The sequence below is a fragment of the Somniosus microcephalus genome, unplaced genomic scaffold (genome assembly GCF_052327205.1).
Source record: "Somniosus microcephalus isolate GS21.2 unplaced genomic scaffold, FLI_Smic_1.0 unresolved_chr8, whole genome shotgun sequence".
Lineage (NCBI taxonomy): Eukaryota > Metazoa > Chordata > Chondrichthyes > Squaliformes > Somniosidae > Somniosus > Somniosus microcephalus.
In genome coordinates, this window is record NW_028225186.1 from 5,529,960 (window position 1) to 5,601,569 (window position 71,610).

At 47.1% G+C, this 71,610-nt stretch overlaps 1 protein-coding gene and 14 non-coding genes across 15 annotated transcripts; 5 read left to right on the top strand and 10 right to left on the bottom strand.

The window, feature by feature from the left end:
- Window positions 1-1,574: 1,574 nt before the first annotated feature.
- trnas-uga (transfer RNA serine (anticodon UGA)) lies at window positions 1,575-1,656 on the top strand. Its single transcript has one exon. It is a non-coding gene; the product is annotated as a tRNA-Ser (tRNA).
- A 5,315-nt stretch (window positions 1,657-6,971) lies between these two features.
- On the bottom strand, window positions 6,972-7,045 carry trnai-aau (transfer RNA isoleucine (anticodon AAU)). Its single transcript has one exon. It is a non-coding gene; the product is annotated as a tRNA-Ile (tRNA).
- Window positions 7,046-9,596: 2,551 nt separating this feature from the next.
- Window positions 9,597-9,670, top strand: trnai-aau (transfer RNA isoleucine (anticodon AAU)). Its single transcript has one exon. It is a non-coding gene; the product is annotated as a tRNA-Ile (tRNA).
- A 551-nt stretch (window positions 9,671-10,221) lies between these two features.
- Window positions 10,222-10,303, bottom strand: trnas-cga (transfer RNA serine (anticodon CGA)). Its single transcript has one exon. It is a non-coding gene; the product is annotated as a tRNA-Ser (tRNA).
- Window positions 10,304-13,310: 3,007 nt separating this feature from the next.
- trnar-ucu (transfer RNA arginine (anticodon UCU)) lies at window positions 13,311-13,403 on the top strand. The gene is made up of 2 exons: window positions 13,311-13,347; window positions 13,368-13,403. It is a non-coding gene; the product is annotated as a tRNA-Arg (tRNA).
- A 3,101-nt stretch (window positions 13,404-16,504) lies between these two features.
- Window positions 16,505-16,575, top strand: trnag-gcc (transfer RNA glycine (anticodon GCC)). The gene has a single exon. It is a non-coding gene; the product is annotated as a tRNA-Gly (tRNA).
- Window positions 16,576-26,882: 10,307 nt separating this feature from the next.
- Window positions 26,883-29,794, top strand: LOC147085320 (uncharacterized). Its single transcript, XM_085979095.1, has one exon. It carries the CDS (start codon window positions 26,883-26,885, stop codon window positions 29,733-29,735), a length of 2,853 nt encoding a protein of 950 aa, XP_085835221.1. The 3' UTR covers window positions 29,736-29,794.
- A 12,681-nt stretch (window positions 29,795-42,475) lies between these two features.
- On the bottom strand, window positions 42,476-42,547 carry trnae-uuc (transfer RNA glutamic acid (anticodon UUC)). Its single transcript has one exon. It is a non-coding gene; the product is annotated as a tRNA-Glu (tRNA).
- A 954-nt stretch (window positions 42,548-43,501) lies between these two features.
- trnag-gcc (transfer RNA glycine (anticodon GCC)) lies at window positions 43,502-43,572 on the bottom strand. Its single transcript has one exon. It is a non-coding gene; the product is annotated as a tRNA-Gly (tRNA).
- Window positions 43,573-45,634: 2,062 nt separating this feature from the next.
- Window positions 45,635-45,705, bottom strand: trnag-gcc (transfer RNA glycine (anticodon GCC)). Its single transcript has one exon. It is a non-coding gene; the product is annotated as a tRNA-Gly (tRNA).
- A 1,924-nt stretch (window positions 45,706-47,629) lies between these two features.
- trnar-ccu (transfer RNA arginine (anticodon CCU)) lies at window positions 47,630-47,700 on the bottom strand. The gene has a single exon. It is a non-coding gene; the product is annotated as a tRNA-Arg (tRNA).
- Window positions 47,701-49,837: 2,137 nt separating this feature from the next.
- Window positions 49,838-49,908, bottom strand: trnag-ccc (transfer RNA glycine (anticodon CCC)). The gene has a single exon. It is a non-coding gene; the product is annotated as a tRNA-Gly (tRNA).
- A 2,141-nt stretch (window positions 49,909-52,049) lies between these two features.
- Window positions 52,050-52,120, bottom strand: trnag-ccc (transfer RNA glycine (anticodon CCC)). The gene has a single exon. It is a non-coding gene; the product is annotated as a tRNA-Gly (tRNA).
- A 2,143-nt stretch (window positions 52,121-54,263) lies between these two features.
- On the bottom strand, window positions 54,264-54,334 carry trnag-ccc (transfer RNA glycine (anticodon CCC)). Its single transcript has one exon. It is a non-coding gene; the product is annotated as a tRNA-Gly (tRNA).
- A 3,249-nt stretch (window positions 54,335-57,583) lies between these two features.
- Window positions 57,584-57,654, bottom strand: trnag-ccc (transfer RNA glycine (anticodon CCC)). Its single transcript has one exon. It is a non-coding gene; the product is annotated as a tRNA-Gly (tRNA).
- Between the last annotated feature and the right edge of the window lie 13,956 nt (window positions 57,655-71,610).

Genomic DNA, 71,610 nt, shown 5'->3' on the forward strand with positions numbered 1-71,610 from the left:
TTTTCCTTTATTAGGCGGCAGGTGGTTAAGAAGGCAAATGGTATCTTGGCCTTCATAGCGAGAGGGTTTGAGCACAGGAACAGGGATGTCTTGCTGCAGTTGTACAGGGCCTTGGTGAGACCACATCTTGAGTATTGTGTGCAGTTTTGGTCGCCTTATCTGAGGAAGGACATTCTTGCCATGGAAGGAGTTCTGCAAAGATTCACCAGGCAGATAGCTGGGATGGCTGTAATGATGTATGAGGGGAGATTGTGTCGATCGGGCTTATACTCACTGGGGTTTAGAAGAATGAGAGGGGATCTAATTGAAACGTATAAAATTCTGACAGGACTGGACTGACTAGATGCAGGAACGATGTTCCCGATGGTCGGTGAATCCAGAACCAGGTGTCACAGACTAAGGATAAGGGATAAGCCATTTAGGACAGAGATGAGGAGGAATTTCTTCATCCAGCGAGTGCTGAACCTGTGGAATTCTCTACCACAGAAGGCAGCAGAGGCCAATACATTAAATATATTCAAGAAGGAGTTGGATATATTTCTTAAGGCTAAAGGGATCAACGGTTATGGGGAGAAAGCAGGGACCGGGTACTGTATTTGGATGATCAGCCATGATCTCATTGAATGGTGGAGCAGGCTCGAGGGGCCGAACGGCCTACTCCTGCTCCTATCTTCTATGTTTCTATGTTTGTATTAGCCAAGGCATAGAATTCAAGAACAGTCTGGTTATGTTTGAACAGTATAAAACACTTGTTAGGCCACAGCTAGAGTACTGCAGACAGCTTTGGTCACCACAGTACAGGAAAGATGTTATTGCACTAGAGAGGGTACCGAGGAGATTTACTAGGATGTTGCCAGGACTGGAAAATTTTAGCTGTAAGTAAAGATTGGATAGGGTTGGGTTGTTATCTTTGGAGCAGAGGAGGTGGAGTGGAGACATAATTGAGGTGCATAAATTTCTGAGGGGCCAAGATACAGTGGATAGGAAGGACCTATTTCCCTTAGCAGAAATGTCAATGATCAGGGGCGTAGATTTAAAGTAACTGGTAAAATGATTAAAGAGGAGTTGACAAGAACCATTTTCACACAGAGAGTGGAGCGGATCTGGAAGTCACTACCGATCACATTAATAGAAAGCACTATGGACATGTACTTGAAGTGCTGCAACCTACAGGGCTACGGACCCAGAGCTGGAAAGTGGGATTAGGCAAAATATCTCTTTTTCGTCCGGCAAAGACACGATGGGCCGAATGGCCTCCTTCTCTGGCGTAAATTTCTGTATTTCTATGATCTCTGCCCCTTAATCTTTAATATTCCAGGGAATACAAGCCTAGATTATGTGACCTCTGCTCATAGCCTAACCCTTGGAGCCCTGGTAACACACTCGTGAATCTGCACCACACATCCTCCAAGGTCAATATATCCTTTCTAAGGTGCAGTGCGCAGAACTGTACACAGTGATCTAACCAGGCCTCTGTGCAGCTGTCACACAACTTCCTTCCATTTATATTGTGCAGGGAAGTTGTCTAATAGTTTGCATAGGTCATTTCACTGTTGAAAAGTTGCATTTGCACAGCTGCGATGGCCGAGTGGTTAAGGCGTTGGACTTGAAATCCAATGGGGTTTCCCTGCACAGGTTCGAACCCTGCTCGCAGCGATTCTACTGCAAATTCTTTATTTTATTTCATCGGTTCCCTGTGGAGATCACTGGCCCCGAAACTGATTAGAATTCCCTCCACTGCACGTTATGACACTGATTAACCCAAAGCTGTTGTTCCAATTGGAAACACTAATTTGTCATCAATTAGAAATTGTGGATTTGTTTGAAACTATTTGCAAAGATCAGTGAGAAATTTACACATAAGACAGCACGTAAAAATTCCATTTAATAAAGAACCCTGCAATGTTTGGAAGGAAAAGAGTGGAAACGCGGTTTGGTTTTCTAAAGTTGAACCCGAATTAAAAAGTGTGTAAAACGACCGCGGCAGGACTCGAACCTGCAATCTTCTGATAGCATTCAGAATTTACACCGAAGTCAAACGCCTTATCCATTAGGCCACGCGGCCACATAAAAGTAGACTCAACAAATCCTAATAATGAGTGATTAAACTCCGTTACTGTGTTCATTTCATTAACAACAGAGAATACTGGAAACACTCAGCAGATCAGGCAGCATCGAGTGAGGGAGAAACAGAGTTAACCTTTCAGGTCGAACCCTTCGTCAGAACTGGAAAAGGTTAGGAAAGAGGGATTTTTAAGCAGGGGTGGGTGGAGGCGAGGTAAGAACAAAGGAAATGTCTGTGATAGAATGGACGGCAGGAGAGATTGACTTACAAAAGGGATGATGGTGCAAGGCAAAAGGAGAGGTAATAGGACGAGTTAACGAACAAAAGATGGCTCAAGATGAGGTGTGAATGATTATGGCAGAAACATTAACAACTGTCATGTGAGGAAAAATGAGAACAAATTAAAAAAATTAAAGAAATACAGGGGCCAATTTATAGCCTGAAATTGTTGAACTCGATGTTAAGTCCAGAAGGCTGTAAAGTGCCTAATAGAAAGATGAGGTGCTGTTCCTCGAGCTTACATAGAGCTTCATTGGAACAGTGCAACAGGCCAAGGAAGGAGAGATCAGAGAGGGAGTGGAGCAGATAATTATAGTGACAGGTGACCGGAAGCTCGGGGTCACACTTGCCGACTGTTCTGCAAAGCGGTCACCCAATCTGCATTTGGTGTCACAATGTAGATTCAGCGAATACAGCAACTAATTTGTAAGAAGTACAGGTAATCGCTGATTCACCTGGAAGGAGTGTTTGGTGCCCTGGGCGATGGGAAGGAAGGAGTTAAAAGGGCAGGTGTTGCATCTCCTGCACTTGCATGGGATGGTGCCGGGTGAAGGAGAAGGGGTGTTGGGGTGATAGAGGAGTGGACCAGGCTGTCATGGAGGGAGCGGTCCCTTCGAAATGTTGAAAGGGAGGAGGGGAAGATGTGTTTGGTGGTGGGATCATGCTGGAGGTGGTGGAAATGGCGCAGGATGATTCGTTGAATGTGGAGGCGGGTGTGGTGAAAGGTGAGGACAGGGGGGGAACCCTATTATGTTTCTGGGAGTGAGCGGAAGGGGTGAGAGCTGTCGTGTGGGAAATGGAACAGACTCGGTCGAGTGTCATGTCAACCATGGTAGAGGGGGATCCTCAGTTGAGGAAAATGGAAGACATACCGGAAGCACTGGTATGGAAGGTGGCCTCAGCAGAACAGATGCAACAGAGACAGAGAAACTGGGAGAATGGAATAGAATGGATTGGATAAATCCCCAGGGACTGATAATCTACATCCTAGTGTACTTAAGGAAGTGGCCCTAGAAATAGTAGATACATTGCTGTTCATCTTCCAAAATTCGATAGACTCTGGTACAGTTCCCATGGATTGGAGGGTAGCTAATGTTACCCCACTATTCAAAAAAGGTGGTAGAGGGAAAATGGGGAATTATAGACCGGTAAGCCTGACATCGGTAGTGGGGGAAATGCTATGTGGATGTGGTGTATTTGGACATTCAGAAGGCTTTTGAGAACGTCCCGCACAAGAGATTAGCGTGTAAAGTTAAGGCACATGGGATTGGGGGCAAGGTACTGACTTGGATAGATAACTGGTTGGCAGACAGGAAGCAAAGAGTTGGAATAAACGTGTCTTTTTCCGAGTGGCAGGCAGTGACTAGTGGGGTACCGCAGGGATTGGTGCTAGGACCCCAGTTATTCACAATATATATTAATGATCTAGATGAGGGAACTAGATGTAATATCTCCAAGTTTACAGGTGACACAAAGCTGGGTGGGCGTGTGTGCTGTGAGGAGGATGCCGAGAAACTCCAGTCTGATTTGGACAGGTTGGGTGATTGGGAAGAAGCATGTCCGATGCAGTATAATGTGGATAAATGCGAGGTTGTCCACTTTGGTGGCAAAAACAGGAAGGCAGATTATTATCTGAACGTCAATAGATTGGGAGAAGGGGAAGTGCAACTAGACCTGGGTGTCCTTGTGCACTAGTCGCTGAAGGTAAGCATGCAGGTGCAGCAGGCGGTTAAGAAGGCAAATGGTATGTTGGCCTTCGCAGCGAGAGGGTTCGAGTACAGGAGCAAGGATGTCTTGCTGCAGTTGTACAGGGCCTTGGTGAGACCACATCTTGAGCATTGTGTGCAGTTTTGGTCGCCTTATCTGAGGAAGGATGTTCTTGCCATGGAGTGAGAGCAGTGAAGATTCACCAGACTGATACCTGGGATGGCAGGAATGACATATGAGGAGAGATTGGGTTGATTGGTCTTATACTCGCTGGAGTTTAGAAGAATGAGAGGTGATCTCATTGATACTTATACAATACTAACAGGACTAGACAGACTAGATGCAGTAAGGATGTTCCCAATGGCCGGGGATTCCAGAACCAGGGGTTACAGTCTAAGGATAAGGGGTAAGCCATTTAGGACAGAGATGAGGAGGAATTACTTCATCCAGAGAGTGGTGAACCTGTGGAATTCTCTACCACAGAAGTCAGTGGAGGCAAATTCATTAAATATATTCAAGAAGGAGTTAGATATATTTCTTAAGGCTAAAGGGATCAAGGGATATGGGGAGAAGGCAGGGACAGGGTACTGAATTTGGATGATCAGCCATGATCTCATTGAATGGTGGAGCAGGCTCGAGGGGCCGAATGGCCTACTCCTGCTCCTATCTTCTATGTGCTATGTTTCTATGTTTCAATGAGTCCTTACAGCAAGCGTGGTGGGAGGAAGTGTGGTCCAGGTAGCTGTGGGAGTCAGTGGGCTTATAGTGGATGTTGGTCGATAGCCTATCCCCAGAAATGGAGACAGAGAAGTCGAGGAGGGGAAGGGAAGAGTCGGAGATGGACCATGTGAAGGTGAGGGAAGGGTGGAAATTGGAGGCAAAGTGAAAGAAATTATCTAGTTCAGGGCGAGAGCAGGAAACGGCACCAATACAATCATCGATGTACCGGAAAAAGAGGTGAGGAAGGGGACCTGAGTAGGACTTGAACGAAGAATGTTCCACATATCCCACAAAAAGGCAGGCATAGCTAGGGCCCATGCAGGTACCTATAGCAACACCTTTAATTTGGAGGAAGTGAATGGAATCAAAGGAGAAGTTGTACAATGTGAGAACAAGTGCAGCCAGGCGGACAAAGGCGGTGGTGGATGGGGACTGGTGGGGCCTCTGTTCAAGGAAGAAGTGGAGCCGCTTAAGGCCGTCCTGGTGGTGGATGGAGGTGTAGAGGGAATGGACATCCAGAGTGGAAAGGAGACGTTTGGGGCCAGGAAACTGGAAACTGTTAAAGTACGGAGGGTGTTGGAAGAGTCGCGCATGTAGGTGGGAAGGGACTGGACAAGTCGAGAAAAAATAGAGTGAAGATAGGAAGAAATCAGTTCTGTGGAGCAAGAACAGGCTGCAACAATTGGTCAACCAGGGCAGTCCTGTTTGTGGATCTTGGGAAGGATGTAGAAGTGGGCAGTGCGGTGTTGAAGAACTGAGAGATTGGCGGCCTTGGGGGGAAGATCTCCAGAGGAGATGAGGTCAGTGACAGTCTTGGAAACAATTGCTTGATGTTCAGTAGTGGGGTCATGGTCCAGGGGGAGGTAGGAGGAGCTGGCAGTGAGTTGCCGTTCAGCCTCCGGATGGTAGAGGACGGTTCTCCAAACAACAACAGCACCACCTTTGTCAGTAGGTTTAATAACAATGTTAGGGTTGGATCGGAGAGAACGGAGTGCTGCAAGTTCAGAGGGAGTTAGGTTGGAGTGGGTGAGGGGAGCAGGGAACTGGAGATCGCGATGTTATTTCAGTCTCATTCTTTGCACTCCAAACCAACAGAGAGAGTAGACAATGGTAATGCAGTAGATGTAATTTATCTGGATTTTCAGAAGGCCTTCGATAATGTACCCCATAATAGACTGATGAACAAGGTCATAGAATCCGGAGTCAGGTGAGAAGTAGTGGAATGGATTGCTGGCTGGTTTAAGGAGAGAAGGCAGATAGTCCGACTACCGGGTAGTCTATTCACAGTGGCAGAAGGTGGGTAGTGGTGTTCCACAAGTATCAGAGCTGGAGCCACTGCTGTTCGCAATTTATATTAATGATTTAGACTTAGTAATCAGAAACACAATTTATAAATTTGCAGATGACACCAAATTGGGGGGAATAGTCAATACTGGGGAGGACTGCAACAAGTTACAGGAGGACATTAATAAACTTGCAGAATGGGCATAGCATTGGCAAATGAATTTGAACACAAATAAGTGTGACGTATTTCATTATGCTAGGAAGAATAGGGAGGTCAGTTTAAAAGATCTTTAAAATTATGAAAGGTTTTGATAGAGTGGATACAGAGAGAATGATTCCACTTGTGGGGAAGAGCATAACTAGAGGCCATCAATATAAGATAGTCAGCAAGAAATCCAATCGGGAATTCAGCAGAAACATCTTTACCCAGAGAGTGGTGAGAATGTGGAACTCGCTACCACAGGAAGTGGTTGAAGCGAATAGTTTAGATGCATTTTAGAGGAGGCTAGGTAAGCAAATGTGGGAGAAGTGAATAGAGGGTTATGCTGATAGATTTAGATGAGGAAAGACTGGAGGAGGCTCGAGTGGAACATAAACGGCGGCATGGACTGGTTGGACCGAACGGTCTGTTTCTGGCGGTATGTTAATAATGAGCGATTAAACCCCGGGATTGTATTTATTTCAGTTCAATTCTTTGCACTCCAAACCAATCAGCAGCTGTGAACCGTTCACTGATTGAAATACGAGAAGTCCCGATGGATCTGGAATTGTTCATTTAATGTTGGAAACGCTCCGCAGGTCATAACTCAGGATTTCCAGCTTTCCTTCAAAGTATTGCAGGTCCCGTGTGAGTTTCCATCCAAACTTTTCAACAAATAACAAAATCAAGAAACTACCCTCTCTACCAAAAACCGAATGGCCCGTACAGGGATCGAACCCGCGACCTTGGCGTTATTAGCACCACGCTCTAACCAACTGAGCTAACCGGCCATTGGGTTTAGTGCATGTGTATAAGCTTATATTTTCGAGAATCTAGCTGACGATTTCCTGCATTAATCTTTCAGCATACACCTGCAGTTGTCAATCATACACTATCCTATCGGCAAATACTGTACATATGGCACTGTGTGCCACACATGACAACAGCCAACACAAGTGCCAGGCAATGGCCAACTCCAACAAGCGAAAGTCTAACCACTGCCCCTTCACATTCAACAGCAAGACCATCACCGAATCCGCCACCACCATTACCAACAACAACTTGCATTTATAAAGCACCATTAACGTAGTAAAACGTCCCAAGGCGCTGCACAGGAGTATTTTCAGACAAAACATTTGACACCAATCCACATAAGGAGAAATTCGGGCAGGTGACCAAAAGCTTGGTCAAAGAGATAGGTTATAAGGAGCATCTTAAAGGAGGAAAGAGAGGTGGACAGGTTTAGGCAGGGAATTCGAAAGCTTAGGGCAACAGGAAGGTTGAGCGATTATAATCAGGGATGCTCAAGAGGGCAGAATTAGAGGAGCGCAGATATCTCAGGGGGTTGTGGGGCTAAAGGACATTACAGAGATAGGGAGGGGCGAGGACATGGAGGGAATAGAAAAGCAAAATATTATTAAAATGGAGAGAGACTACAGAATGCTGCAGTTAAGAGGGATCTGGGTGTCCTCGTACATGAAACACAAAAAGTTAGCATGCAGTAATTAAGTAGGCAAATGGAATGTTGGCCTTTATTGCAAGGGGCATGGAGTATAAAAGTAGGGAAGTCTTGCTACAACTGTACAGGTGAGGCCACGCCTAGAGTGCTGCATACATTTTTGTTCTCCTTATTTAAGGAGGGATATACTTGCATTGGAGACAATTCAGAGAAGGTTCTCTAGGTTGATTCCTGGGATGAAGGGATTGTCTTATGAGGAAAGGTTGAGCAGGTTGGGCCTATACTCATTGGAGGTTAGAAGAATGAGAGGTGATCTTACTGGAACATATCAGATTCTGAGGGGGCTTGACAGGGTAGATGCTGAGAGGCTGTTTTCCCTCATGGGGGAATCTAGAATCAGGTGGCATAGTTTCAGAATAAGGATTTGTCCATTTAAGACGCAGATGAGGAGGAATTTCTTCTCTCAGAGGCTTGTGAATCTTTGGAATTATCTACCCCAGAGAGCTGTGGAGCCTGAATCATTGATTATATTCAAGGCTGAGATAGACAGATTGTTGAACTATCGGAGAGTCAAGGGTTAAGGGGGAACAGGCAGAAAAGTGGAGTTAAGGCCAAGATCAGATCAGCCATGACCTTATTGAATGATGGAGCAGGCTCGAGGGGCTGAATGGCCTACTCCTGCTCCTATTTCTTATGTTCTTAAGTTCTTATAAGGGCAGCCGGTGCATGGGAACACCATAACCTCCAAGTTCCCCTCCAAGTTACACACCATCCCGATGTGAAAATATATCACCATAACTTCATTGTCACTAGGTCAAAATCCTGGAAATCCCTCCCTAACAGTACTATTGGAGGACCTTCACCTCATTGACAGCAGCGGGTCAAGAGGGCTTCTCACTACCACCATCTCAAGGGCAATTAGTGATGGGCAATTAATGCTGGCCTTGCCAGCGATGCACAAGTCCTAGGAACAAATTAAATTAAATTAAAATCGTCACGACTGGATGTGGCAGGATTGCAGAGCTTTGATCTGATCCATTGGTTGTTGGCTCGCTTCGCTCTGTCTACACATGCGGTTTCCATAGCTTAGAATGTGTGTAGTCCTGTGTTGTAGCTTCATGAGGTTGGCAGCTCATTTTCAGTACGCCTGGTGCTGCTCCTGAAATGCTCTTCTACACTCCTCATTGAACCAGGGTTGGTCCCCTGTCTTGATGCTAATGGTAGGGTGAGGGATATGCCGGTCCATCAGGTTACAGATTGTGGTGGAATACAATTCCAAAACTGAGGCCCCCTCTGCCCTCTCGGGTGGACATAAAAGATCCCATGGCACTATTGGAAGAAGAGCAGGGGATGATGAGGTTTTCCCCGGTGTCCTGTAGCCAATATTTATCCTCAAATCAACATCACTAAAACAGGTGATCCTCGATTATCACATTGTGGGAGCTTGCTGTGCACAAATTGGCTGCTGCTGTTTTTCCTACATTACAACAGTGACTACAACTACAACTACAACTACATTGCCTGTAAAGCGCTTTGAGACGTCCTCAGGTGAAAGGCGCTGTAGAAATCAGAGTCTTTCGTTTACAGCCTTCGAAGTCACAGAATCACAGAAACCCCACAGTGCAGATAGAGGCCATTTCGGCCCATCGAGCCTGCACCGACACATATCCCACCCGATCCCCGTAACCCCTACACCAACACATATCCCACCCTATCCCCGTAACCCCACGTATTTAATCCCCCTAACACTAAGGGTCAATTTATCACAGCCAATCAACCTAACCCGCACATCTTTGGACTGTGGGAGGAAACCGGAGCAGTGACAACTGACAAAAACCAAAAATCAACATAAATTGAATTTAACAGCAAAAGGAGTTAAGGCAGGCCGGTTAGCTCAGTAGGTTAGAGCGTGGTGCTAATAACGCCAAGGTCGCGGGTTCGATCCCCGTACGGGCCATTTACTTTTTGATGCTGTGGGTAGTTTCTTAATTTTGCTATTTGCTGAAAAGGTTGGAGCTGTCATACTTTGAAGCAAAGCTACAAAACCTTAGTTCTGCCGAGAACTCAAGGAACTGGAAGGTTGACCTTGTGTCTATCTGTCCACAGATGGCGCTGATGGATAAGGCGTCAGACTTCGGTATTAATTTTGAGGTTATCAGAATAATGCAGGTTCGAGTCCTGCCACGGTCTTTTTACACACTTTTTAATTCGTGTTCAGTTTTATAAAACCAAACCGTGTTCCCACTTACTAGCTGAAGGTGATTCCCTACCAAACACTGCAGGGCTCTTTATTAATTAGTATTTTTGATGCTGCTTTGTGTGTGTATTGCTCACTGGTTCCCAACAAATCCACAATATCTAATTGATGCCGATAAATTATTAGTGTTTCAATTGGAGCTTTGGGTTAATCAGTGTAATAAAGTGCAGTGGAGGGAATTCTGATCAATTTCGGGGCCAGTGATCGCCACAGGGAGCCGATGAAATAAAATAAAGAATTTGCATCAAAGTCGCTGCGAGCAGGGTTCGAACCTGCGCGGGGAAACCCCATTGGATTTCGAGTCCAACGCCTTAACCACTCGGCCATCGCAGCTGCACAATAACAATGCGAAAATGCTTCCTACTGTGAGTGAGTCAGGAACTAGCTCAGAGAAGACAGGTCATAAATACTCACCGATAAATCCAGCAGGGAATTCAGGCTTAACTTCTTTGGCCAAAGAGCGCTGAGAATGCAGTAGTTGAGGCGAATACTACAGATGCATTTAAGAGGAAGGGAGAAAGGAATAGAAGGATATGCTGATAGGGTTTTTTAAATTCGTTTATGGGATGTGGGTGCTCTGGCAAGGCCAGCATTAAATGCCCATCCCTAATTGCCCCTTGAGAAGGTGGTGGTGAGCCGCCTTCTTGAACCGCTGCAGTCCGTGTGGTGAAGGTGCTACCACAGTGCTGTTAGGGAGGGAGTTCCAGGATTTTGACCCAGCGACGATGAAGGATCGGCAATATACTTCTAAGTCAGAATGGTGTGTGACTTGGAGGGGAGCTTGGAGGTGGGGGTGTTCCCATGCGCCTGCTGCGCTTGTCCTTCTAGGTGGAAGAGGTTGCGTGTTTGGCAGGTGCTGTTGAAGAAGCCTTGGTGAGTTGCTGCAGTGCATCTTGTAGATGGTACGCACTGCAGCCACGGTGCGCCGGTGGTGGAGGGAGTGAATGGTTAAGGTGGTGGATGGGGTGCCAATCAAGCAGGCTGCATTTTCCTAGATGGTGTCGAACTTCTTGAGTGTTGTTGGAGCTGCACTCATCCAGGCAAGTGGAGAGTATTCCATCACACTCCTTACTTGTGCCTTGTAGATGGTAGAAAGGCTTTGGGGAGTCAGGAGGTGAGACACCCGACGCAGAATACCTAGCCTCTGACCTTCTCTTGTTGTCACAGTATTTATGTTCAATGGTAACCCCCAGGATGTTGGTGGTCAGCTCCTTTGTTCATGTTGGACCAAGGTTTTAATGAAGTCGGGAGCCGAGTGCTCTTGGCAGAACCCAAGCCGGGCATCAATGAGCAGGTTATTGGTCAGTAAGTGCCACTTTACAGCACTGTGGATGAAACCTTCCATCACTTTGCTGATGATTGAGAGTAGAGAGTAGACTGATGGGGTGGTAATTGGCTGGATTGGATGTGTCCTGCTTTTTGTGGACAGGACATACCTGGGCAGTCTTCCACATTGTTGGATAGATGCCAGTGTTGTAGCTGTACTAGAACAGCTTGGCTGGAGCACAAGTCTTCAGAATGATAGCCGGAGTGTTTTCAGGGCCCAGAGCCATTGCTGTATCCAGTGTGCTCAGCCTTTTCTTGATATCACGTGGAGTGAATCGAATTGGCTGAAGACTGGCTTCTGTGATGGTGGGGACCTCAGGAGGAGGCTGATATGGATCAGGCCAGGTGGTCCGTCCAGCTTCATTTTTATTATTTTGTTTCATAGCGGTTTGTTACAACTGAGTGGCTTGCTAGGCCATTTCAGAGGGCAGTTAAGAATCAACCACATTGCTATGGGACTGGAGTCACACAAAGGCCAGACCAGGTAAGGACGGCAGATTTCTTTCCCTGAAAGACATCAGTGCACCAGATGGGTTTTTACGACAATCCGATAGTTTCATGGTTACCATTACTGATTCTAGTTTTATTTGGGGGGTGAGGAGAAATAGAGAAGGAGGAGCCTCGTGTGGAGACCAGTTCGTGCAAATGGACTGTTTCTGTGGGGCAGACTCTATAATATTATGTAACACCCGTTTTAATCAGACACAGAATGATCCGGGACCTACAGCACATCCCTTTTAAACAGACACAGAATGATCCGGGACTGACAGCACATCCCTTTTAAACAGACACAGAATGATCCGGGACTGACAGCACATCCCTTTTAAACAGACCCAGAATGACCAGGGACTGACAGCACATCCCTTTTAAACAGATACAGAATGACCAGGGACTTACAGCACATCCCTTTTAAACAGACACAGAATGATCCGGGACTGACAGCACATCCCTTTTAAACAGACACAGAATGAACCGGGACTGACAGCACATCCCTTTTAAACAGACCCAGAATGACCAGGGACTGACAGCACATCCCTTTTAAACAGATACAGAATGACCAGGGACTTACAGCACATCCCTTTTAAACAGACACAGAATGATCCGGGACTGACAGCACATCCCTTTTAAACAGACACAGAATGATCCGGGACTGACAGCACATCCCTTTTAAACAGACCCAGAATGACCAGGGACTGACAGCACATCCCTTTTAAACAGATACAGAATGACCAGGGACTGACAGCACATCCCTTTTAAACAGACACAGAATGATCCGGGACTGACAGCACATCCCTTTTAAACAGACTCAGAATGACCCGGGACTGACAGCACATCCCTTTTAAACAGACACAGAGTGATCCTGGACTGACAGTACATCCCTTTTAAACAGACACAGAATACTCCGGGACTGACAGCACATCCCTTTTAAACAGACACAGAATGATCCGGGGCTGACAGTACATCCCTTTTAAACAGACTCAGAATGACCCGGGACTGACAGCACATCCCTTTTAAACAGACACAGAGTGATCCTGGACTGACAGTACATCCCTTTTAAACAGACACAGAATAATCCGGGACTGACAGCACATCCCTTTTAAACAGACACAGAATAATCCGGGACTGAAAGCATGTCCCTTTTAAACAGACACATAATGACCCGGGACTGACAGCATGTCCCTTTTAAACAGACACAGAATAAACGGGACTGACAGCATGTCCCTTTTAAACAGACACAGAATGATCCGGGACTGACAGCATGTCCCTTTTAAACAGACACAGAATGATCCGGGAATGACAGCATGTCCCTTTTAAACAGACACAGAATGATCCGGGACTGACAGCATGTCCCTATTAAACAGACACAGAATGATCCGGGACTGAAAGTAGACCCCTTTTAAACAGTCATGGAATGCTGTCTGACCTGCAGAGTGTTTCCAGCATTTCATCTGTTTATATTTCAGATTTCCAGCATCAACACTATTTTGCTTTTGTAATAGAACTTTACGTAATTGGCTCTGTGGCGCAATGGATAGCGCATTGGACTTCTAGTTGTATGACAGTATAAGGCATTCAAAGGTTGTGGGTTCGAGTCCCACCAGAGTCGGATTTTGGGTCAGGGTTCGGTGGTTCCTCCACTGACAGTACATTTTGCAGTAAATCGGTAATTCAGAGAAGGGAAACTACCGCCCCGACACTTTCCCTCTGAGTACTCTCAACCCCTGAGTCAGTTACACAGGAGCAGGAGGAGGCCATTCAGTCCCATGGCCGTTTTACATAGGAACAGGAGGAGACCATTCAGTCCCATGACCCTTTTACACAGGAACAGGAGGAGGCCATTCAGCCCCTTTAGCCTGTTATACAGGAACAGGAGGAGGCCATTCAGCCCCTCGAGCCTGTTACACAGGGACAAGAGGAGGCCTTTAACGCCTCGAGCCTGTTGCATTGGACAGGATGAAGCCGTTCAGCGATACAAGATCTGTACAAGAACAGTAGAACTCCATTCAGCCCCTCGAACCTGTTACATAGGATGAAGAGGAGGCAAATCAGACCCATGATCCAGTTATAAAGGAACAGGAGAAGGCAATTCAGACCAACGAGTCTGTTATAAAGGAACAGGAGGAGGCAATTCAGACCCACGAGTCTGTTTCACAGGAACAGCAGGAGGCCATTCAGCCCCTCAAACCTGCCACACATGAACAGGAGGAGGACATTCAGTCCCTCAAGCCTGCTACACTGGAACAGGAGGAGGCAATTCAGACACACGAGTCTGTTATACGGGAACAGGAGGAGGCCATTCAGCCCCCCAAGCCTGTTATACATGAACAGGAGGAGGCCATTCAGCCCCTCGAGCCTGTTATACATGCACAGGAGGATGCCATTCAGCCCCTCGAGCCTGTTACACAGTAACAGGAGGAGGCCATTCAGCCCCTCAAGCCTGTTACACAGGAACAAGAGGAGACAATTCAGACACACGAGCCTGTTATACAGGAACAGGAGGAGGCTATTCAGCCTGTCGAGCGTGTTATACAGGAAAAGGAGGAAGCCATTCAGCCCCTCAAGCCTGTTAGACAGGAACAGGAGGAGGCCATTCAGCCCCTCGAGCCGGTTACACAGGAATAGGAGGAGGCCATTCAGCCCCTCAAGCCCGTTATACATCAACATGAGGAGGCCATTCAGCCACTCGAGCCTGTTATACATGCACAGGAGGATGCCATTCAGCCCCTTAAGCCTGTTACACAGGAACAGGAGGAGGCCATTCAGCCCCTTGAGTCTGTTATACAGGAACAGGAGGAGGCCATTCAGCCCTTCGAGTCTGTTATAAAGGAACAGGAGGAGGCCAATCAGCTCCTCGGGTATGTTACACATAAACAGGAAGAGGCCATTCAGCCCATCGAGCCTATCATACAGGAACAGGAGGAGGCCATTCAGCCCCTCGAGCCTGTTATGCAGGAACAGGAGGAGGCTATTCAGCCTGTTAAGCCTGTTATGCAGGAAAAGGAGGAAGCCATTCAGCCCCTCAAGCCTGTTACACAGGAACAGGAGGAGGCCATTCAGCCCCTTGAGTCTGTTACACATAAATAGGAAGAGGCCATTCAGCCCATCGAGCCTATCATACAGGAACAGAAGGAGGCCATTCAGCCCCTCGAGCCTGTTATGCAGGAACAGGAGGAGGCTATTCAGCCTGTTAAGCCTGTTATGCAGGAAAAGGAGGAAGCCATTCAGCCCCTCAAGCCTGTATCACTGGAACAGGAGGAGGCCATTCAGCCCCTCGAGCCTGTTATGCAGGAACAGGAGGAGGCTATTCAGCCTGTTATGCAGGAAAAGGAGGAAGCCATTCAGCCCCTCAAGCCTGTTACACAGGAACAGGAGGAGGCCATTCAGCCCCTTGAGTCTGTTACACATAAATAGGAAGAGGCCATTCAGCCCATCGAGCCTATCATACAGGAACAGGAGGAGGCCATTCAGCCCCTCGAGCCTGTTATGCAGGAACAGGAGGAGGCTATTCAGCCTGTTAAGCCTGTTATGCTGGAAAAGGAGGAAGCCATTCAGCCCCTCAAGCCTGTTACACAGGAACAGGAGGAGGCCATTCAGCCCCTCGAGTCTGTTACACATAAATAGGAAGAGGCCATTCAGCCCCACAAGCCTGTTATACAGGAACTGGAGGAGGCCAATCAGCCCCTCGAGTCTGTATCACTGGAACAGGAGGAGGCCATTCAGCCCCTCGAGCCTGTTATGCAGGAACAGGAGGAGGCCATTCAGCCCCTCGAGCCTGTTATGCAGGAACAGGAGGAGGCTATTCAGCCCCTCAAGCCTGTTACACAGGAACATCATGGGCAAGGAAACCTCCTTCTGATTACCACCTACCACCCTCCCTCAGCTGATGAATCAGTGCTCCTCCATGTTGAACACCACTTGGAAGAAGCACTGAAGGCAGCAAAGGCACAGAATGTACTCTGGGTGGGGGGCCTCAATGCCCATCACCAAGAGTGGCTCGGTAGCAGCACTACTGACCGAGTTCTTCGAGTCCTGAAGGATATGGCTGCCAGTCTGGGCCTGCGGCAGGTGGGGAAGGAACCAACACGAGGGGAAAACCTACTTGACCTCCTCCTGACCAATCTACCTGTCACAGATGCAAAACAGTTCAAAAAGTATTCATTGGCTGTAAAGCACTTTAGGATGTCCTGAGGTCGTGAAAGCCCTGTAGAAATGCAAGTCTTTCTTTTACAGCCTTCAAAGACAAAGTGACTTAGCTGGCAAAAACCAGAAACAGGGACGGTTCTATAGGTGACCCTTACAGATGAGCCGGTTAGCTCAGTTGGTTAGAGCGTGGTGCTAATAAAGCCAAGGTCGCGGGTTCGATCCCCGTACGGGCCATTTATTTTTCGAGGGAAGGTTAGTTTCTTAATTTTGTAATTTTTGAGCAGTTTAAAAGTTTAAAAAGTTTGGAAGGAAACTCACACGGGGCCTACAAAGCTGCAAAATCTTAGTTCTACCGAGAGCTCATGGACCTGAAAGGTTAACCCTGTGTTTTTCTGTCCACAGATGTTCCCTGACCTGTGGAGTGTTTCCAACATTTAATGAACAATTTCAGATCCAGCATCTGCTGCATTTCGCTTTTTATTTTACCGCAGTGTCCTCGCTTCTATTAACAAAAGTCAAAAATAAATTGTAGCTACTGGAAAATGGGTTTTATTGTCACTGTGAGCATTGGTGGTTCAGGGGTAGAATTCTCGCCTGCCACGCGGGAGACCCGGGTTCGATTCCCGGCCAATGCAGGTTAAAATTTTTAACAATTTATTTCAGAGCAAACACATCACATGAAACATTAATAATAAATTAGCTGTTCCTGTGTAACTGGATCAAGGGAATGAATGGCCTCCACCTGTTCCTGTGTAACAGGCTTGAGGGGCTGAATGTCCTCCTGTTCCATTGTAACAGGCTCGAGGGGCTGAATGGCCTCCTGTTCCAGTGTAACAGGCTTGAGGGGCTGAATGGCCTCCTCCTGTTCCTGTGCAACATGCTCGAGGGGCTGAATGGCCTCCTCCTGTTCCTGTGTAACATGCTCGAGGGGCTGAATGGCCTCCTCCTGTGTAACAGGCTCGAGGGGCTGAATGGCCTCCTGTTCCAGTGTAACGGGCTCGAGGGACTGAATGGCCTCCTCCTGTTCCTGTTTGACAGGCTCAAGGGGCTGAATGGCCTGTTCCTGTTTGACAGGCTCGATGGGCTGAATGTCCTGTTCCTGTTCGACAGGCTCGAGGGGCTGAATGGCCTCCTCCTGTTCCGGTTTGACAGGCTCGAGGGGCTGAATGGCCTCCTCCTGTTCGACAGGCTCAAGGGGCTGAATGGTCTCCTCCTGTCCCGGTTTGACAGGCTCGAGGGGCTGACTGGCCTCCTCCTGTTCCGGTTTGACAGGCTCGAGGGGCTGAATGGACTCCTCCTGTTCCGGTTTGACAGGCTAGAGGGACTGAATGGCCTCCTCCTGTTCCGGTTTGATAGGCTCGAGGGGCTGAATGGCCTCCTCCTGTTCCTGTTCGACAGGCTCAAGGGGCTGAATGGCCTCCTCCTGTTCCGGTTTGACAGGCTCGAGGGGCTGAATGGCCTCCTCCTGTTCCTGTTCGACAGGCTCAAGGGGCTGAATGGCCTCCTCCTGTTCCTATTGAACCATGTTTCAGGCACTAATGTGGCTGATGTTCCGATTGTGCCCTCTGCTGTCCCGGCACAGAAAGAAACACAGTGCCCGTGTATAAAACCCAAAGTCCTTGTACTTTCTTTCTTTCTTTGAATCTTTCTTTCATTTCTTCCTTTTCTGTGCCATATGCTCCTTATTCTATTGTTGCTTAGTGATATATGTGTTCATATTTGCCGTTTTCAGGATGTTCATTGCTTCTGCTGCTTTGAATTGTGTCGAAAAAGTGAACTGAATTTCTGCACCTGTGTGAAGCATCCTCGTGTTCGAAGCTGTTTTGGTTTCAATCAAACAAATGCACAGATTACTCGAACTCGCTGAGACTTTCCTGGCCAGTATTTGTTTCTTGCTTCCTTGCATTTGGAAAGGCCCAGGCTTCATCCCCGGCCTGTGCTGAGGGAGCTGACCTGAGCCTGGGCAGCGGTTACAATTGGTGTCTGTGGCCCTGTGTTAGGGAGAGGGTGAATGAGCCTGGCTTCTTGTCCACTCGCCCTGCTGGCTGTGGGCAATGGCTGAGCAGAGGACCAGTTGTGATGGGTTTCAGCAGGAGGGGAGAGGTGGAGAAGGGAAGTTGTAAAGATAAAGAAAGGGGCTCCCAGCTGTTACAGCTGCTGCTGCCCACAGTAGGCAGTTTGGACAGTGGGTTACCACAGCCCATGACACACACGAGCCAATCCAGCCTCCTCGTGGACTGCCTTCACTTACACTTCTCCTTTTTAAGATGAAACTGTCATTTCATTCATGTGATGTCTAAACCACATCCCCTCTGATTGTCATTTCAAAACCATTGCACTTACAGTCTCAGCTCAACATCGGCAAACCCCAGCAGCAAGCAGGTGAGATTTACAATCTCTTAATGATCAATGATATTTCACTGGAACGTGTCAAATCAGTGCTATGTTGTTAAAGTCAACACAGGATGTCAAGGTCTTAGAGAGGGTGCAGAGGAGATTTACCAGAATGGTACCAGGGATGAGGGAATTCAATTATGTGGAGAGACTGGAGAAGCTGGGATTGTTCTCCTTAGAGCAGAGAGGGTTAAGAGGAGATTTGATAGAGATGTTCAAAATTATGAATAGTTTTGATAGCATAAATAAGAAGAAAGTGTTTCCACTGGCAGAAGTTTCGGTAACCAGAGGACGCAGATTTATGGTGATTGGCAAAAGAACCAGAGGTGAAATGAGGAAACATTTTTTTTAAGCAGCAAGTTGTTGTGATCTGGAATGCGCTGCCTGAAAGGGCGGTGGAAGCAGATTCAATAGTGACTTTCAAAAGGCAGTTGAATAAATACTTGAAGGAAAAATATTACAGGGCTATGGGGAAAGGGCAGGTGAATGAAATTAATTGCAGAGCTCTTTCAAAGTGCTGGCGCAGGGCTATGGGGAGAGAGTGGGGCACTGGGATTTATTTGGGATTGATACAGGTCTATGGGGTGTGAGTGGGTCAGTGTGATTAGTTTGGGATTGATTCACGGCTATGGGGTGAGAGTGGGGCAGTGGGATTAGTTTGTGATTGATACAGGTCTATGGGGTGTGAGCGGGGCAGTGGGATTAGTTTGGGATTGATTCAGGGCTATGGGGTGAGAGCGGGGCAGTGGGATTAGTTTGTGATTGATACAGGTCTATGGGGTGCGAGCGGGGCAGTGGGATTAGTTTGGGATTGATTCAGGGCTATGGGGTGAGAGCAGGGCAGTGGGATTAGTTTGTGATTGATACAGGTCTATGGGGTGTGTGTGGGGCAGTGGGATTAGTTTGGGGATTGATACAGGGCTATGGGGAGAGAGCGGGACAGTGGGATTAGTTTGGGATTGTTACAGGGCTTTGGGGAGAGAGTGGGGCAGTGGGATTAGTTTGCGATTGATACAGGTCTATGGGGAGATAGTGGGTCAGTGGGTTTAGTTTAGTATTGCTGTGGCAAAGACCCAGAATTAACACAGTGGGCCGAATGGTCTCCTCTGCTCTGTAAATATCTATTGTTGGAGACTCCTCGGCAGCTTTTAACACACCATTTGGTGTACATTTCCTCTCCATATTCTTCTCTAAATGTTCACTGACGGTCCCTTCACAGCTACCCAGGCTCCCTGTTTTTCGTGTTAGCAGCAAATGTCGATACGTCTGCCTCCTGTACCCAAGTCCAGATTGTTGAAGTGGCAAGAAGGGCAACGGTCGCAGCAGTGATGCAGGGGGGCCAACTCTTTATATCGTCCAGTCAAAAAAACACCCAATAACTACCGCACTCTGCTTCTGCCTTTTAACCAGCTTCCTGGTTTCTGGAACGGTTTCTAGTTGAGTATTAATTTTATCCCATATAAGGACATAGAAACATAGAAACATAGAAGATAGGAGCAGGAGTAGGCCATTCGGCCCCTCGAGCCTGCTCCGCCATTCAATGCGATCATGGCTGATCATCCAAATTCAGTACCCAGTCCCTGTTTTCTCCCCATACCCCTTGATCCCTTTAGCCTTAAGAAATATATCCAACTCCTTCTTGAATATATTTAATGAACTGGCCTCTACTGCCTTCTGTGGTAGAGAATTCCACAGGTTCACCACTCTCTGGGTGAAGAAATTCCTCCTCATCTCAGTCCTAAATGGCTTACCCCTTATCCTTAGACTGTGACCCCTGGTTCTGGACTCCCCGGCCATCGAGAACATCCTTCCTGCATCTGGTCTGTCCAGTCCTGTCAGAATGTTATAAGTTTCAATGAGATCCCCTCTCATTCTTCTAAACTCCAGCGAGTATAAGCCCAATCGACCCAATCTCTCCTCATACGTCATTCCTGCCATCCCAGGTATCAGCCTGGTGAATCTTCGCTGAACTCCTTCCATGGCAAGAACATCCTTCCTCAGATAAGGCGACCAAAACTGCACACAATACTCACGATGTGGTCTCACCAAGGCCCTGTACAACTGCAGCAAGACATCCTTGTTCCTGTACTCAAACCCTCTCGCTACGAAGGCCAACATACCATTTGCCTTCTTAACTGCCTGCTGCACCTGCATGCTTACCTTCAGCGACTGCTGTACAAGGACACCCAGGTCTCATTGCACTTCCCCTTCTCCCAATCTATTGCTATTCAGATAATAATCTGCCTTTCTGTTTTTGACACCAAAGTGGATAACCTCGCATTTATCCACGTTATATTGCATCTGCCATGCTTTTCCCCAATCACCCAACCTGTCCAAATCATACTGGAGTTTCTCGGCATCCTCCTCACAGCACACACGCCCACCCAGCTTTGTGTCATCTGCAAACTTGGAGATATTACATCTAGTTCCCTTGTCTAGATCATTATTATATATTGTGAATAGCTGGGGTCCAAGGACCGATCCATGCGGTGCCCCACTAGTCACTGCCTGCCGCTCGGAAAAAGACCCATTTATTCCAACTCTTTGTCAACTGTCTGCCAACCAGTTCTCTATCCAAGTCAATACCTTGCCCCCAATCCCATGTGCCTTAACTTTACACGCTAATCTCTTATGTGGGACCTTATCGAAAGCCTTTTGAAAGTCCAAATACACCACATCCACTGGTTCTCCATTATCTATTTTACCAGTTACATCCTCAAAAAATTCCAGTAGATTAGTCAAGCACGATTTACCTTTTGTAAATCCATGTTGACTTTGTCCGATCCTGTCACTGTTTTCCAAGTGCTCTGCTATTACATCTTTTACAATGGACTCTAGCATTTCCCCACTACCGATGTCAGGTTTACCGGTCTGTAATTCCCATTTTTCTCTCTACCACCTGTTTTGAATAGTGGGGTAACATTAGCTACCCTCCAATCTATGGGTACTGTTCCAGATTCCATTGAATGTTGGAAGATGATCAGCAATGCATCTACTATTTCTAGGGCCACTTCCTTAAGTAACCTAGGATGTAGATTATCAGCCCCTGGGGATTTATCGGCCTTCAATCCCGTCAATTTCCCTAACACCATTTCCCTACAAATACTGATTTCTTTCAGTTCCTCCCTTTCATCAGACCCTATAAGACCATAAGAACATAAGAAATAGGAGCAGGAGTAGGCCAATTGGCCCCTCGAGCCTGCTCCGCCATTCAATAAGATCATGGCTGATCTGATCCGAGCCGCCAATCTACTATCACAGAACCATCTCCTGAATCTAACAGAATTAGACACACGAAATCGGAGCAGGATCAGGCTACACAGCCCCTGGGCCCGCTCCGCTACCCACAGGGCCATGTCCGATCCGAACCTAGACTCATGTCCAAATTCCTGCCCGCTCCCCGTAACCCTTAATTCCCTTTACTTCTAGGAAACTGTCTATTTCTGTTTTAAATTTATGTAATGATGTAGCTTCTACAGCTTTTTGGGGCAGCATATTCCATGGACCTACCACCCTCTGAATGAAGTAGTTCCTCCTCATCTCAGTTTAGAAAGAGCAGCCCCTTATTCTAAGACTATGCCCCCTAGTTCTAGTTTCACCCATCATCGGGAACATCCTCCCCGCATCCACCCGAGCAAACCCATTCACAATCTTATATGTTTCAGTAAGATCGCCTCTCATTCTTCTGAACTCCAATGAGTAGAGTCCCAATCTACTCATCCTCTCCTCATATATCCATCCCCTCATCCCCGGGATTAACAGAGTGAACCTTCTTTGTACTGACTCGAGAGCAAGTATGTCTTTTCTTAAGTATGGACACCAAAACTGTATGCAGTATTCCAGGTGCGGTCTCACCAATACCTTGTACAACTGAAGCAATACCTCCCTATTTTTATATTCTATCCCCCTAGCAATGAAAGCCAACATTCCATTGGCCTTCTTAATCACTTGCTGCACCTGCATACTAACCTTTTGAGTTTCATGCACCAGGACCCCCAGATCCCTTTGTACTTCAGTACTTTCCAGTTTCTTGCCATTAAGATAATAACTTGCTCTACGATTTTTCCTGCCAAAGTGCATAACCTCACACTTTCCAGTATTGTATTCCATCTGCCAAATCTCTGCCCACTTACTTAGCCTGTCTATGTCCCTTTGCAGGTTTTTTATGTCCTCCTCACTCACTACTTTCCCTCCCATCTTAGTATCATCTGCAAACTTTGATATGTTACACTCGGTCCCCTCCTCCAAATCGTTAATATAGATTGTAAAGAGTTGGGGACCCAGCACTGACCCCTGCGGAACACCACTAGTTACTGATTGCCAGTCTGAGAATGAACCATTTATCCCAACTCTCTGCCTTCTGTTAGATAGCCAATCCTCTATCCATGCCAGAATATTACCCCCAATCCCGTGATTTTTTATCTTAAGCAATAATCTTTTGTGTGGCACCTTGTCAAATGCCTTTTGGAAGTCTAAATACACTACGTCCACTGGTTCCCCTTTATCCACCCTATATGTTACTTCCTCAAAGAACTCCAGCAAATTTGTCAAACATGACTTCCCCTTCATAAAACCATGCTGACTTTGTCCTATTAAATTATGATTATCCAAATGTCCTGTTACTGTCTCCTTAATAATAGACTCCAAAATTTTACCTACCACAAACTTTAGGCTAACCGGTCTATAGTTTCCAGCCTTCTGTCTACTGCTCTTTTTAAATAAGGGTGTTACATTAGCAGTTTTCCAGTCTGCCGGGACCTTTGCTGAGTCCAGGGAGTTTTGGAAAATTATTACCAATGCATCCACAATCCCTACCGCCACTTCCCTCAAGACCCTAGGATGTAAGCCATCAGGTCCAGGTGATTTATCCGGCTTGAGTCCCATTATTTTACCGAGTACCACTTCCTTAGTGATTTTGATCGTGTTTAGCTCCTCCCCACCTATAGCCCCCTGTTTGTCCAGTGTTGGGATATTCTTAGTGTCCTCTACTGTAAAGACTGATACAAAATATTCATTCAGTGTTTTTGCCATCTCCATATTTCCCACCATTAATTTCCCGGTCTCATCCTCTAAGGGACCAACATTTACTTTAGCCACCCTTTTTCTTTTTATATAACTATAAAAACTCTTACTATCTGTTTTTATATTTTTTGCTAATTTACTTTCATAATCTATCTTCCCTTTCTTAATCAATCTTTTTGTTATTTTTTGCTGTCTTTTAAAGTTTTCCCAATCCTCTATCCTCCCACTAGATTTGGCTACCTTATATGCCCTTGTTTTTAGTCGAATACTACCGTTAATTTCTTTACTTAGCCACGGATGGCTGTCTTTTCTTTTACACCCTTTTCTTCTCAGTGGAATATATTTTTTTTGGAAGTTGTAAAATAACTCCTTAAATGTACACCACTGATCATGTATCGTCTTACCCTTTAATCTATTTTCCCAATCCACTCTACTCAATTCCGCTCTCATACCTTCATAGTCTCCTTTATTCAAGCTTAGCACGCTTGTTTGAGATCCAACCTTCTCACCCTCTAATTGAATATGGAATTCAACCATGTTATGGTCACTCATTCCAAGGGGATCCTTTACTAGGACATTTTTAATTAATCCTGTCTCGTTACACAGGACCAGATCTAAGGTTGCTTGCCCCCTGGTCGGTTCAGTTACATACTGCTCAAGAAACCCATCCCTAATACACTCAATGAACTCATCCTCAAGGCAGCCCTGCCCAATTTGATTTGTCCAATTAATATGATAGTTAAAATCCCCCATAATTATAGATGTTCCCTTATTACAAGCCTCAACTATTTCCTGAATGATACTCCGTCCAACAAAGTTGCAACTGTTCGGAGGCCTATAGACTACGCCCACTAGTGTTTTTTTCCCCTTATTATTCCTTACCTCCACCCAAACTGTTTCATTATCCTGATCTTTTGACCCAATATCATTTCTCTGTATTACAGTGGTTCCTTCCTTTATTAACATAGCCACCCCACCTCCCCTTCCTTCCTGCCTGTCCTTCCTGATCGTTAAATAACCTGGTATGTTTAATTCCCAGGCATTGTCACCCTGCAGCCATGTTTCTGTAATGGCCACAAGATCATACCCATATGTAGTTATTTGTGCCATTAACTCATCTATTTTGTTACGAATGCTACGTGCATTCAGATAGAGAACTTTCAAATATGTTTTGTGACACTTAGTTCCTGCTTTTGCCCTTTTTATTACTTTACCTTTTACTCCATACATTCTGCCCCTTCCTGACACGCTCTGGTTTTAATTTCCCCACTGCTACCTAAGTCTATGACCTTCTCTGTTGTCATTTTTATTATTTGCTCTCTAGGAACCTCCCCCCCACTAGTTAGTTTAAAACTCTCTCTACAGCTCTCGTTATATGATCCGCCAGGACTCTAGTCCCAGCACTGGCCAAGTGAAGCCCGTTCCAACGGAACAGCTCCCTCCTGCCCCAGTACTGGTGCCAGTGTCCCAGGAAGCAAAACCCATTTCTCCCACACCAGTCTTTGAACCACGCATTTAACTCTCTAATTTTATTTGTCCTAGCCAAATTCGCTCGTGGCTCAGGTAATAATCCAGAGATTATTACCCTTGAGGTTCTGTTTTTTAATTTGACCCCTAGCTGCTCATACTCCTTTAACAGAACCGGCTTCCTAGTCCTATCTTCGTCGTTTGTCCCAACATGGACCACGACAACTGGATCCACCCCCTCCCACTGCAAGTTTCTTTCCAGCCCAGAGGAGATGTCCTTAACCCTGGCACCGGGTAGGCAACACAGCCTTCGGGACTCTCGCTCTCGGCTGCAGAGAACTCTATCTATCCCCCTACTAATACTATCCCCTACCACTACAACATTTCTATTTACTCCCCCCTCTTGAATGGCCCCCCGTTCCACGGTGCTGTGGCCAGGTTGCTCATCCTCCCTGCAGTCCCTGCTCCCGTCAGCCATGGCTCAGTGGGAAGCACCCTTGCCCTGAGTAACTCTCGCTCTCCCCACTCCAGTGACTTGAGCACAAAAATCCAGGCTGACACTCCAATGCAGTACACAGAGTGTGATGCACTGTCGGAGGCGCCGTCTTTCAGATGAGATGTTAAACCGAGGCCGTGTCTGTCCTCTCAGATGGGTGTTAAAGATCCTATGGCACTATTTCGAAGAAGAGCAGGAGAGTTCTCCCCTGAGTCCTGGGCCAATACTTATCCCTTAATCAACACAACTAAAACAGATTATCTGGTCATTATCACACTGCTGTTTGTGGGAGCTTGCTGTGTGCAAATTGGCTACCACATTTCCTACATTACAACAGTGACTACACTTCATTGGCGCTAAAGCGTTGGGACGTCCTGAGGTCATGAAAGGCGCTGTAGAAATGCAAGACTTTCTTTTTTCTTTCTCTGGGAGCTCACTCACCACCAATGTTAGGCCGACTGGTCTGTAGTTATCTGATTTATCCCTTTCACTCTGATTGAAGAGAGTTGTTATATTGGCAACAGCAGGCATGTGGTTCAACTTCCATATCCAAGGCTTACATAGAATTTTACAGCACAGACACAGGCCATTCGGCTCGACCGGTCCACGCCAGCGTTTATGCTCCACACGAGCCTCCTCCCACTCTACTTCATCTCGCACAATCACCACATCCTTCCATTCCTTTCTCCCTCAGGTCCTTATCTAGCTTCCCCTCAAATGACATTCGCCTCAATCACTCCTTGTGGTAGCATCTTCCACATTTTCACCACTCCCTGGGTAAAGAAATTGCTCCTGAATTCCCTACTGGATGAATTAGTGACTAACTCATATATATGGCCCACAGTTTTGGTCTCCCCCCACAACTAGAAATATCTTCTCTCTGTCTACCCTATCGAACCCCTTCATAATTTTAAAGACCTCTATCAGGTCATCTCTCAGTCTCTTTTCTAAAGAGCCCCAGCCTGTTTAATCTTTCCTGATAGTTGAAACCTCTCAGTTCTGGTACAAACCTTTTGTGCAGCTTCTCCAGTGCCTCTATATCCGTTTTGTAATATGGGGACCAGTGCACAGGATGTTTGGAGCATTGTCCTCAAAGCCTCTGTTATCTCCTCTCTGTCTTCCCTCAGTATCCGTCAACAAAGTCATCAGGGTCTGGGGCCTTTGGCACTTCAATACAAAGAGGAAGCAGATCTTAATGAGAAAGTAGCCGTGGCCTGGGAGAGCCGCAGGTGATGATGGAATGGGCGAGGTATGCAAGAGCGTGAGGTGTTCAGAGGAGTAAGGGGTCTTCAGGGAGCTGGTAATATCTGGACAGAAAGGAGCCTTCCGCATATCACAGATATTAAACATGGGAATGGCTTTTCAGAGTAGTGGAGAACACAGTATCCATGGCAGCAGGTTAACTGATTTGCTTAATTTCTACTAAACTGACAATGTAAACCATCTCTGACTTTACAGGCTGTTCTGGCAGCGACAGAGAAAAAACATCTCACACCCACGGAATTTTTCTTGAGTGAGGTCCTGCAAAACATCTGAACCCTCGGACGGAAGAAGGAGGCTGTGATGTTGAGACTGAGCGTTGACTGGCTGCTGCTTCTCTGTGCCCTCTCCTGCAATGTGTTGGTGCCCACAGTCCCCGGGTACACTTTCAATAACTGCATGCAGGTTGCGAACCACAATGGTACATTTCAGTGCGTCCACCGCTTCCTGACACAGGTCTCTAGTGCCGTGTCCGACCTCCCAGCCAGCACCGTGCACTTGAACATCTCCCACAACTGGCTCACCCAACTGCAAGCGGACAGCTTCCGCAGCCTGTCCAAGCTGCTCACCCTGCGGCTGGATTACAATCGGATTGAGAGTGTTTGCTGCGGTGCGTTCAGTAATCTCACCAGCCTACTGACCCTTAACCTGTCCTACAACAGTATCTCTCGTCTGAACTCTTCGGGCTTCCAAGAACTTGAAAAGTTAGATCAACTCCTGCTCCATCACAACCGCTTAGTCACAGTTGAACCCAAAGCCTTCGCTGCATTGGACAATCTTCAAACACTTGTCTTAAGCTCCAATAAACTCCAGAATTTCTCCCATCTGGTGAGCGCTGTCTCTGGGCTCAGTAATCTGATGCTCCTGGATCTGGGCAACAATCAACTCGCCTCCCTGCAACATCGCACCGCCCTCCCGCCCTCCCTCCGAAACCTCTCCCTCTCTAACAACTCTCTCACAACATTTGACTGCCAACGGAACTTCCTCAGCAACATTCTCAGGTTGGATCTGTCCAATAACAAACTCTCCGATGCTTTGGAATTTTCTAAAGTTGACCTGAGGAACATCTCGTGTTTGATCATCAAGAACAACCCCTTAAATGTCACCGAGTTTCTCAAATCTGCAAACCTGGATCTACAGAATGTTCAATACTCTGGGTTAAGGCTGCACAACCAGAGTCAGCTGTCCAACCTGTGCCACTATCTGGGTCTCAGGACTATGAAGAGCCTGGTCCTGCAGAACAATCAGATCTTATTCCTCCCTGCCCATTCCCTATCCCAGTGCCCACCCATCGCCAGCTGGGATTTATCACACAATCTCCTCACATCTGTGGAGAGCTTTGAATTTGCATCGAAAAGAAAGCAAGTTGTTTCTTTCATTATCGAGCACAACAGAATCATCAAGTTACCTTCCTGTTACAAGGATGGGAAGGCAGTCGCGGTGTTTCCCAAGCTGTCGCTCCTAACCTTTCGCTACAACAGGATTTTCACCATTTATAGTCACGCCTTCTCTTATGCTCCCCATCTCCGGACCCTAAAGCTGAACATTAACAACATTGCTGTCATCAACAAGGCTGCCTTTTCTAACCTCACCAACTTGCAGGAGCTCCGACTCGACAACAACCTCATAACTGACATCTATGAACACACCTTCAGCAACCTTGGGAGTCTCAGGAATCTCAATCTCAGAAACAACAGGATCTCAATTGTTTTCAGCAAGGTGTTTGCAAATCTCAATAACCTGAACACATTGGACCTGGGAGGGAACAAAATTCGAAGCCTCACCAGCCAGTCTTTCTGTGGATTACACAACCTGGCCAAGCTTTATCTCGATAGGAACTGTATAACCCGTATCAGCAGGGAGATCTTCGACATCCTCCCATCATTAGGAGTGTTGGACTTTGACAGTAACCGGATCAGATACAACACTGGCCTGATTGCAGCATCTCCCTTTGTTAACCTCACAAAGCTCTACATTCTCAAACTACAAGCCCAGCAACCCTACGGCATCAACATTATTCCTCCAAAGTTTTTCAATGGCCTCATCTCTTTAAGAGACCTGTATATAGGAGAGAATAAAATGTCACTGTCCAAAGATGGATTTGAAGATCTGATCAATTTGAGAATCCTCTCCATGCCCGATGCTTGCAATGGGATCCACGGTCTGAATCCAGGGATCTTCAAGAATCTCCAGAGTCTAGAGAGACTCAACCTTGAAAATGTCGGCCTCCAATCCATGTCTCTTGACGTCTTTGGAAACCTTTCCAACCTCAGGACATTGTTCTTGGGGAAAAACGCCATTCAGATCATCAATAGCACGGTTGTGGAACACCTGCCCTCCCTGACCTACCTGGATCTACGGAAGAACCCGTTCCCCTGCACCTGTGACATCAGTTGGTTCCAAAACTGGTCCCTGTCCAACCCCAGGGTGCAGGTTATCTATTTTTACAACCAAACATGTGCAGATCGGCCAACTGAATACTTGTATAAGTTTGATGCTCGCGTTTGTTACTTGGACATTGGGCAGATCATGTTCCATATAACTGTGCCGGTCTTGATCTTGTTCATGTTCATCCCTATATTCTACAGCAAAGGGTACTGGCACATCAAGTATGGGTTTTATATTTTCCGATCGTGGTTGAATGACCACAGAGGGAGAGGAGAGAGTCAGCAGTCCTACAGGTATGATGCATTTATCTCCTATAATTCTCAGGACGAAGACTGGGTTCTGCAAGAGTTGGTGCCAAACCTGGAAACGAGAGGACCTCAAAGCTTCAAACTCTGCCTCCACCACAGAGATTTTGAGCTGGGCAAATATATCATCGACAACATCGTGGACAGCATCTACCAGAGCAGGAAGACCATCTGTGTGATGAGCCGCAACTACCTGTACAGCGAGTGGTGCTCCATGGAACTGCAGCTAGCGAGCTACAGGCTCTTCCATGAGCTGAAAGATATCATCATCCTGATCTTCTTGGAGAAGATTCCAGATGCTGAACTCTCAACCTACCACAAGATGAGAAAGGTCATGAAAAAGAAGACCTACATCCAGTGGCCATCAGACATTGAAGCTCAAAAATTGTTTTGGGTCAAAGTGAGAGAAGCGATTAAAGGCTCCAACTGGGCCAAGGAGGGGAATCCCGCTGCTGAATGTTAAGCTTCAAGGCCTAGAAATCCGCAGTCTTACCGCAGGCCCTTAAGGCCCGATTCGGGGAAACATGGTGGCTGCCGCACTTCCCATGTGTTTTGGAGTGCGCCGCTCAACTTACCGCCCTGTGTTAATTGCGAACAACTCCCCCAGTGGCTGCAGAATGGCCAGTGGAAGGCTGCTGATTTTCAGTGGGGGAGACTGCAAATGGCCTTGCAGGACGACCTCGAGCAGCTCTGGCCCTAGAAGGCCTGGCTGTAGATTGCACCACCTCGGCATGGGCGGCAGCAGCCTAGGCTGGCTGACAGGCAGCGGCAAGGGCAATGGTAGAGTGGCAGAGGTGGGAGTAGGAATGCTGTCATCCTGAGAGAGGGCAGCAGGTTCCTGCTCCCCAGATCCACTGCCACTCTCCCCAGGTGGTGACTCAACATTCGTAGCAATCTGTTGGTGGCCAGATGGTGGGGCGGCTGTGACACCCTGCAAGCCCCGTTCGACACTGGTAAACCCAGCCATGGTGGCAGCAGTCTGAGCTTGGGTGGCAGCAAACTGAGGCTGCAGGAGAGCACTCTGATACAGCGTGATCTTACAAGTGGCGCTCCAAATGGAATGACAATGAGGCGCTGCTGCACCAAAGAACCTTCCCTTTAAGTAGTGGAGAAAGCCGAGGCCTAACATGACTTGCAGTCAGACTGCACCCGATATTGGCCCATCTGTTGAGCGGTAAAGCAATGAGCAGCGGGTTTAGTGCTCAGATCAGCACTATAATCATGTAAAAGAGCACTCAGCATGAATTTTGCGTGCTACTTAGGCCACTGTGTCCAGACGCAGCTAAGTAACGCTGGGCCACGACTCCGTCCGTTTTCAGGCCATATCCGATTTCTTGGCCCGTGTTCCTCAAAGCCCCTTTGGTTCTAATGGCAGGGCACCCACTCATCTCAGAACCCGCTGCCACGAACTTCCATCTACCTGTGACACAGTCAATTCAATTCAAATCGCTTTATTGGCATGACAAGGTACATCTTATGTTGCCAAAGCATCGAAAAACATTCATGGTTGTACACAAAAATACAGATCTATCTATACAGTGTATAAATAGATATATCCCTGAGTGTATAAATATACATTCATATAATTTGTATATACTCTTTTCTTTTATTTAGTGGTTGTCCCTCTGTTTATGGCAAGCTGTAACATAGTGTGCCGCTAATGTTACACAATTTCTCTCTTCCCCTAGTAGGTATGGGAGTTTTTGGTCGTCATTCAAATTTCTGAATTCCGGGCATATTTTTGTGAATTTTGGGTAGAAATTCTCCCTTATGCCCTGATATTTTCTACAGGCTGTGAGGAAGTGCATCTCTGTCTCCACCACTCCCTAACTGCAGTGAGAGCATATCCTGTCCTCTCTTGGTAGCCAGGTCTGTCTGTGTCTACCTTTTTCGATCGCCAGGCTATGTTCACTAAGTCTGTACATTGTCAAGGTTTTTCTCAGTTTGCTATCCTTTACCATGGTCAGGTAATCAGCCATGTTGTATTGTCTGTTTAGGGCCAAGTAGCAATTGAGTTTGCTTTGGGTTTTTGTTGTTTCTGCCCAATATGACAGATATTTTTCCTTTTGCTTAGCGACGATTGTGTTGGGTCAATTTCTTTGTGTTACGCTGTCACTGTCCTGAGGCTGGTTATTGTTAGTAGTGTTAGTAGTTACTTCACTGAGTCCCAGGACTAGTTGACTGAGGGTATTCTTCTTTATGGTCCTCTCTTGGCATTTCAGGGCTTCGTAATGATAGCATTGGGGGTTGCTCATTTCTAGGTGTTTCCAAAATTTGGTGGCTCTTTTTTGGATACTGATTATTAATGGATATTGACCTAGTTCTGCCCTGCATGCATTGTTTACGGTTTTCATTTGAGTCCGGAGGATACTTTTACAGAATTCTGCATGTAGGATCTCAGTTGGGTGTTTGTCCCATTTTGCAAATTCTTGTTGTGTTAGCGGTCCCCACACCTCACTGCCATAGAGTGCAATTGGTTCAATTACTGATGTGAAAATTTTGAGCCAAATGCTAATTGGGATTTCTATTTGGATTGATTTTTTAATGGCATAGAAAGCCCTTCTTGCTTTCTCTTTCAGTTCATTCACAGCCAGATGGAAATTTCCCATAGAACTGATTTTTAAGACCTAGTATGTGTAGTTAGTGGTTTGTTCAATTTTGGTTGTTCCTAGTGTGAAATTTATTTTGGGTCCCTGATGTCTGGATCTTTGCTGGAACACAAGGACTTTGGTTTTTTGGGGATTTATTGTCAGGGCCCAGGTCTGGCAGTACGACTCCAGCAGATCCAGGTTCTGCTGTAGACCCTCCTTAGTTGGTGACAGCAGAACCAGGTCATCTGCATAGAGGAGGAATTTAACCTTGGATTCATATAGGGTGAGGCCGGGTGCTGTAGATTGTTCAAGTAGTTTTGCCAATTCATTTATATAAATATTAAAGAGTGTCGGGGAGATGGGCGAGCCCTGCGTCACCCCCCGCCCCTGTGGAAAGTATTTTGTTTGTTTGTCTCCAATTTTAACTGCACATTTGTTGTTTGTATACATTGATTTAATTACATCATATGTTTTTCCCCCTACCCTGCTTTCGATAAGTTTCAGGAATAAACCGTCATGCCAGATGGAATCGAAGGCCTTCTGGAAATCTATAAAGCATGCATAGATTTTGCTTTTGTTTTGATGAACGTGTTTGTCAATTAGGGTCTGTAGGGTGAAGATATGATCTGATGTTCTATAGTTTGGCAGGAATCCAATTTGGCTTTTACTCAAGACATTGTGCTCCTCAAGGAAGTTTATGTCTTTTGTTTATGATACTACAGAATACCTTCCCCAGGTTACTGTTTACACAGATGCCTCGATAGTTATTTGGGTCGACTTTGTCCCCACTTTTGTATATGGGCATTATGAGTCCTTTGTTCCAGATATCAGGGCAGTAACCGACACTCAGAACCAAGTTGAAGAGCTTTAGGATAGCCAGTTTCATTTTATCGTCTGTGTGTTTGATCATCTCGCTTAGTATGCCGTCTGCACCGCAAGCTTTTCCTGGTCGCAGGTCCTTGAATTTTTCAAATAGTTCTTTTTCTGTTAGTATGGAGTCTAGCGGGTTTTGGTTATCTTTTATGGCCATTTCGAGCTTTTCCAGTTTTTTGCATATTTGGTGTTGCTCTGGTCTTAGTGTGTTTTTCTGGTATAATTTTTCAAAGTGGTTTTCCCATGTGTCTCCATTTTGAATGGCCAATTCGTCGTGTTGTTTTTTGTGTAATGTATTCCAGTTGCCCCAGAAACAATTGGAATCAATGGATTCCTCAATGGAGCTGAGTGTATTCTTAATATATTGCTCTTTTTTGGTTCTGAGTATGTTTCTGTATTGTGTTTATGTCTGACAATAAGTAAGGCGTAATTCCTCGTTTTCTGGCTGTCTGTGTTTTTGGTTTGATATTTTTCTAAGTTTTTTCCTCATGTTATGGCAATCTGGGTCAAGCCATTTTTCATAGTTTTTTGTTTTGGGTTTGTTCTTGCGAGCTTTCAAGTTTGACCTTGTTGCCAAATTATCAAAAATATTGTTTAGGTTATTCACTGCCCGGTTTACGCCTTCTTTATTGTGAGTGTATATGTTATCCAGAAAGGTGTCCAAGAGAGCTTGAGTTGATTCATTGCTAATTGCTTTCTGGTATTTTTCCGTGCTATTTTTGGCCCATCTGTATGATTTTTTGGTGTTGTACAGCTTACTGGGTTGTGTTTCTGTGTTGGTTGTTTCTGTCTTTTTAAGATACATAGTAATTTGATTGTGGTCTGACAGTGTTGTTTGCGGTTTGACTGTGAATGCTCTGAAAGAGGATGGGTCCAAATCTGTAATCATATAGTCTACTGTGCTGCAGCCAAGAGGTGAGCAATAGGTCGATCTTCCGAGGAGGTCTCCCATGAACCTACCATTGACAATGTACAGACACAGGCCTCGACAGAGCTGTAGGAGCTGTTTTCCGTTGGTATTTGTCGGCTTGTCGCAGTTATGCCTGTATGGAAGGGAAGGGATATCGAAGTGCCTCCTTATTGTTAATCCTGTCATTGCTGCTATTGACCCAGGATAAGGCAAAGGTACAGACACACAATGTAAGCACAGAATAAAGCCTTAACCATCTGTCCCCCGCATGTCAGCTCACTGTCGTCTTTCCATCCAACATCTGCTTTAATCTGGGCCAGACTGATGGAGTGAACGACTCCTCGGTCCGTGGTAATCTGACACTGGTGGACATCAATCCACAGCACAAGACTGTCCACACTGGAGCCCAACAGGAGATCTCAGTCAAACTCCCAGTGGCCTGAGGATTGGCTGGTGTGAGAAATCCAGCTAACAAACCTTTCATATTATCCGCTAATTTTGATACAATACTGGCTCCCACGACAGGATAGCCCTGGTGCTACCCATTGCAGGTAATTCCAGGATATACCTGCAGGGACAGTGATTACATGTAATGCCCAGATACCCTTGGTGGGACAGCGATTACAGGAAATGCCCAGATACCCCTGTTGGGACAGTGATTACAGGTAATGCCCAGATACCCCTGGTGGGACAGTGATTACAGGTAATGCCAAGATACCCCTGGTGGGACAGTGATTACAGGAAATGCCCAGATACCCCTGGTGGGACAGTGATTAGAGGTAATACCCAGATACCCCTGGTGGGACAGTGATTACAGGTAATGCCTGAATATCCCTCATGTGAAGGTGATTACAGGTAATGCCCAGATACGCCTGGTGGGACAGTGAATACAGGTAATGCCCGGATACCCCTGGTGGGACAGTGAATACAGGTAATGCCCAGATACCCCTGGTGGGACAGTGATTACAGGTAATGCCAAGATACCCCTGGTGGGGCAGTGATTACAGGAAATGCCCAGATACCCCTGTTGGGACAGTGATTACAGGTAATGCCCAGATACCCCTGGTGGGACGGAGATTACAGGTAATGTCCGGATACACCTGGTGGGACAGTGAATACAGGTAATGCCCAGATACCCCTGGTGGGACGGTGATTGCAGGTAATGCCCAGATACCCCTGGTGGGATGGTGATTACAGGTAATGCCCAGATACCCCTGGTGGGACGGTGATTACAAGTAATGCCCAGATACCCCTGGTGGGATAGTGATTACTGGTAATGCCCGGATACCCCTCATGTGAAGGTGATTACAGGCAATGCCTGGATACCCCTGGTGGGACAGTGATTACAGGTAATGCCCATATACCCCGGAGGGACGGCGATTACAGGCAATGCCCAGATACCCCTGGTGGGACAGTGATTACAGGAAATGCCCAGATACCCCTGGAGGGACAGTGATTACAGGTAATGCCCAGATACCCCTGGAGGGACGGTGATTACGGGTAATGTCCAGATACCCCCGGTGGGACGGTGATTACAGGAAATGCCCAGATACCCTGGTGGGACAGTGATTACAGGTAATGCCCAGATACCCCTGGTGGGACGGTGATTACAGGTAATGCCCAGATAACCCTGGAGGGACAGTGATTACAGGTAATGCCCAGATAACCCTGGAGGGACAGTGATTACAGGTAATGCCCAGATACCCCTGGTGGGACAGTGATTACAGGTAATGCCTGGATACCCCTGGTGTGAAGGTGATTACAGGCAATGCCTGGATACCCCTGGTGGGACAATGATTACAGGTAATGCCCAGATACCCCTGGTGGGACGGTGATTACAGGTAATGCCCAGATAATCCTGGTGGGACGGTGATTAAAAGTAATGCCCAGATAACACTGGAGGGACAGTGATTACAGGTAATGCCCAGATACCCCTGGTGGGATAGTGATTACTGGTAATGCCCGGATACCCCTGGTGTGAAGGTGATTACAGGTAATGCCCAGATACCCCTGGTGGGACAGTGATTACTGGTAATGCCTGGATACCCCTGGTGTGAAGGTGATTACAGGCAATGCCTGGATACCCCTGGTGGGACAATGACTACAGGTAATGCCCAGATACCCCTGGAGGGACAGTGATTACAGGTAATGCCCAGATACCCCTGGTGGGACGGTGATTACAGGTAATGCCCAGATACCGCTGGTGGGATGGTGATTACCGGTAATGTCTGGATACCCCTGCTGGGACAGTGATTGCAGGTAATGCCCAGATACCCTGGTGGGACAGTGATTACAGGTAATGCCCAGATACCCCTGGTGGGACGGTGATTACAGGTAATGCCCGGATACCCCTGGTGTGAAGGTGATTACTGGTAATGCCCGGATACCCCTGGTGGGACGGTGATTACAGGTAATGCCCGGATACCGCTGGTGGGATGGTGATTACCGGTAATGTCTGGATACCCCTGCTGGGACAGTGATTGCAGGTAATGCCCAGATACCCCTTGTGGGACAGTGATTGCAGGTAATGCCCAGATACCCCTGGTGGGACAGTGATTGCAGGTAATGCCCAGATACCCCTGGTGGGACGGTGATTACAGGTAATGCCCAGATACCTCTGGTGGGACGTTGATTACAGGTAAGGCCCGATACCCCCGGCTCTCTGTGGAATGAGGCCCGCTGACAGCCCCAGGGCTTTCCTCAGACGGTTGTGTGCTGTCCCCACCCACCCCTGGAATATGGCCCTCCTGCCTGGTGCACAGCGAGTCAGCCACAGATTATGAGGCTGCAGCCCATCGAGGACCGAGCATTTGGGCGGCAGCTCACCAGTCCCGCATCCACATCTGTGGGGTCCGAAGAATGGAGGAGAGGCTGCCGAGACTGCAGCAGCGAAATCAGCCCAAGGCAATGATTAAGCGGTAACTGTCACTGCTGACAGAGGCAGGACAGAACCAGTGCCCTCAGCCCCTGTACATTTATAGCACTGCACTGTCTATCTGATGCCAGCGAGTGGCAGCATTGACTGACAATGGGGAATATGACACTGATCTCCACACACCCATCACTGTGTTACAAAAACATTAAAAAAGACTTGCATTTCTATACCAGCGTTCAGCACCTCAGGACGTCCCAAAGCACTTCACAGCCAATGAAGTACTTTTTGAAGTGCAGTCACTGTTCTAATGCAGGAAACACGGCAGCCAATTTGCGCACAGCAAGCTCCCACAAACAGCAATGTGATATGGCAAGATAATCTGTTTTTTCAGTCCTGTTGATTAAGGGATAAATATTGGCCCAGGACACCAGGGAGAATGACCATGCTCACCTTCGAATAGTGGCCGTGGGATCATTTACATCCACCTGAGAGAGCAGTTTAATGTCTCATCCAAAAGACGCACCTCCTAAAGTGCGGCGCTCCCTCCCTCCCGACAGTGCGGCGCTCCCTCAGTACTACCTCTCTGATAGTGCAGCGCTCCCTCAGTACTGCTCCTCCGACAGTGCAGCGCTCCCTCAGTACTGCCCCTCCGACAGTGCAGCGCTCCCTCGGTACTGCCCCTCCAACAGTGCAGCGCTCCCTCAGTACTGCCCCCCCAACAGTGCAGCGCTCCCTCAGTACTGACCCTCCGAAAGTGCGGCGCTCCCTCTATATTGCCCCTCCGACAGTGCAGCGCTCCCTCAGTACTGCCCCTCCAACAGTGCAGCGTTCCCTCAGTACTGACCCTCCGAAAGTGCGGCGCTCCCTCAGTATTGCCCCTCCGACAGTGCGGCGCTCCATCAGTACTGCCCCTCCGACAGTGCAGTGCTGCCTCAGTACCGTCCCTCCGATAGTGCGGCACTCCCTCAGTCCTGCCCCTCCGACAGTGCGGCGCTCCCTCAGTCCTGCCCCTCCGACAGTGCAGCGCTCCCTCAGTACTGCCCCTCCGACAGTGCAGCACTCCCTCAGTCCTGCCCCTCCGACAGTGCAGCGCTCCCTCAATACTGCCCCTCCGACAGTGCAGCGCTCCCTCAGCACTGCCCCTCCAACAGTGCAGCGCTCCCACAGTACTGCCCCTCCGACAGTGTGGTGCTCCCTCAGTACTGCCCCTCTGACAGTGCGGCGCTCCCTCAGTACTGCCCCTCCGACAGTGTGGTGCTCCCTCAGTACTGCCCCTCCGACAGTGCGGCGCTCCCTCAGTACTGCCCCTCCGACAGTGCAGCGCTCCCTGAGTACTGCCCCTCCGACAGTGCGGCGCTCCCCCAGTACCGCCCCTCCGATAGTGCGGCACTCCCTCAGTCCTGCCCCTCCAACAGTGCAGTGCTCCCTCAGTACTGCCCCTCCGACCGTGCGGCGCTGCCTCAGTACCGCCCCTCTGACAGTGCGCCGCTCCCTCAGTACTGCAGTGGAGTGTCAGCCTGGATTTTTGTGCTCAAGTCTCTGGAGTGGGGCTCGAACCCACAACCTTCTAGCTCAGGCGAGAGAGTGCTGCCCACTGAGCTACGGCTGGAGCAGCGGCAAAACCTCCTGCTCCTCTTGGCCCCCCTAAAATAAGAGTTAAAAAGAAACTTTGTCCATTTTCTGAGAGGTGGATTTGCTTATTCCAAGTGGCCTCAAACAGGCAGGAGTTCCAGCCCCTGGTATCCAGACCTAAGATCAGCAGTGTAAACAGGGCAGCAAGTCACCCAGGACCATTCTGCACTGTGACTGCCCTGGTTACGGCAGGGAGGATGCCTGACCCTTGGCCCGACGAAACTCGCTGACTGCTCGGTACATAACCCGGTTATCTTATTCATATCTCTCTCGGCATCAATCTCCAACAGATCCTGTAGTGCCAAGCTTTCCTACAAAAGGAGGTTGAAAGTCCAAATATGTCCAATTCTGGGCACCGCACTTTAGGAAAGATGTGAAGGCCTTTGAGAGGGTGCAGCAAAGATTTACGAGAATGATTGCAGGATTGAGGGAATTCAGTTACTTTGACAGACTGGAGAAGCTGGGGTTGTTCTCCTTGGAGCAGAAAAGATTGAGGGGAGATTTGATGGAGGTGCTCAAAATCATGAGGGGTCTGGACAGAGTAGAGAGTGACAATAAATGGCCTTTGTTGGATTGCCCTTCCCCTCCAGGTTAATCACCCGCTGAAAGAGCAGCGGGAAGTTTATAAGGAATGGCCTCACCTGGCAAATCCCATACTGCCAGTTCACTATCATACACATGCTCTTTAAATCTTCACTCATCAGACCAAAGATGCCCTGATTAAAAACAAATCTTTAAAAATAGAGGAAAATTGGTTTTGATCAATGCACTCACACCCACCGATATGTTCCACACCCGACCACAGCACACTCATGCGTCTTAGTTAGTGGGGGTGGTCCCCACAATAAAATATCCAGCCAACCTTGTCTGGGTTCAACACAGAATATGGTGATTTGGGCATGGTACAGGCAACTGGTGGAGAGGGACAGTACCCCAGTAACAGGGAGTGCTCGGGGGCTGTACCCCAGTAACAGGGAGCGCTCCAGTAACAGGCAGTGCCCAGGGACTGTACCCCAGTAACAGGCAGTGCCCAGGGACTGTACCCCAGTAACAGGGAGTGCCCGGGGACTGTACCCCAGTAACAGGGAGTGTCCATGGACTGTACCCCAGTAACAGGCAGTGCCCGGGGACTGTACCCCAGTAACAAGGAGTGCCCAGGTATTGTACCCCAGTAACAGGGAATGCCCAGGGACTGTACCCCAGTAACAGGGAGTGCCCAGGGACCGTACCCCAGTAACAGGGAGTGCCCAAGGACTGTACCCCAGCAACAGGGAGTGCCCAGGGACTGTACCCCAGTAACAGGCAGTGCCCGGGGAATGTACCTCAGTAACAGGGAGTGCCCAGGGACTGTACCCCAGTAACAGGGAGTGCCCAGGCACTGTACCCCAGTAACAGGGAATGCCCAGGGACTGTACCCCAGTAACAGGGAGTGCCCAGGGACCGTACCCCAGTAACAGGGAGTGCCCAAGGACCGTACCCCTGTAACAGGGAGTGCCCAGGGTCTGTACCCCAGTAACAGGTAGTGCCCAGGGACCGTACCCCAGTGACAGGGAGTGCCCAGGGACAGTACCCCAGTCACAGGGAGTGCCATGGGACTGTACCCCAGTAACAGGGAGTGCCCAGGCACCGTACCCCAGCAACAGGGTGTGCCCGGGGACTGTACCCCAGTAACGGGGAGTGCCAGGGACCGTACCCCAGTAACAGGGAGCGCCCAGGGAGCGTACCCCAGTAACAGGGAGTGCCCAGGGACTGTACCCCAGTAACAGGGAGTGCCCAGGGACTGGCAGGAGGGATGGTAACCAGAGGTAGAATTGTCTTATGCAGCGAATGTTAAGGCCTCATGAATATCAGGATAAGTTATCACGGCCCAGTTACTCTGTCATTCGAGTCTTGCACACGTTGCTAATGTGGCATTTTTCACACTGGCAATGAGTTGACTGATAGCCGTGCTGTGATCAGCTAAGTTTGTTAGGGAGATGCAGTCGGCAAAATAATACATGGAAGACGGATAATAACCGTGACTCTCTGACACTGCGAGGCAAGGAAGCGAATGCTGCACCTCGGTACCGAATGATGCGCTGCTGACTGTTGAGGCAACAGCAGCGGTGAGGAAAATTGAAAGGTTGATGAGGTGCAAGCATTGTTTCGCGCGGGTGCTTTGATTGCTGGCATTTCAAACAGCCAGAAAACACACTGGTTCCCTGACCGGGAATCGAACCCGGGCCGCGGCGGATAAGCGCCGAATCCTATCCACTAGACCACCAGGGAAGGTGTGAGAAGCGGCCTGCCAGCAAGCAGAACAAGGCAGTCTTTCCTCCTTGCTGCTTTGAAATTCAGGTCACTTTCACGCCAGGCAAACTTTTCGTACAAGATGACATTTTTTAGGCGAGATCTCAAAGGACATGTTCAGGAAACCACACCATCAAGTGCGTGTAGGCGTCCACCTGAAATCTATTTGCTTCTGTGCTTCTCTCAGAGATACACAGTCAGAGAAAAGCCGTCGGGATATTGAATAATCAGCACCAAAATATCAAGGACAATACAGAGGAAACAGTAATGCACTGCTTGAGACAAAGACTCAAACATATGCACGAACACAGATGTGTGCTCACTTTGTGTGAGTATGTCTCAGATATCCATATGATTCATGGAGGCGTGCAGTACAGTGTGAGGCCATTCGGCCAATCGTGCCAGTGCTGTCCACTTGAAAGATCAGACGTGCTTTCTCCCGCTGTTATCTGCATTTCCCTGTCCTCTCTCGTTCCGCAGTGCCCCGCACAAAAGACAAACAGAAGGAGAACACTATGCTAACGAGGAATTGATGCAGGAGATTTTTATGCAGTTCCTCACCGTTTAAAATTGTTTTAGGTTCAATCTTTCGCTGTTGATCTTTTCCAAGGAGCGCTTTAAGGTGCTGCCAAAACGTTTAAAATTGGGGATGTTAAAATTCCTTCCCGTCGGGGAATTTCACCCCGGTCTCCCGCGTGACAGGCGGGGATACTCACAACGAGACTAACGAGGAAGTGAGCAATGTAATGTCTGTCAGAGTAAGAATCGAGCCTGTTACACAGGAACAGGATGCCATTCAGCCCCTCAAAGCTGTTGCACAGCAACAGGAGCAGAACATTCATACCCTTGATCCACTTGCACAGGTACAGCTAATAAATTATTTATGCTCATGTGATGTGTTTGCTATGAAATGAATTGTTAAAAAAATTAGCCTGCATTGACCGGGAATCGAACCCGGGTCTCCCGCGTGGCAAGCGAGAATTCTACCCCTGAACCACCAATGCACGCCGACTTAATCGATTTTATTTTCTGGTAGCTACAATTTATTTTTGACTTTTGTTAATACAAGCGGGGACACTGCGTTAACATAAAAAGCAATATGCAGCAGATACTGCATCTGGAATTGTTGATTAAATGCTGGAAACACTTCGAAGGTCCTGGAAGATCTGTGGACAGAGAAACACAGGGTTAACCTCTCAGGTGCATGAGCTCGCGGTAGAGCTAAGATTTTGCACTTTTCTACGTCCCGTGGGAGTTTCCTTCCAACGTTGTTTAGCTGCTCAAAAATTACATAATTAAGAAACTAACCTTCCCCAAAAGAAAAAATAGGAGCAGGATTGGGCCATTCGGCCCCTCGAGCCCGCCATTTAAAAAGTTCGTGGCTGATGAGATCTTCGACACAACGCAACTTTGCCGCCCGTTCCCCATAACCTTTGACTCCCCTGTAGCTGAAATGTATGTCTATCAGACATACAGAACCCGTTTGACGTCTTACAGTGTGGCCCGAGGGATAGTGTGGAGAAGCTGGGATTGCTTTCCTCTGGAGGCTAAGAGGAAATTTAATAGAGGCTTGCAAAATTACAATGGGTTTTGATAGAGGAAATAAAGACAAACGCTTTCCAATGGCAGGAGGGATGGTAACCAGAGGTAGAATTGTCTTATACAGCGAATGTTAAGGCCTCATGAATATCAGGATAAGTTATCACGGCCCAGTTACTCTGTCATTCGAGTCTTGCGCACGTTGCTAATGTGGCATTTTTCACACTGGCAATGAGTTGACTGATAGCCGTGCTGTGATCAGCTAAGTTTGTTAGGGAGATGCAGTCGGCAAAATAATACATGGAAGACGGATAATAACCGTGACTGTTCTGAGGCAAGGAAGCGAATGCTGCACCTCGGTACCGAATGATGCGCTGCTGACTGTTGAGGCAACAGCAGCGGTGTGGAAAATTGAAAGGTTGATGAGGTGCAAGCATTGTTTCGCGCGGGTGCTTTGATTGCTGGCATGTCAAACAGCCAGAAAACGCACATGGTTCCCTGACCGGGAATCGAACCCGGGCCGCGGCGGTGAAAGCGCCGAATCCTATCCACTAGACCACCAGGGAAGGTGTGAGAAGCGGCCTGCCAGCAAGCAGAACAAGGCAGTCTTTCCTCCTTGCTGCTTTGAAATTCAGGTCACTTTCACGCCAGGCAAACTTTTCGTGCAAGATGACATTTTTTAGGCGAGATCACAAAGGACATGTTCAGGAAACCACAGCATCAAGTGCGTGTAGGCGTCCACCTGAAATCTATTTGCTTCTGTGCTTCTCTCAGAGATACACAGTCAGAGAAAAGCCGTCGGGATATTGAATAATCAGCACCAAAATATCAAGGACAATACAAAGGAAACAGTAATGCACTGCTTGAGACAAAGACTCAAACATATGCACGAACACAGATGTGTGCTCACTTTGTGTGAGTATGTCTCAGATATCCATATGATTCATGGAGGCGTGCAGTACAGTGTGAGGCCATTCGGCCAATCGTGCCAGTGCTGTCCACTTGAAAGATCAGACGTGCTTTCTCCCGCTGTTATCTGCATTTCCCTGTCCTCTCTCGTTCCGCAGTGCCCCGCACAAAAGACAAACAGAAGGAGAACACTATGCTAACGAGGAATTGATGCAGGAGGTTTTTATGCAGTTCCTCACCGTTTAAAATTGTTTTAGGTTCAATCTTTCGCTGTTGATCTTTTCCAAGGAGCGCTTTAAGGTGCTGCCAAAACGTTTAAAATTGGGGATGTTAAAATTCCTTCCCGTCGGGGAATTTCACCCCGGTCTCCCGCGTGACAGGCGGGGATACTCACAACGAGACTAACGAGGAAGTGAGCAATGCAATGTCTGTCAGAGTAAGAATCGAGCCTGTTACACAGGAACAGGATGCCATTCAGCCCCTCAAAGCTGTTGCACAGCAACAGGAGCAGAGCATTCATACCCTTGATCCACTTGCACAGGTACAGCTAATAAATTATTTATGCTCATGTGATGTGTTTGCTATGCAATGAATTGTTAAAAAAATTAGCCTGCATTGGCCGGGAATCGAACCCGGGTCTCCCGCGTGGCAGGCGAGAATTCTACCCCTGAACCACCAATGCACGCCGACTTAATCGATTCTATTTTCTGGTACCTACAATTTATTTTTGACTTTTGTTAATACAAGCGGGGACACTGCGTTAACATAAAAAGCAATATGCAGCAGATACTGCATCTGGAATTGTTGATTAAATGCTGGAAACACTTCGAAGGTCCTGGAAGATCTGTGGACAGAGAAACAAAGGGTTAACCTCTCAGGTGCATGAGCTCTCGGTAGAGCTAAGATTTTGCACTTTTCTACGTCCCGTGGGAGTTTCCTTCCAACGTTGTTTAGCTGCTCAAAAATTACATAATTAAGAAACTAACCTTCCCCAAAAGAAAAAATAGGAGCAGGATTGGGCCATTCGGCCCCTCGAGCCCGCCATTTAAAAAGTTCGTGGCTGATGAGACCTTCGACACAACGCAACTTTGCCGCCCGTTCCCCATAACCTTTGACTCCCCTGTAGCTGAAATATATGTCTATCAGACATACAGAACCCGTTTGACGTCTTACAGTGTGGCCCGAGGGATAGTGTGGAGAAGCTGGGATTGCTTTCCTCTGGAGGCTAAGAGGAAATTTAATAGAGGCTTGCAAAATTACAATGGGTTTTGATAGAGGAAATAAAGACAAACGCTTTCCAATGGCAGGAGGGATGGTAACCAGAGGTAGAATTGTCTTATGCAGCGAATGTTAAGGCCTCATGAATATCAGGATAAGTTATCACGGCCCAGTTACTCTGTCATTCGAGTCTTGCACACCTTGCTAATGTGGCATTTTTCACACTGGCAATGAGTTGACTGATAGCCGTGCTGTGATCAGCTAAGTTTGTTAGGGAGATGCAGTCGGCAAAATAATACATGGAAGACGGATAATAACCGTGACTGTTCTGACACTGCGAGGCAAGGAAGCGAATGCTGCACCTCGGTACCGAATGATGCGCTGCTGACTGTTGAGGCAACAGCAGCGGTGTGGAAAATTGAAAGGTTGATGAGGTGCAAGCATTGTTTCGCGCGGGTGCTTTGATTGCTGGCATGTCAAACAGCCAGAAAACGCACTGGTTCCCTGACCGGGAATCGAACCCGGGCCGCGGCGGTGAAAGTGCCGAATCCTATCCACTAGACCACCAGGGAAGCTGTAAAAAGCGGCCTGCCAGCAAGCAGAACAAGGCAGTCTTTCCTCCTTGCTGCTTTGAAATTCAGGTCACTTTCACGCCAGGCAAACTTTTCGTGCAAGATGACATTTTTTAGGCGAGATCACAAAGGACATGTTCAGGAAACCACAGCATCAAGTGCGAGTAGGCGTCCACCTGAAATCTATTTGCTTCTGTGCTTTTCTCAGAGATACACAGTCAGAGAAAAGCCGTCGGGATATTGAATAATCAGCACCAAAATATCAAGGACAATACAGAGGAAACAGTAATGCACTGCTTGAGACAAAGACTCAAACACATGCACGAACACAGATGTGTGCTCACTTTGTGTGAGTATGTCTCAGATATCCATATGATTCATGGAGGCGTGCAGTACAGTGTGAGGCCATTCGGCCAATCGTGCCAGTGCTGTCCACTTGAAAGATCAGACGTGCTTTCTCCCGCTGTTATCTGCATTTCCCTGTCCTCTCTCGTTCCGCAGTGCCCCGCAGAAAAGACAAACAGAAGGAGAACACTATGCTAACGAGGAATTGATGCAGGAGGTTTTTATGCAGTTCCTCACCGTTTAAAATTGTTTTAAGTTCAATCTTTCGCTGTTGATCTTTTCCAAGGAGCGCTTTAAGGTGCTGCCAAAACGTTTAAAATTGGGGATGTTAAAATTCCTTCCCGTCGGGGAATTTCACCCCGGTCTCCCGCGTGACAGGCGGGGATACTCACAACGAGACTAACGAGGAAGTGAGCAATGCAATGTCTGTCAGAGTAAGAATCGAGCCTGTTACACAGGAACAGGATGCCATTCAGCCCCTCAAAGCTGTTGCACAGCAACAGGAGCAGAACATTCATACCCTTGATCCACTTGCACAGGTACAGCTAATAAATTATTTATGCTCATGTGATGTGTTTGCTATGAAATGAATTGTTAAAAGAATTAGCCTGCATTGGCCGGGAATCGAACCCGGGTCTCCCGCGTGGCAGGCGAGAATTCTACCCCTGAACCACCAATGCACGCCGACTTAATCGATTCTATTTTCTGGTACCTACAATTTATTTTTGACTTTTGTTAATACAAGCGGGGACACTGCGTTAACATAAAAAGCAATATGCAGCAGATACTGCATCTGGAATTGTTGATTAAATGCTGGAAACACCTCGAAGGTCCTGGAAGATCTGTGGACAGAGAAACACAGGGTTAACCTCTCAGGTGCATGAGCTCTCGGTAGAGCTAAGATTTTGCACTTTTCTACGTCCCGTGGGAGTTTCCTTCCAACGTTGTTTAGCTGCTCAAAAATTACATAATTAAGAAACTAACCTTCCCCAAAAGGATAAATAGGAGCTGGATTGGGCCATGCGGCCCCTCGAGCCCCGCCATTTAATAAGTTCGTGGCTGATGAGATCTTCGACACAACGCAACTTTTCCGCCCGCTCCCCATAACCCTTGACTCCCCGACATACAGAACTCGTTTGACGTCTTACAGTGTGGCCCGAGGGACAAGCGACTTCAGTTATGTTGATGGTGTGGACAAGCTGGGATTGCTATCCTCTGGAGGCTAAGATGAAATTTAATAAAGATTGCAAAATTACAATGGCTTTTGATAGAGGAAATAAAGACAAACGCTTTCCAATGGCAGAAGGGATGGTAACCAAAGGTAGAATTGTCTTATGCAGCGAATGTTAAGGCCTCCTGAATATCAGGATAAGTTATCACGGCCCACGTGCTCTGTCATTCGAGTCTTGCACACGTCGCTAATGTGGCATATTTCACACTGGCAATGAGTTGACTGATAGCCGTGCTGTGATCAGCTAAGTTTGTTAGGGAGATGCAGTCGGCAAAATAATATATGGAAGGCGGATAATAACCGTGACTGTTCTGACACTGTGAGGTACACATAAATGTGGGCATTTAAGGTGTCTTGTTCCCAATGTCATTTCCTGCTGACTTTGAAACAGCAGGCATTTTAAAGAAGGCAAGGAAGTGAATGTTGCACCTCGGTACCGAATGTTGCACTGCTGACTGTTGAGGCAACAGCAGCGTGGAAAGTTGAAAGGTTGAAGAATTGTTTCGCGCGGGTGCTTTGATTGCTGGCATTTCAAACAGCCAGAAAAAGCAGTGGTTCTCTGACCGGGAATACGAACCCGGGCCGCGGTGGAGAAAGCGCCGAATCCTAACCACTAGACCACCAGGGAAGCTGCGGAAAGCATCCTGCCAGCAAGCAGAACAATGCAGTCTTTCCTCCTTGCTGCTTTGAAATTCAGGTCACTTTCGCGCCAGGCAAACTTTTCGTACAAGATGTCATTTTTTAGGCGAGATCACAAACGACATGTTCAAGAAACCACAGCATCAATTGCGGGTAGGCGTCCACCTGAAATCTATTTGCTTCTGTGCATTTCTCAGTGATACACAGTCAGAGAAAAGCCGTCGGGATATTGAATAATCAGCATCAAAATATCAAGGACAACACAGAGGAAATAGTAATGCACTGCTTGAGACAAAGACAAACAGAAGGAGAACACTATGCTGACGAGGAATTGATGCAGGAGCTTTTTTCCAGTTCCTCGCCGTTTAAAATTATTTTAGGTTCAATTTTTCGCTGTTGATCTTTTCCAAGGAGCACGTTCAGGTGCTGCCCAAAGGTTTAAAATTGGGGATGTTAAAATTCCTCCCCGTCGGGGAATTTCACCCCGGTCTCCCGCGTTACAGGTGGGGATACTCACAACTATACTAACGAGGAAGTGAGCAATGTAATGTCTGTCAGAGTAAGAATCGAGCCTGTTACACAGGAACAGGATGCCATTCAGCCCCTGAAAGCTGTTGCACAGTAACAGGAGCAGAACATTCATTCCCTTGATCCAGTTGCACAGATACAGCTAATATATTATTTATGCTCAAGTGATGTGTTTGCTATGAAATGAATTGTTTAAAATGTTAACCTGCATTGGCCGGGAATCGAACCCGGGTCACCCGCGTAGGAGGCGAGAATTCTACCCCTGAACCACCAATGCACGCCGAGTTAACAAATTCCATTTTCTGGTAGCTACAATTTATTTTTGGCTTTTGTTAATACAAGCGGGGACACTGCGTTAACATAAAAAGCTAAATGCAGCAGATACTGCATCTGGAATTGTTGACTAAATGCTGGAAACACTTCGAAGGTCCTGGAAGATCTGTGGACAGAGAATTACAGGGTTAACCTCTCAGGTGCATGAGCTCACGGCAGAGCTATGATTTTGCACTTTTCTAGGTGCCGTGGGAGTTTCCTTCCAACGTTGTTTCGCTGCTCAAAAATTACATAATTAAGAATCTAACCTTCCCCAATAGAATAAATAGGAGCAGGATTGGGCCATTCGGCCCCTCGAGCCCCGCCATTGAATAATTTCGTGGCTGATGAGATCTTCGACACAACGCAACTTTTCCGCCCGCTCCCCATAACCCTTGACTCCCCGACATACAGAACTCGTTTGACGTCTAACAGTGTGGCCCGAGGGACAAGCGACTTCAGTTATGTTGATGGTGTGGACAAGCTGGAATTGCTTTCCTCTGGAGGCTAAGAGGAAATTTAATAAAGGCTTGCAAAATTTCAATGGCTTTTGATAGAGGAAATAAAGACAACCGCTTTCCAATGGCAGGAGGGATGGTAACCAGAGGTAGAATTGTCTTATGCAGCGAATGTTAAAGCCTCATGAATTTCAGGATAAATTATCACGGCCCAGGTACTCTGTCATTCGAGTCTTGCACACGTAGCTAATGTGGCATTCTTCACACTGGCAATGAGTTGACTGATAGCCGTGCTGTGATCAGCTAAGTTTGTTAGGGAGATGCAGTCGGCAAAATAATACATGGAAGGCGGATAATAACCGTGACCGTTCTGACACTGTGAGGTACACAAAAATGTGGGCATTTAAGGTGTGTTGTTCCCAATGTCATTTCCTGCTGACTTTGAAACAGCAGGCATTTTACAGAAGGCAAGGAAGTGAACGTTGCTCCTCGGTACCGAATGTTGCGCTGCTGACTGTTGAGGCAACAGCAGCGTGGAAAGTTGAAAGGTTGATAAGTGCAAGCATTGTTTCGCGAGGGTGCTTTGATTGCTGGCATTTCAAACAGCCAGAAAAAGCACTGGTTCCACTCACCGAGAATCACGCCCGGAGCCGCCGCGGTGAAAGCGCCGAATCCTAACCACTAGACCACCAGGGAAGCTGTGGAAAGCATCCTGCCAGCAAGCAGAACAATGCAATCTTTCCTCCTTGCTGCTTTGAAATTCAGGTCACTTTCGCGCCAGGCAAACCTTTCGTACCAGATGACATTTTTTCGGCGAGATCACAAACGACATGTTCAAGAAACCACAGCATCAATTGCGGGTAGGCGTCCACCTGAAATCTATTTGCTTCTGTGCTTTTCTCAGTGATACATAGTCAGAGAAAAGCCGTCGGGATATTGAATAATCAGCACCAAAATACCAAGGACAACACAGAGGAAATAGTAATGCACTGCTTGAGACAAAGGCTCAAACACATACACGAACACAGATGTGTGCTCACTTTGTGTGGGTATGTCTCAGATATCCATATGATTCATGGAAGCTTGCAGTACAGTATGAGGCCATTCGGCCAATCGTGCCAGTGCTGTCCCCTTGAAAGATCAGACGTGCTTTCTCCCGCTGTTATCTGCATTTCCCTGTCCTCTCTCGTTCCGCAGTGCCCCGCACAAAAGACAAACAGAAGGAGAACACTATGCTATCGAGGAACTGATGCAGGAGCTTTTTTTACAGTTCCTCACCGTTTAAAATCATTTTAGGTTCATTTTTTCGCTGTTGATCTTTTCCAAGGAGCACGTTAAGGTGCTGCCCAAAGGTTTAAAATTGGGGATGCTAAAATTCCTCCCCGTCGGGGATTTTCACCCCGGTCTCCCGCGTGACAGGTGGGGATACTCACAACTATACTAACGAGGAAGTGAGCAATGTAATGTCTGTCAGAGTAAAAATCGAGCCTGTTACACAGAAACAGGATGCCATTCAGCCCCTGAAAACTGTTGCACAGGAACAGAACATTCATTCCCTTGATTCAGTTGCACAGATTCAGCTAATATATTATTTATGCTCCAGTGATGTGTTTGCTATGAAATGAATTGTTTAAAATGTTAACCTGCATTGGCCGGGAATCGAACCCGGGTCAACCGCGTGGGAGGCGAGAATTCTACCCCTGAACCACCAATGCACGCTGAGTTAGCAAATTACATTTTCTGGTAGCTACAATTTATTTTTGGCTTTTGTTAATACAAGCGGGGACACTGCGTTAACATAAAAAGCTAAATGCAGCAGATACTGCATCTGGAATTGTTGACTAAATGCTGGAAACACTTCGAAGGTCCTGGAAGATCTGTGGACAGAGAATTACAGGGTTAACCTCTCAGGTGCATGAGCTCACGGCAGAGCTAAGATTTTGCACTTTTCTAGGTGCCGTGGGAGTTTCCTTCCAACGTTGTTTAGCTGCTCAAAAATTACATAATTAAGAAACTAACGTAACCCAAAAGAATAAATAGGAGCAGGATTGGGCCATTCGGCCCCTCGAGCCCCGCCATTTAATAATTTCGTGGCTGATGAGATCTTCGACACAACGCAACTTTTCCGCCCGCTCCCCATAACCCTTGACTCCCCGACATACAGAACTCGTTTGACGTCTTACATTGTGGCCCGAGGGACAAGCGACTTCAGTTATGTTGATGGTGTGGACAAGCTGGAATTGCTTTCCTCTGGAGGCTAAAAGGAAATTTAATAAAGGCTTGCAAAATTTCAATGGCTTTTGATAGAGGAAATAAAGACAACCGCTTTCCAATGGCAGGAGGGATGGTAACCAGAGGTAGAATTGTCTTATGCAGCGAATGTTAAGGCCTCATGAATATCAGGATAAATTATCACGGCCCAGGTACTCTGTCATTCGAGTCTTGCACACGTAGCTAATGTGGCATTCTTCACACTGGCAATGAGTTGACTGATAGCCGTGCTGTGATCAGCTAAGTTTGTTAGGGAGATGCAGTCGGCAAAATAATACATGGAAGGCGGATAATAAGCGTGACTGTTCTGACACTGTGAGGTACACATAAATGTAGGCATTTAAGGTGTCTTGTTCCCAATGTCATTTCCTGCTGACTTTGAAACAGCAGGCATTTTACAGAAGGCAAGGAAGTGAATGTTGCACCTCGGTACCGAATGTTGCGCTGCTGACTGTTGAGGCAACAGCAGCGTGGAAAGTTGAAAGGTTGATGAGGTGCAAGCATTGTTTCGCGCGGATGCTTTGATTGCTGGCATTTCAAACAACCAGAAAAAGCACTGGTTCCCTGACCGGGAATCGAACCCGGGTCGCGGCGTGAAAGCGCCGAATCCTAACCACTAGACCACCAGGGAAGCTGTGGAAAGCATCCTGCCAGCAAGCAGAACAATGCAGTCTTTCCTCCTTGCTGCTTTGAAATTCAGGTCACTTTCGCGCCAGGCAAACCTTTCGTACCAGATGACATTTTTTCGGCGAGATCACAAACGACATGTTCAAGGAACCACAGCATCAATTGCGGGTAGGCGTCCACCTGAAATCTATTGGCTTCTGTGCTTTTCTCAGTGAAACATAGTCAGAGAAAAGCCGTCGGGATATTGAATAATCAGCACCAAAATATCAAGGACAACACAGAGGTAATAGTAATGCACTGTTTGAGACAAAGGCTCAGACACATACACGAACACAGATGTGTGCTCACTTTGTCTGGGTATATCTCAGATATCCATATGATTCATGGAAGCTTGCAGTACAGTATGAGGCCATTCGGCCAATCGTGCCAGTGCTGTCCCCTTGAAAGATCAGACGTGCTTTCTCCCGCTGTTATCTGCATTTCCCTGTCCTCTCTCGTTCCGCAGTGCCCCGCACAAAAGACAAACAGAAGGAGAACACTATGCTAACGAGGAATTGATGCAGGAGATTTTTATACAGTTCCTCACCGTTTAAAATCATTTTAGGTTCATTTTTTCGCTGTTGATCTTTTCCAAGGAGCACGTTAAGGTGCTGCCCAAAGGTTTAAAATTGGGGATGTTAAAATTCCTCCCCGTCGGGGATTTTCACCCCGGTCTCCCGCGTGACAGGTGGGGATAGTCACAACTATACTAACGAGGAAGTGAGCAATGTAATGTCTGTCAGAGTAAGAATCGAGCCTGTTACACAGAAACAGGATGCCATTCAGCTCCTGAAAACTGTTGCACAGGAACAGGAGCAGAACATTCATTCCCTTGATCCAGTTGCACAGATACAGCTAATATATTATTTGTGCTCAAGTGATGTGTTTGCCATGAAATGAATTGTTTAAAATGTTAACATGCATTGGCCGGGAATCGAACCCGGGTCACCCGCGTGGGAGGCGAGAATTCTACCCCTGAACCACCAATGCACGCTGAGTTAACACATTCCATTTTCTGGTAGCTACAATTTATTTTTGGCCTTTGTTAATACAAGCGGGGACACTGCGTTAACATATAAAGCAAAATGCAGCAGATACTGCATCTGGAATTGTTGACTAAATGCTGGAAACACTTCGAAGGTCCTGGAAGATCTGTGGACAGAGAATCACAGGGTTAACCTCTCAGGTGCATGAGCTCATGGCAGAGCTAAGATTTTGCACTTTTCTAGGTGCCGTGGGAGTTTCCTTCCAACGTTGTTTAGCTGCTCAAAAATTACATAATTAAGAAACTAACGTTCCCCAAAAGAATAAATAGGAGCAGAATTGGGCCATTCGGCCCCTCGAGCCCCGCCATTTAATAATTTCGTGGCTGATGAGATCTTCGACACAACGCAACTTTTCCGCCCGCTCCCCATAATCCTTGACTCCCCGACATACAGAACTCGTTTGACGTCTTACAGTGTGGCCCGAGGGACAAGCGACTTCAGTTATGTTGATGGTGTGGACAAGCTGGAATTGCTTTCCTCTGGAGGCTAAGAGGAAATTTAATAAAGACTTGCAAAATTTCAGTGGCTTTTGATAAAGGAAATAAAGACAACCGCTTTCCAATGGCAGGAGGGATGGTAACCAGAGGTAGAATTGTCTTATGCAGCGAATGTTAAGGCCTCATGAATATCAGGATAAATTATCACGGCCCAGGTACTCTGTCATTCGAGCCTTGCACACGTAGCTAATGTGGCATTCTTCACACTGGCAATGAGTTGACTGATAGCCGTGCTGTGATCAGCTAAGTTTGTTAGGGAGATGCAGTCGGCAAAATAATACATGGAAGGCGGATGATAACCGTGACTGTTCTGACACTGTCAGGTACACATAAATGTGGGCATTTAAGGTGTCTTGTTCCCAATGTCATTTCCTGCTGACTTTGAAACAGCAGGCATTTCACAGAATGCAAGGAAGTGAATGTTGCACCTCGGTACCGAATGTTGCGCTGCTGACTGTTGAGGCAACAGCAGCGTGGAAAGTTGAAAGGTTGATGAGGTGCAAGCATTGTTTCGCGCGGGTGCTTTGATTGCTGGCATTTCAAACAGCAAGAAAAAGCACTGGTTCTCTGACCGGGAATTCGAACCCGGGCCGCGGCGGTGAAAGCGCCGAATCCTAACCACTAGACCACCAGGGAAGCTGTGGAAAGCATCCTGCCAGCAAGCAGAACAATGCAGTCTTTCCTCCTTGCTGCTTTGAAATTCAGGTCACTTTCGCGCCAGGCAAACCTTTCGTACCAGATGACATTTTTTCGGCGAGATCACAAACGACATGTTCAAGAAACCACAGCATCAATTGCGGGTAGGCGTCCACCTGAAATCTATTTGCTTCTGTGCTTTTCTCAGTGATACATAGTCAGAGAAAAGCCGTCGGGATATTGAATAATCAGCACCAAAATATCAAGGACAACACAGAGGAAATTGTAATGCACTGCTTGAGACAAAGGCTCAAACACATACACGAACACAGATGTGTGCTCACTTTGTGTGGGTATGTCTCAGATATCCATATGATTCATGGAAGCTTGCAGTACAGTATGAGGCCATTCGGCCAATCGTGCCAGTGCTGTCCCCTTGAAAGCTCGGACGTGCTTTCTCCCGCTGTTATCTGCATTTCCCTGTCCTCTCTCGTTCCGCAGTGCCCCGCACAAAAGACAAACAGAAGGAGAACACTATGCTAACGAGGATTTGATGCAGGAGCTTTTTATACAGTTCCTCACCGTTTAAAATTATTTTAGGTTCAATTTTTCGCTGTTGATCTTTTCCAAGGAGCACGTTCAGGTGCTGCGCAAAGGTTTAAAATTGGGAATGTTAAAATTCCTCCCCGTCGGGGAATTTCACCCCGGTCTCCCGCGTGACAGGTGGGGATACTCACAACTATATTAACGAGGAAGTGAGCAATGTAATGTCTGTCAGAGTAAGAATCGAGCCTGTTACACAGAAACAGGATGCCATTCAGCCCCTGAAAACTGTTGCACAGGAACAGGAGCAGAACATTCATTCCCTTGATCCAGTTGCACAGATACAGCTAATATATTATTTATGCTCAAGTGATGTGTTTGCGATTAAATGAATTGTTTAAAATGTTAACCTGGATTGGCCGGGAATCGAACCCGGGTCACCCGCGTGGGAGGCGGGAATTCTACCCCTGAACCACCAATGCACGCCGAGTTAACACATTCCATTTTCTGGTAGCTACAATTTATTTTTGGCTTTTGTTAATACAAGCGGGGACACTGCGTTAACATATAAAGCAAAATGCAGCCGATACTGCATCTGGAATTGTTGACTAAATGTTGGAAACACTTCGAAGGTCCTGGAAGATCTGTGGATAGAGAATCGCAGGGTTAACCTCTCAGGTGCATGAGCTCACGGCAGAGCTAAGATTTTGCACTTTTCTAGGTGCCGTGGGAGTTTCCTTCCAACGTTGTTAAGCTGCTCAAAAATTACATAATTAAGAAACTAACCTTCCCCAAAAGAATAAATAGGAGCAGGATTGGGCCATTCGGCCCCTCGAGTCCCGCCATTTAATAAGTTCGTGGCTGATGAGATCTTCGACAAACCCAACTTTTCCGCCCGTTCCCCATAACCCTTGACTCCCCGACATACAGAACTCGTTTGACGTCTTACAGTGTGGCCCGAGGGACAAGCGACTTCAGTTATGTTGATGGTGTGGACAAGCTGGAATTGTTTTCCTCTGGAGGCTAAGAGGAAATTTAATAAAGGCTTGCAAAATTTCAATGGCTTTTGATAGAGGAAATAAAGACAACCGCTTTCCAATGGCAGGAGGGATGGTAACCAGAGGTAGAATTGTCTTATGCAGCGAATGTTAAGGCCTCATGAATATCAGGATAAATTATCACGGCCCAGTTACTCTGTCATTCGAGTCTTGCATACATAGCTAATGTGGCATTCTTCACACTGGCAATGAGTTGACTGATAGCCGTGCTGTGATCAGCTATGTTTGTTAGGGAGATGCAGTCGGCAAAATAATACATGGAAGGCGGATAATGACCGTGACTGTTCTGACACTGTGAGGTACACATAAATGTGGGCATTTAAGGTGTCTTGTTCCCAATGTCATTTCCTGCTGACTTTGAAACAGCAGGCATTTTACAGAAGGCAAGGAAGTGAGTGTTGCACCTCGGTGCCGAATGTTGCGCTGCTGACTGTTGAGGCAACAGCAGCGTGGAAAGTTGAAAGGTTGATGAGGTGCAAGCATTGTTTCGCGCGGGTGCTTTGATTGCTGGCATTTCAAACAGCCAAAAAAAGCATTGGTTCCACTGACCGGGAATCGAACCCGGGCCGCCGCGGTGAAAGCGCCGAATCCTAACCACTAGACCACCAGGGAAGCTATGGAAAGCATCCTGCCAGCAAGCAGAACAATGCAGTCTTTCCTCCTTGCTGCTTTGAAATTCAGGTCACTTTCACGCCAGGCAAACCTTTCGTACCAAATGACATTTTTTCGGCGCGATCACAAACGACATGTTCAAGAAACCACAGCATCAATTGCGGGTAGGCGTCCACCTGAAATCTATTTGCTTCTGTGCTTTTCTCAGTGATACATAGTCAGAGAAAAGCCGTCGGGATATTGCATAATCAGCACCAAAATATCAAGGACAACACAGAGGAAATAGTAATGCACTGCTTGAGACAAAGGCTCAAACACATACACGAACACAGATGTGTGCTCACTTTGTGTGGGTATATCTCAGATATCCATATGATTCATGGAAGCTTGCAGTACAGTATGAGGCCATTCGGCCAACCGTGCCAGTGCTGTCCCCTTGAAAGATCAGACGTGCTTTCTCCCGCTGTTATCTGCATTTCCCTGTCCTCTCTCGTTCCGCAGTGCCCCGCACAAAAGACAAACAGAAGGAGAACACTATGCTAACGAGGAGTTGATGCAGGAGCTTTTTATACAGTTCCTCACCGTTTAAAATCATTTTAGGTTCAATTTTTCGCTGTTGATCTTTTCCAAGGAGCACGTTAAGGTGCTGCGCAAAGGTTTAAAATTGGGAATGTTAAAATTCCTCCCCCTCGGGGAATTTCACCCCGGTCTCCCGCGTGACAGGTGGGGATACTCACAACTGTACTAACGAGGAAGTGAGCAATGTAATGTCTGTTCGAGTAAGAATCGAGCCTGTTACACAGGAAGAGGATGTGGGCATTTAAGGTGTCTTGTTCCCAATGTCATTTCCTGCTGACTTTGAAACAGCAGGCATTTCACAGAAGGCAAGGAAGTGAATGTTGCACCTCGGTACCAAATGTTGCGCTGCTGACTGTTGAGGCAACAGCAGCGTGGAAAGTTGAAAGGTTGATGAGGTGCAAGCATTGTTTCGCGCGGGTGCTTTGATTGCTGGCATTTCAAACAGCCAGAAAAAGCACTGGTTCTCTGACCGGGAATTCGAACCCGGGCCGCGGCGGTGAAAGCGCCAAATCCGAACCACTAGACCACCAGGGAAGCTTTGGAAAGCATCCTGCCAGCAAGCAGAACAATGCAGTCTTTCCTCCTTGCTGCTTTGAAATTCAGGTCACTTTCGCGCCAGGCAAACCTTTCGTACCAGATGACATTTTTTCGGCGAGATCACAAACGACATGTTCAAGAAACCACAGCATCAATTGCGGGTAGGCGTCCACCTGAAATCTATTTGCTTCTGTGCTTTTCTCAGTGATACATAGTCAGAGAAAAGCCGTCGGGATATTGAATAATCAGCACCAAAATATCAAGGACAACACAGAGGAAATAGTAATGCACTGCTTGAGACAAAGGCTCAAACACATACACGAACACAGATGTGTGCTCACTTTGTGTGGGTATATCTCAGATATCCATATGATTCATGGAAGCTTGCAGTACAGTATGAGGCCATTCGGCCAATCGTGCCAGTGCTGTCCCCTTGAAAGATCAGACGTGCTTTCTCCCGCTGTTATCTGCATTTCCCTGTCCTCTCTCGTTCCGCAGTGCCCCGCACAAAAGACAAACAGAAGGAGAACACTATGCTAACGAGGAATTGATGCAGGAGCTTTTTATACAGTTCCTCACCGTTTAAAATCATTTTAGGTTCAATTTTTCGCTGTTGATCTTTTCCAAGGAGCACGTTAAGGTGCTGCCCTAAGGTTTAAAATTGGGGATGTTAAAATTCCTCCCCGTCGGGGAATTTCACCCCGGTCTCCCGCGTGACAGGTGGGGATACTCACAACTATACTAACGAGGAAGTGAGCAATGTAATGTCTGTCAGAGTAAGAATCGAGCCTGTTACACAGAAACAGGATGCCATTCAGCCCCTGAAAACTGTTGCACAGGAACAGAACATTCATTCCCTTGATCCAGTTGCACAGATACAGCTAATATATTATTTATGCTCAAGTGATGTGTTTGCGATTAAATGAATTGTTTAAAATGCTAACCTGGATTGGCCGGGAATCGAACCCGGGTCACCCGCGTGGGAGGCGGGAATTCTACCCCTGAACCACCAATGCACGCCCAGTTAACACATTCCATTTTCTGGTAGCTACAATTTATTTTTGGCTTTTGTTAATACAAGCGGGGACACTGCGTTAACATATAAAGCAAAATGCAGCCGATACTGCATCTGGAATTGTTGACTAAATGTTGGAAACACTTCGAAGGTCCTGGAAGATCTGTGGATAGAGAATCACAGGGTTAACCTCTCAGGTGCATGAGCTCATGGCAGAGCTAAGATTTTGCACTTTTCTAGGTGCCGTGGGAGTTTCCTTCCAACGTTGTTCAGCTGCTCAAAAATTACATAATTAAGAAACTAACGTTCCCCAAAAGAATAAATAGGAGCAGGATTGGGCCATTCGGCCCCTCGAGCCCCGCCATTTAATAATTTCGTAGCTGATGAGATCTTCGACACAACGCAACTTTTTCGCCCGCTCCCCATAACCCTTGACTCCCCGACATACAGAACTCGTTTGACGTCTTACAGTGTGGCCCGAGGGACAAGCGACTTCAGTTATGTTGATGGTGTGGAGAAGCTGGAATTGCTTTCCTCTGGAGGCTAAGAGGAAATTTAATAAAGGCTTGCAAAATTTCAGTGGCTTTTGATAAAGGAAATAAAGACAACCGCTTTCCAATGGCAGGAGGGATGGTAACCAGAGGTAGAATTGTCTTATGCAGCGAATGTTAAGGCCTCATGAATATCAGGATAAATTATCACGGCCCAGGTACTCTGTCATTCGAGTCTTGCACACGTAGCTAATGTGGCATTCTTCACACTGGCAATGAGTTGACTGATAGCCGTGCTGTGATCAGCTAAGTTTGTTAGGGAGATGCAGTCGGCAAAATAATACATGGAAGGCGGATCATAACCGTGACTGTTCTGAAACTGTGAGGTACACATAAATGTGGGCATTTAAGGTGTCTTGTTCCCAATGTCATTTCCTGCTGACTTTGAAACAGCAGGCATTTCACAGAAGGCAAGGAAGTGAATGTTGCACCTCGGTACCGAATGTTGCGCTGCTGACTGTTGAGGCAACAGCAGCGTGGAAAGTTGAAAGGTTGATGAGGTGCAAGCATTGTTTCGCGCGGGTGCTTTGATTGCTGGCATTTCAAACAGCCAGAAAAAGCATTGGTTCTCTGACCGGGAATTAGAACCCGGGCCGCGGCGTTGAAAGCGCCGAATCCTAACCACTAGACCACCAGGGAAGCTGTGGAAAGCATCCTGCCAGCAAGCAGAACAATGCAGTCTTTCCTCCTTGCTGCTTTGAAATTCAGGTCTCTTTCGCGCCAGGCAAACTTTTCGTACCAGATGACATTTTTTAGGCGAGATCACAAACCACATGTTCAAGAAACCACAGCATCAATTGCGGGTAGGCGTCCACCTGAAATCTATTTGCTTCTGTGCTTTTCTCAGTGATACATAGTCAGAGAAAAGCAGTCGGGATATTGAATAATCAGCACCAAAATATCAAGGACAACACAAAGGAAATAGTAGTGCACTGCTTGAGACAAAGGCTCAAACACATTCACGAACACAGATGTGTGCTCACTTTGTGTGGGTATGTCTCAGATATCCATATGATTCATGGAAGCTTGCAGTACAGTATGAGGCCATTCGGCCAATCGTGCCAGTGCTGTCCCCTTGAAAGATCAGACGTGCTTTCTCCGGCTGATATCTGCACTTCCCTGTCCTCTCTCGTTCCGCAGTGCCCCGCACAAAAGACAAACAGAAGGAGAACACTAAGCTAACGAGGAATTGATGCAGGAGCTTTTTATACAGTTCCTCACCGTTTAAAATTATTTTAGGTTCAATTTTTCGCTGTTGATCTTTTCCAAGGAGCACGTTCAGGTGCTGCGCAAAGGTTTAAAATTGGGAATGTTAAAATTCCTCCCCGTCGGGGTATTTCACCCCGGTCTCCCGCGTGACAGGTGGGGATACTCACAACTATACTAACGAGGAAGTGAGCAATGTAATGTCTGCCAGAGTAAGAGTCGAGCCTGTTACACAGGAACAGGATGCCATTCAGCCCCTGAAAGCTGTTGCACAAGAAACAGGAGCAGAACATTCATACCCTTGATCCAGTTGCACAGATACAGCTAATATATTATTTCTGCTCAAGTGATGTGTTTGCTGTGAAATGAATTGTTTAAAATGTTAACCTGCATTGGCCGGGAATCGAACCCAGGTCCCCCGCGTGGCAGGCGAGAATTCTACCCCTAAACCACCATTGCACACCGAGTGAACAAATTCCTTTTTCTGGTAGCTACAATTTATTTTTGGCTTTTGTTAATACAAGCGGGGACACTGCGTTAACATATAACGCAAAATGCATCAGATACTGCATCTGGAATTGTTGACTAAATGCTGGAAACACTTCGAAGGTCCTGGAAGATCCGTGGATAGAGAATCACAGGGTTAACCTCTCAGGTGCATGAGCTCACGGTTGAGCTAAGATTTTGCACTTTTCTATGTGCCGTGGGAGTTTCCTTCCAACGTTGTTTAGCTTCTCAAAAATTACATAATTAAGAAACTAACGTTCCCCAAAAGAATAAATAGGAGCAGGATTGGGCCACTCAGCTCCTCGAGCCCCGCCATTTAATAAATTCGTGGCTGATGAGAGCTTCGACACAACGCAACTTTTCCGCCCGCTATCCATAACCCTTGACTCCCCGACATACAGAACTCGTTTGACGTCTTACAGTGTGGCCCGAGGGACAAGCGACTTCAGTTATGTTGATGGTGTGGACAAGCTGGAATTGCTTTCCTCTGGAGGCTAAGAGGAAATTTAATAAAGGCTTGCAAAATTACAATGGCTTTTGATAGAGGAAATAAAGACAACCGCTTTCCAATGGCAGGAGGGATGGTAACCAGAGGTAGAATTGTCTTATGCAGCGAATGTTAAGGCCTCATGAATATCAGGATAAGTTATCACGGCCCAGGTACTCTGTCATTCGAGTCTTGCACACGTAGCTCATGTGGCATTCTTCAAACTGGCAATGAGTTGACTGATAGCCGTGCTGTGATCAGCTAAGTTTGTTCGGGAGATGCAGTCGGCAAAATAATACATGGAAGGCGGATAATAACCGTGACTGTTCTGACACTGTGAGGTACACATAAATGTGGGCATTTAAGGTGTCTTGTTCCCAATGTCATTTCCTGCTGACTTTGAAACAGCAGGCATTTCACAGAAGGCAAGGAAGTGAATGTTGCGCTGCTGACTGTTGAGGCAACAGCAGCGTGGAAAGTTGAAAGGTTGATGAGGTGCAAGCATTGTTTCGCGCGGGTGCTTTGATTGCTGGCATTAAAAACAGCCAGAAAAAGCACTGGTTTCCTGACCGGGAATCGAACCCGGGCCGCCGCGGTAAAAACGCCGAATCCTAACCACTAGACCACCAGGGAAGCTGCGAAAATCATCCTGCCAGCAAGCAGAACAATGCAGTCTTTCCTCCTTGCTGCTTTGAAATTCAGGTCACTTTCGCGCCAAGCAAACTTTTCGTACAAGATGTCATTTTTTAGGCGAGATCACAAACGACATGTTCAAGAAACCACAGCATCAATTGCGGGTAGGCGTCCACCTGAAATCTATTTGCTTCTGTGCTTTTCTCAGTGATACACAGTCAGAGAAAAGCCGTCGGGATATTGAATAATCAGCACCAAAATATCAAGGACAACACAGAGGAAATAGTAATGCACTGCTTGAGACAAAGGCTCAAACACATACACGAACACAGATGTGTGCTCACTTTGTGTGGGTATGTCTCAGATATCCATATGATTCATGGAAGCTTGCAGTACAGTGTGAGGCCATTCGGCCAATCGTGCCAGTGCTGTCCCCTTGAAAGATCAGACTTGCTTTCTCCCGCTGTTTTCTGCATTTCCCTGTCCTCTCTCGTTCCGCAGTGCCCCGCACAAAAGACAACCAGAAGGAGAACACTATGCTAACGAGGAATTGATGCAGGAGGCTTTTATACAGTTCCTCACCGTTTAAAATTATTTTAGGTTCAATTTTTCGCTGTTGATCTTTTCCAAGGAGCACGTTAAATTGCTGCCCAAAGGTTTAAAATTGGGGATGTTAAAATTCTGCCCCGTCGAGGAATTTCACCCCAGTCTCCCGCGTGACAGGTGGGGATACTCACAGCTATACTAACGAGGAAGTGAGCAATGTAATGTCTGTCAGAGTAAGAATCGAGCCTGTTACACAGGAACAGGATGCCATTCAGCCCCTGAAAGCTGTTGCACAGGCACAGGAGCAGAACATTCATACCCTTGATCCAGTTGCACAGAAACAGCTAATATATTATTTATGCTCAAGTGATGTGTTTGCTTTGAAAATTACATAATTAAGAAACTAACCTTCCCCAAAAGAATAAATAGGAGCAGGATTGGGCCATTCGGCCCCTCGAGCCCCGCCATTTCATAAGTTCGTGGCTGATGAGATCTTCGACACAACGCAACTTTGCCGCCCACTCCCCATAACCCTTGACTTCCCTATAGCTGAAATATATGTCTATCAGACATACAGAACCCGTTTGACGGCTTAGAGTGTGGCCCGATGGACAAGCGACTTCAGTTATGTTGATTGTGTGGAAAAGCTGGGATTGCTTTCCCCTGGAGGCTAAGAGGAAATTTAATAGAGGCTTGCAATATTACAGTGGGTTTTGATAGAGGAAATAAAGTCAAACGCTTTCCAATGGCAGAAGGGATGGTAACCAGAGGTAGAATTGTATTATGCAGCGAATGTTAAGGCCTCATGAATATCAGGATAAGTTATCACGGCCCAGGTACTCTGTCATTCGAGTCTTGCACACGTTGCTAATGTGGCATTTTTCACACTGGCAATGAGTTGACTGATAGCCGTGCTGTGATCAGCTAAGTTTGTTAGGGAGATGAATTCGGCAAAATAATACATGGAAGGCGGATAATAACCGTGACTGTTCTGACACTGTGAGGTACACATAAATGTGGGCAATTCAAGTGCCTTGTTCCCAATGTCATTTCCTGCTGACTTTGAAACAGCAGGCATTTTACAGAAGGCAAGGCAAGTGAATGTTGCACCTCGATACCGAATGATGCACTGCTGACTGTTGAGGCAACAGCAGCGGTGTGGAAAGTTGAAAAGTTGATGCATTGTTTTGGCTTTGATTGCTGGCATTTTAAACTGCCAGAAAACGCACTATTTTCCTGACCGGGTAATCGAATTCGGGTCGCGGTGGTGAAAGCGCCGAATCCGAACCACTATACCACCAGGGAAACAGCGAAAAGCGTCCTGCCAGCAAGCAGAACAATGCAGTCTTTCCTCCATGCTTCTTTGAAATTCAGGTCACTTCCACGCCAGGCATCTTTTCGTACAAGATGACATTTTTTAGGCGGGATCACAAAGGACATGTTCAGGAACCCACAGCATCAAGTGCGGGTAGGCATCCACCTGAAATCTATTTGCTTCTGACCCACTGACCACAAGCTGACCGATCACAAAGAAAGTGACCAAATGATCACAATCTGAAAGAACACACAGAAACTGACCCATTGACTAAAACCTGATGGAACAAACACTGAAACTCTCAAACTGACCACAAACTGACCTAAGACACCTAAAGTGACCCATTGACCACAACCTGGACAAACACACAGAAAGTGACCAACTGAACAAATCATGACTGAAGAAACAGAAACTGACCCACTGACAACAACTTAACCGAACACAGAGAAACTGTACCACTGATCAAACACTGATGGAACTGACAGAAAATGATCCACTGACCACAAACTGACCGAAAACAAAGAAACAAACCCACTGACCACAAACTGACCGAGCACACAAAGACTGGCACAATGAGCTCAACCTGAACAAACTCACAGAAACTGACCCACCGGACACAACATGACCGAACTCACAGAATCTGACAAAATGACAACAACCTTACTGAGCACACAGAACTGACCCACTGACCAAAACTTGAACAAACACAAAGAAACTGAACCACTGAAGACAACCAGACGTAACACACATAAATTGGCTCACTTACCACAACCTGACCGAACACAAAGTAACTGACACACTGTCCACAACCTGATCGAACATACTGATTCTGATACACTAACCACAACGTGACTGAACGCACATAAACTGACATACTGACCAAAAAGTGACCGAACACACAGAAACGAACCCACTGACCACAACCAGACCGAAAGCACAGAAACTGACCCACTGACCACAACCTGGCTGATCAAACATAAACTGACACAGTGACCAAGTCCTGACTGAACACACAGAAACTGACCCACTGACCACAACCTGACAAAACACACAGAAACTGGCCCACTAACCACAACATGACCAAACACACAGAAACAAAACCACTGACCACAACATGTCCGATCACACATAAACTGACCCACTGACCACAAATTGACCGAACACACAGAAACTGACCCACTGACCACAACCTGACAGACCACACAGCAACTGACACACTGACGGCAACCTGTACGATCAAACAGAAACTGACCCATTAACCACCACCTTTCCAAACAAACAGAAACTGATCCACTGACCACATACTGACCAAAGTCAACCAAACTGAACCACTGATCACAGCCTGCCCAAAACTCAGAAACTGACCTTCTGATGATAACCTGGCAGAAACTGGCCAACTGAACACAACCTGACCGAACACACAGAAACTGACCAACGGACCAGAACCTGATCAAAAACACAGAAACTGACACTCTGACCACAGCCTTACCAAACACAAAGAAACTGACCTACTGACCACAACCTGGCTGAACACACAAAAACTGTCCCACTGACCACAACCTGACCAAAGACACTGAAACTGACACACTGACCACAAATTGAACGAGCACACAGAAATTGAGCAACTGACCACATCCTGACCAATCAAATAGAAACTGACCCACTGACCACAATCTGACTGAACACACAGAAACTGACCCACTGAGCAGAACCTGACTGAACACACAGAAACTGACCCACTGACAACACATGACAGAACAAATAGAAACTGGCCCATTGACCACAACCTAACCGAACTGAACCAGACTGAGCCACTGACCACAACCTGACAAAACATGCAGAAACTGACCTTCTGGCCATGACCTGAGCGAAGACACAGAAACTGACCGACTGACCACAACATGACCAAACACAAAGTACCTGACCCACTGTCAACAACCTGGCTGAACACACAGAAACTGACCCACTGACCACAACCTGACAGAAAACACGGAACCTGACACAATGACCACAACCTGAACGAGCACACAGAAACTGACACACTGAACAAATACTGAACGAACACAGTGAAACTGACCCACTGAGCACAACCTGAGAGAGCACGCAGTAACTGAGCAACTGGCCACAAGCTGACCAATCACACACAAACTGACCCACTGACCACAACCTGATCGAACAAACAGAAACTGGCCCACTGACCACATACTGACCGAACTCAACCAGACTGAGCAACTGACCACAACCTGACCGAACATGCAGAGTATCACACACTGACATATCCAGACCGAAAACACAGGATATGATCCACTGACCACAACCTGACCGAACAGACAGAAACTGACCCATTGACCACAACCTGACCGAACAATCACTGAAACTGACCCACTGACCAAAACATGAGAAAGCACACAGAAACTGACCTTCCAACCACAACCTGAGTGAACACAAAGCAACCGACCCATTAACCACAACCTGACCAACTGAACAAATCCTGACAACTTGGCTGAACACACAGAAATTGATCCACGGACCACATACTGACAGAACTGACAGAAAATTATCCACTGACCACAACCTGACCGAACACCCATAAACAAACCCACTGGGCACAAACTGACCGAGCACACAGAAACTGACCCACTGACCACAACCTGACCAAACACACAGAATCTGACAAACTGATGACAACCTGACCGAACAAACAGAAACTGACACATTGACCACAACCTGACCGAAAAAACACTGAAACTGACCCACTGACCATAACATGACCAAGCACACAGAAACTGACCTACCTACCACAAGCTGACCGAACACACAGAAACCGACCCATTCACCGAAACCTGGCCAAACACACAGCAACTGACCAAATGAACAAATCCTGACAGAACACACAGAAAATGAACATTGGACAACAACTTGACGGAACAGACAGAAACTGACCCACTGACCACACAATGACGGAACCCGCAGAAACTGATCCGCTGACCACAAACTGACTGAACACACAGAAACTGACTAACTGCCCATATTTGGACCAAACACAGAGAAATTGACACACTGACCACAATTTGTCCGAACAGAGAAACACTGACCCATTGACCACAATCTGACCCAATACACTCACAGTGACCAAATGACCACAACCTGACCGAGTACACCAAAACTGAACCACTGATACAACCTGACGGTGCACAGAGAATCTGACTCACTGACCAGAACATGACCGAACACACAGAAACTGACCCATTGACCACAACCTGACCGAACCAACACTGAAACTGACCCACTGATCAAAACATGATAGAGCACACAAAAACTGACCTTCAAACCACAACCTGAGCGAACACAGAGTAACCGACCCATTGACCACAATCTCTACAAACACACAGAAACTGACCAACTGATAAAATCCTGACAACTTGACTGAACACACAGAAACTGATCCACGGACCACACACTGATGAAACTGACAGAAATATATCCACTGACCACAACCTGACCGAACACACATAAACAAACCCACTGGGCACAACCTGACCGAGAACACAGAAACAGACCCACTGACCACAACCTGACCAAACACACAGAATGTGACAAACTGACGACAACCTGACCGAACAAACAGAAACTGACACATTGACCACAACCTGACCGAAAAAACACTGAAACTGAACCACTGACCATAACATGACCAAGCACACAAAAACTGACCTTCCTAGCACAACCTGACCGAACACAAAAACCGACCCATTGACCGCAACCTGGCCAAACACACAGCAACTGACCAAATGAACAAATCCTGACAGAACACACAGAAACTGAACATCTGACAACAACTTGACGGAACAGACAGAAACTGACCTACTGACCACACAATGACGGAACCCACAGAAACTGATCCGCTGACCACAAATTGACTGAACACACAGAAACTGACCAACTGACCATATTCGGACCAAACACATGGAAATTGACACACTAAAAACAACTTGTCCGAACAGACAAACACTGGCCCATTGACCACAATCTGACCCAATACACTCAAACTGACCAAGTGACCACAACCTCACCGAGTACGCCAAAACTGAACCACTGACAACAACCTGACGGTGCACAGAGAAACTGACGCACTGACCAGACCCTGACCGAACACACAGAAAGTGTCCAAATGACCACAACCTGAGCAAACACACAGAAACTGACTTACTGATCACCGCCTCTCCGAACACACAGAACCTGACCCACTGACCACCACCTGTCCAAGCACACAGTAAGTGACCCACTGATAACAGTTTGACCACACACACAGAAACTTACGCATGGAACACATCCTGACCGATCAGACAGAAACTGAAACACTGACCAAATCCTGACTCACAATACAGAAACTGACCCATTGACCACAGCCTGTCCCAACACAGAGAAACTAACCCACTGACAACAACCTGACTGAACACACCGAAACTGACAAAATAACCACAACCTGAGTGAACAAACAGAAACTGACCCATTGACCACAACCTGACCGAACACACAGAAACTGATACAATGACCAACTCCTGACTGAGCACACAGAAACTGTCACACTGACCACAACTTGAGTGAACACACAGGAATTGACCCACTGGCGACAACCTGACCAAACACGCAGAAAGTGACCCATAGACCAGCACCTGTCAAAACACACAGATACTGACCCACTGACAACAACCTGGCTGAAGACACAGAAACTCACTCATGAACACAACCTGGCCGAACACACACAAACTGACCAATGACCACAAACTGACCGAACAAACAGAAACTGACCCACTAACCACAACCTGATGGAACACAGATAAACTGGCCCACATACCACAGCCAGACTGAGCACACAGAAACTGTCCCACTGACCAGAACCTGACAGAACACATAGAATCTGACCCACTGTACAAATCCTGGCCGAAGACACAGAAACTGACCCACTGACAACGTTTTGACGATACACACAGAAACTGACCCACTGACCAGATCCTCTCTGAACAGACTGAAATTGACCTTTTGAACACAACCTGACCGAGTACATAGGAACTGACACACTGAGCAAATCCTGACCGAACACACAGAAACTGGGACACTAACAAAAACTTGACTGAACACACAGAAACTGACCCACTGACCACAAACTGAAGGAATCGACAGAAATTGTTCCACTGACCACAACCTGACTGAACACACAGAAACTGACCCACTTGCAGAGGTTGCTGTGGCAGGGTTGTGTGGTGTCGTGGTCGCTGTTCTCCTGAAAGCTGGGTAATTTGCTGCAAACAATGGTCTGTTTGAGGTTAGGCGGCTGTTTGAAAGCGAGTAGTGGAGGCGTGGGGATGGGCTTAGCGAGGTGCTCGTCGTCATCGATGACATGTTGAAGGCTGTGAAGAACATGGCATAGTTTCTCTGCTCCGGGGAAGTACTGGACGACGAAGGGTACTCTGTTGGTTGTGTCCCGTGTTTGTCTTCTGAGGAGGTCTATGCGATTTTTCGCTGTGGCCCGTCGGAACTGTCGATCGACGAGTCGAGCGTCATATCCCGTTCTTACAAGGGCGTCTTTCAGTGTCTGTAGGTGTCCATCGCGTTCCTCCTCGTCTGAGCAGATCCTGTGTATTCGCAGGGCTTGTCCATAGGGGATGGCTTCTTTAACATGGTTAGGGTGGAAGCTGGAGAAGTGAAGCATCGTGAGGTTGTCCGTGGGCTTGCGGTAGAGTGAAGTGCTGAGGTGTCCGTCTTTGATGGAGATTCGTGTGTCCAGGAATGAGACTAATTCTGAGGAGTAGTCCATAGTGAGCTTGATGGTGGGATGGAACTTGTTGATGTTATCGTGTAGTCTTTTCAGTGATTCTTCGCCGTGGGTCCATAGGAAGATAATGTCGTCGATGTATCTGGTGTATAGCGTTGGTTGGAGATCCTGTGCAGCGAAGAAGTCTTGCTCGAACTTGTGCATGAAGATGTTTGCGTATTGGGGTGCGAATTTGGTCCCCATGGCTGTTCCATGTGTTTGGGTAAAGAACTGGTTGTCGAAGGTGAAGACATTGTGGCCCAGTTGAACCAGGAACACTCCTCGCCACGATGGACGTCTCGGCACTCTACACCAGTATCCCCCACGATGACGGCATCGCTGCGACAGCCTCAGTACTCAACACCAACAACAGCCAATCTCCAGACGCCATCCTACAACTCATCCGCTTCATCCTTGACCACAATGTCTTCACCTTCGACAACCAGTTCTTTACCCAAACACACGGAACAGCCATGGGGACCAAATTCGCACCCCAATACGCAAACATCTTCATGCACAAGTTCGAGCAAGACTTCTTCGCTGCACAGGATCTCCAACCAACGCTATACACCAGATACATCGACGACATTTTCTTCCTATGGACCCACGGCGAAGAATCACTGAAAAGACTACACGATAACATCAACAAGTTCCATCCCACCATCAAACTCACTATGGACTACTCCTCAGAATTAGTCTCATTCCTGGACACACGAATCTCCATCAAAGACGGACACCTCAGCACTTCACTCTACCGCAAGACCACGGAAAACCTCACGATGCTTCACTTCTCCAGCTTCCACCCTAACCACGTTAAAGAAGCCACCCCCTATGGACAAGCCCTGCGAATAAACAGGATCTGCTCAGACGAGGAGGAACGCGATGGACACCTACAGACACTGAAAGACGCCTTTGTAAGAACGGGATATGACGCTCGACTCGTCGATCGACAGTTCCGACGGGCCACAGCGAAAAATCGCATAGACCTCCTCAGAAGACAAACACGGGACACAACCAACAGAGTACCCTTCGTCGTCCAATACTTCCCCGGAGCGGAGAAACTACGCCATGTTCTTCTCAGCCTTCAACATGTCATCGATGACGACGAACACCTCGCTAAGCCCATCCCCACGCCTCCACTACTCGCTTTCAAACAGCCGCCTAACCTCAAACAGACCATCGTTCGCAGCAAATTACCCAACTTCCAGGAGAACAGCGACCACGACACCACACAACCCTGCCACAGCAACCTCTGCAATACATGCCAGATCATCAACACAGATACCATCATCACACGTGAGGACACCACCCACCAGGTACATGGTACATAATCATGTGACTCGGCCAACGTTGTCTACCTCATACGTTGCAGGAAAGGATGCCCCGGAGCATGGTACATCGGCGAGACCATGCAGACACTGCAACAACGGATGAACGGACACCGCGCAACAATCACCAGGCAGGAGTGTTCCCTCCCAGTCGGGGAACACTTCAGCAGTCAAGGACATTCAGCCTCCGATCTTCGGGTAAGCATTCTCCAAGGTGGCCTTCGAGACACACGACAACGCAAAATCGTCGAGCAGAAACTGATAGCCAAATTCCGCACTCATGAAGACGGCCTCAACCGAGATCTTGGGTTCATGTCACGCTACATGTAACCCCACCTGATGCAGGGTCATCCAGACTCGAGTCGACATTGGCTTGTTCTCTCAGCACAGATGCGGCCGGACCTGCTGTGATTTCCAGCCAAAAAAAAAAAATGTTTTTTGTCTGTTTTTTTGTTTTTCATACAGACCCCAGCATCTGCAATATTTTACCCCTTGTGACCCCACCTCATTGTTCTTTGATGTAATGTTTCCCTGACTGACCTGTTTGGACACCATTCACACCTTTGACTGCTGTGATTATCTCTCTGCCGAGGTGCGATAAATGGCAGTTGGAAAGGTTACCTGTAAACATCTGACATAATTCTCTGACTATATAAGCTGTGTCTTTATGCATTTCTACACTTCACCTGAAGAAGGAGCAGCGCTCCGAAAGCTTGTGATTTCAAATAAAGCTGTTGGACTATAACCTGGTGTTGTGTGACTTCTTACATTTGTCCACCCCAGTCCAACTCCGGCATCTCCACACCATTGCAGACCTGATCACAGATGGAGACGAGACAGGCTACAGGGAGGAGGTAAGAGCCCTAGGGGAATGGTGCATGTACAGCAAACTCTCCCTCAACATCAGCAAAACAAAGGAGATTATCGTGGATTATAACAAACAGCAGGGGGAGGGACACACCCCAATCAACATCGAAGGGGCTGAGGTGGAGAGGGTCAGCAGTTTTAATATTCCTGGGTGTATTCATTATGGAGGACTTAAGGTGGTCCCATCACATCGACGTTGCAACCAAGAAGGCATGCCAACGCCTGTTCTTCCTCAGGAGATGGAAGAAATTTGGAATGGCCCCCCAGATTCTCACCAACTTCTACCGGTGCACCATCGAGAGTATCCTGTCCGGTTTGCATCACTACCTGGTATGGCAACTGCACCGCCGCAGACCGCGAGGCTCTACAGATGGCAGTGAAAGCTGCACAACACACTATAGGAATTAAACTACCTGCTGTGCAGGATATCTACCCGAGAGGTGCCGGGGGAAGGCGCTGAGAATCATTAAAAACGTGAGTCACCCCAGCCACAACCTCTTCGTCCTGCTCCCGTCTGGTAAGAGATACTGAAGCATACGGTCTCGTACCAACAGGTTTCGAAACAGCTTCTACCCACAGGCCATAAGATACATGAACGATTAATTTATTATTATTTATTACTGTTGTTTTATTTATTATTACTGTCTTTCTATTAGTATTTCTATTAGTATTTTTATCATTGTATGCCATATTTATTCCAAT

Excerpts from the sequence above, each read along its gene's own strand:
- LOC147085320 (XM_085979095.1), top strand. The coding sequence starts at position 26,883 with ATGTTGAGACTGAGCGTTGACTGGCTGCTGCTTCTCTGTGCCCTCTCC.